A 60,948-nucleotide genomic window follows, 5' to 3' on the forward strand; every position below is an offset into this window, starting at 1 on the left:
GCTATGTTGCGCGCACAGCCGCTGTGCGCCGCACGCAGCGTCTGTTTGTGCATTACAGAGTTCAGTTTTGGGGGCCCCAGCCGCTACACACACAGCCACACATATCCCTCTCTAGCCCCGAAACCAGCCTTAAAAAAATACAAACACCAGCACAATAAACCCTGCGTGTCTCCTAGAGCATTAACCGCTGCAATCAACCAAATTCGCTACACTGGACCTGCAACGCCGACAGTAAACTGAAAAAAGGACGCATGACAAAAATTGTCTTAAGACAGCAAAATTCACCTTACCACAACCGATTGGACGGCCCCCCCAATTTGGCAGGTGGTGAATGCAGGAGAAGAGAAGAGACTGCAGTGCAGGATCAATCAACACAGCGCCACCCTGATGGAAACCTGCAACCATAGTGGAACAATCACACAACAAGTATTAGGCCCTTCGGCCGTCACACTCTCCCTCCTGGAGCTCCAGCACAGTACCAGGGGCACGAAAAAAAAATAAAATAAAAAAATTATTAAATCCCAGTGCGCTACCGGTACCCCAGAAAAACCCTCCGGGCGCAACAGCTCGGCAGCCAGCTTACCGTCCCTCACCAAAGACAACTTCTGCCTCTCTAAATGCAGCTGCGTCCTTGACGGACAGCCGCACTCTAATTCACCCTCCGCCCTGGATGCTGGACAGCCCCGGCAGTGTGAGCAGCCTTCAGAAGGCCAAGATGCTGGACAGCTCCGACACTGTGACTGGGCTGGAAGACATGGGCGCGCGAGCGCCCGTCTTACCGCCGGTGTAAAAAAACCAAGCGAAGCTGATGAATTCAGTGCTTGCCGTAGTCCCGGGAGTGTTAACAAAGAACTCCAACCGCTGGACATCGGCGTAAACAGGGCGTTCAAAGTTAAGTTGCGAGCGGCGTGGGAGCGATGGATGGCAGACAGCGAGCACAGCTTTACTGGGAGGGAGCGCCGCGCGCGATACGCCAGCATATGTGAATGGATTGTGGATGATGCGTGGACTCATGTTTCTGCAGTGACTGTTGTCCGAGCTTTTGTGAAAGCCGGCATAATTTCTGAACAACAATAATAATGATTGCCGATCAGCCAGCCGGCCACGTGTGTGGCTGTGACTCTGACAGCGATGAGAGGGAAGCTGGCAGGTTTGAACTCGCGCAGTTGTTTCCTGTTTATTTTTGTAATAAATATTCTGTAGAAATATTCTGTTTGCCAGACGCGAGAATGCGCTGTGCGCTCTGTGGTTTTCTCTGGGCGCTCTGGACAATCCTCCGCTGGGAGTGGATTTCTTTGCGCACCGGCCGTGGCCCCGGATGCTTCTATATGCGTTTCCTCCTGTCACTAGTGACCAGAAGGGCGCCAATAAGAAATGCTCCTCAGTGGGATTTGGCGTTAGTTTTACGCGCACTAACCAGGGCGCCCTTTGAGCCTCTGGATACAGTTTCACTGAAGTTTGTGTCTTAAAACTGATTTGTTCTCTGGCTTTAACGTCTGCAAAGAGAGTCAGTGATTTATCTGACCTCTCTGCGGCCCCCACCTGCCTCAGGATTCAGGGGGGTGGCAGTTCGGCTGTGTTGCATCCTAATCCGAATTTTACACCTAAGAGCATCACTGGCTCTTTCAGATCCAGGGTGATAACGTCCGATGTTTTTTCCCTCCTCCTCACAGCTCTGATGAGGAGGAGAGGACATCTCATCTCTGTCCGGTGCGCGCGCTGTCCTGCTATGTTGCGCGCACAGCCGCTGTGCGCCGCACGCAGCGTCTGTTTGTGCATTACAGAGTTCAGTTTTGGGGGCCCCAGCCGCTACACACAGAGCCACACATATCCCTCTCTAGCCCCGAAACCAGCCTTAAAAAAATACAAACACCAGCACAATAAACCCTGCGTGTCTCCTAGAGCATTAACCGCTGCAATCAACCAAATTCGCTACACTGGACCTGCAACGCCGACAGTAAACTGGAAAAAGGACGCATGACAAAAATTGTCTTAAGACAGCAAAATTCACCTTACCACAACCGATTGGACGGCCCCCCCCCCAATTTGGCAGGTGGTGAATGCAGGAGAAGAGAAGAGACTGCAGTGCAGGATCAATCAACACAGCGCCACCCTGATGGAAACCTGCAACCATAGTGGAACAATCACACAACAAGCATTAGGCCCTGTGGCCGTCACACTCTCCCTCCTGGAGCTCCAGCACAGTACCAGGGGCACCAGAAAAATAATTCTGGCTACCTTAAGAGAGTCACAGCTACTCGCACCTGTGCTACCAGGGGCACGAAGTTCTACTCACAGCACCAGGGGCACAAAGGTTTTGCTGGCACGGTCTAGTTGCTTTAGCCAAGTGAGGGGTGCATGTTGTGGTGGTGCGCAAGGTTGTGGTGGGGCTAGCAGGAGGGTGTGGGGGTGAGCAGGCGAGCGTGAGTATCGTTGGGAGGCAGTGTGCAGGGCAGAGAGGATGCCTGGAAGCTCCCTGGGTGCTGGAGAGCTCCAGCAGAGATAGCAGCGGGCAGGAGCCCTGGATGCTGGACAGCTCCGGCACTGTGACTGGGCTGGAAGACATGGGTTTGAAGGGATGGCTGGAGGTGTGTGTGTGTGTTTGTGTGTGTGTGTCTCTGTACCTCTGTCTCTCTGTGTGTCTCTGTGTGTATCTATGTGTCTCTCTGTCTCTGTATGTGCAGAGGAGCTGCAGGTGGTGTCCGTGGGCCTGCTGGTGATCGGTGCGGTGGTGGCGGTCAGCGTGGCTGGATGTGTGGCAGCGACCTGTGAGATCAGGTTCCTGCTGCTGACGGTGAGTCAGCGTAACGTCTGATGCTGCATTCAGGTCACGTGGGAAAATGCTGCGACCACATCCAGGGCTCAGTCAGCTGTTTTTTACCTGTGTCCCTCGGCTGATGTGTGGTGGGTTTCACTGAACACTGTGAGAAATAAAATCCAGTTTTGTTTCTTAGTGCTGCCCCCTGCTGGTACCCTGTGCCATTATTTATTGTAACATTTACACGCTGACCTGACTCCTCCTCCTCCTCCTCCTCCTCAGTACCTTGGCTTCCTGGCCGTCCTGGGTCACACTGCTGCTGCTCATAAACAGACAGAGGGTGAGCGTCCTCCCTCAAGTGGCCTGGCTGTGGATGATTCTGATTGGCTGCAGCTTTGATTGATGGGTGAGGCGTTCGTCAGTGTGACCTGCAGGTGTGTGTGTGTGTGCAGATCGAACAGAGCCTGAGTGCAGCCGTGGATCAGGTCATCAGTCAGTATGAAGGCAGCTGCTACCGCAGACTGATGGACAACGAGCAGCAGGCTGTGAGTCCCAGCTCCTCACCGAGGACACACACACACAGACACACAGACACAAACACACTGACACACACACAGACACAAACACACTGACACACACACAAACACACAGACACACACACACACACAGAGAGACACACACACACACACACAGACACACACACAAACACACACACAGACACACAGACACACACAGATACACACAGACACACACAGACACTGACACACACACTGACACACAGACACACACACTGACACAAACACACAGACACACACACTGACACACACAGAGACACACACACTGACACAAACACACAGACACAGACACACACACACTGACACACACAGACACACACACTGACACACACACACACAGACACAAACACACAGACACACATACTGACACACACACACACACACACAGACACAAACACAGACACACACACACACACAGACACACACAGACACAAACACACACACTGCCACACACAGACACAGACACACACACTGACACAAACACACAGACACACACACTGACACTCACAGAGACACACACACTGACACAAACACACAGACACAGACACACACACACTGACACACACACTGACACACAAACACACAGACACACAAACACAGACACACACACACAGACACACACAGACACAAACACACACACTGCCACACACAGACACACACACACACACTGACACACACAGACACTAACACATTCTTGTAAACCTCCTTTGAGAGGTCCAAAGGTTTTCTGCCAAGTTGTGGGGTCCCCCCTTTCCAGTGGCTCTACAGCTCTGTAAAAAATCAGGCAACACTAAAAAAAATTCCTGTTAAAAAAAGATCACTTCATATATAAAGAATTCAAAACTCTTGTTTGTCCAAACCCGTTTTTCTGTCACTTATGGGGCCTGTTACCAACATTTAGTACTTGTAAGGTCCACACACACATAAGTTCAGTTTGTGTATCTTGACAGGGATCAGAAGCCCTCTGAATTAAGTTTTGTTGTAAACTGGACTTTATGAAACATGCTCCACCTCGGCAGCCATTCACCATCAATTGCCATCTAAGTTCCCAACATCTCAGAGCTCAATGACAGTGAAAAAAGCCTAGCAGAGGCCTCAGTGCGTTGACCCAGGACCCATTCTGCTAATGATGATGTCTGATACTGTCTATATTAGGCACTCTCTCCATATATAACATATTGCATACAGTACTATGTGTCTTCATAAGTAAATATTTTGGGTATTTAAGTGCATTTGATCTTTATAGTATGCCTTTTTTTATCCTTTTTCTTAATATTTTTGGTAAGCTTGACTCAGGAAATACACAACAATTCCAACGTATCTGTACTGTAATCTACACATGGCAAATAAACTCTATTCTATTCTAACAAGTACCAATTAATAAGCATTCATCTAAGTCTGGACCAAACAATACTTATACAAAACACTTAAATAACAATTAACCTCACAACATAGTTTGTCCTCAGTGGGCATGTATTTGAAAAACACAAATAAGGTTTTACATGACAAAAAAATAGACATGCCATCACAGACTGTGTTTACACTGTAGGACATTTGAACACTGTAACAACAACAAGCACATACTGACAAACACAAGAGGAACAAAGGACCAGTGGCCAGTGAAGCCTTGTTCTTTTCTTCTCATGGAAGTTATGCGACTTTTGATGAAGTATTTCACTGCTTTCAGTCACGGCTTCCCAGGGCTTCAGGTTCAGCAGCAATACAGTTTTCACAGTCTGTCTTACCTGGAACCTGGTTCCTCACAATACATGTTTTCAAATGCCTTTCAACTGCAGCACTTTCCTTTGGTGTCCAGCTTTTCTTGACTACACATCCTTTACCTATAGTTGGACACAAGAGAAGAAGAAAACATCAAGAACTTCCCTGGATGGATTACTTTCAGGAGGTGGACCACCCCCTAAACAGCTGTCCCAAGGGGCAGAGACAGTTTTTAATGTCCCTGAGCCATCTGAATTAAGCATGAGTCAATGGTACATGTTTTCTGTGTAAGCATATCACTGATGTAATAAAATAAAAAATAACTACAGAAAGTCAAAATTCCTCGAGTATCCGCAGCGTTTTAATAGGTCCCTGTCAGTCATAGTTTGGAGAAGGATTCTCCTCTCCATTTAAGGAACTCTTAATATAATTAATTATAATAAATAGTGGGTAGTTTCATCACTGCTCTAAGCTCACCTCTCTTCCTCTGACTGAGGCACATTCTAGCAGGGATGGCACCGTGCTCTCATCTTCTGATCCCTGTGCATGTGGAACACTGGGGCTGCATGCAGCAAAGGTTTACTGAAGCAGCATATGTGACAGCAAGCAATTCACAATAATCAAAGATTTCTTTTAATATATGGCATGTGTGTCTTTTAAAGATGATTGAAAAACAATAATCAGAACCTTCTTGCAGCGATGTCATGTTGTCCTCAGCTTCCAACTCATGGTCCTCACTGGCATCTGGGTGCATAAAACAGTCATTACAAATACATTTGGAGTGCCACAGGAATGAGTATTTAGACTTGCTATGTAGAAAGGAATAAACTATTCTATTAAAGCCATAACCAAATATTATACTTAAATGTGTCTAGAACAGTCGACAAAGTTTTTGTAGCACAATGTGCAGTCCATGGTAACTTTCTCCATTTTGCCATTATGGCTTCCTGTAGCGTGCTAAATAAAAATTCCATGTGAACACAGGCTATAAGGGCCGCATGAACTGGTAGGATTACATTATAAAACCATGCAAATACTACTCAGACCTTTCTATTCAAAAAAGATGCAACATGTAATAAGTAGGACTTCTTGCAATCAGTAGGCCAAGCAAAATCCACAGGCAGTCCAGTATTTAGATCAAATGAATAATTCATAACCAGTTAAAAAACCTCACCCATATCTTCTGCGTCCTCTTGTGAACACCTCTCCATGTCAGCAGTCTCTAAAATGGTAATGATAGAGATCAATCAAGAGTTCACATATCAAACTATAGACAGTAGGTATACCATTTACATCAAGGTGAATTTCATCCAGACTCTTTCCTTCGTATTCTCCCAGCCACACACACAGCAACACACACACAGACGCACACACACACACACTGCCACACACACACTAACACACACACAGGCTGTTCCATTGCAAGAAGAACTTTACTTATTTTTGCTAGTTGGAGGGTGCCCTCTGGAAGCCGGTAGTGTTTTCTGTGGACTTTGATGTTATGCCCAAGAAAGTCAGCCAACTGGTCAGGTTCTTCTGCTGTAAGGGCCAAGTTCACATCATCATGCGTTTCTGACATGTCCTTGGACAAGTACACAGACAAATTCTGGATAGCTCACCCGCTCTCCGGCGATTGAAGAGGATAACTTGTGCTAGGGTCACTTTAGCAAGGTCTTTCCAGTTTGAGGGTGAAGGCTCCTCGGTGAGGGTATTCAAGTGTTGCTGCTGTTTCTCTGATAAAAAGAAATGGAGATTCTGGACATCCTGGGTGAATGGGAGGAGTTGAGGAGAATTCCCCTTGGTTTGGTCAAGTTGAGTTAGTGCTTGACTTGCAATGTCAAATTTCCAACTTTCTTGGTATAGCTGTGCAAATTCATCAGCATCTTGGACAGCTTGTTTGTCTTTTGTCTTCAATCCTTCCGACTTTATAAACATGGCCAAAGAATGCAAGCTGTGTCCAACTGTGCGAGCAAGAGATGGACGGTGAAGTTTTGTCAAACTTAAAGCTTTGGCAACTTCCACCTTTTCATGGTGTTTACGAATTAAATGTCTTGACATTTTTTGAACCTGTTGTCCACAGTAGAAGCAGTGATGTTTCTTGTTATAACTTCTGGAACCATCTTCGTTTTTCAAAGCTGGATTAACATACACAGATGGCTCTTCTACCATTTCATCTTCATTAGCATGTGCTGTGACAATAGGAAATCTTTGTGTGGAATCAGGTTCTGTTTCAAATCTTCGGTACTGCCTAGACTCACACTGGGGCTGATTGAAAGACTTTGTTCTCATCTGACTTGTAGAATCAACTTTGTCCTTTTCTTATTTTCCATGGACAACTCCATGCTGCTGTCACTGTCTGTGCTTTCCTCCCTGAACTGTGGAACATACTCCTCTTCACTACCTTCGCTTGTATTGTCTGATTCTACAAGAGACTTCTGAAAAAAGAAAACTCAAGTTAATAACTGAGCCTCCACTTAGGCTGTCATACATGACAAGCTATCTACATTTCAGTTATATGCTGCAATATCAGAATTTCTTAAAACCCTAAAAGGAATCAATCAGAACAGTAAAGTCAATATAGATCCTAACATGTGTCATTCACCAAATACCAGGCCTATGCTTTTTACAAACTACAGAACAAAGAGAAAGATTGTAAAAGCATGTGTGTTCTGTTGGGTCTGTTGGTTTAATTATAAAATGAAGGGGAAAGAACAGGCCTACCGGGTGCCAACAATTTCTCTTTGGCCTTTGTGAAGCAATTTCAGACTTTGATGTGGAAGGGTGAGCATCGTCATCATCACTTGAATCACAGAGAGCATCGGAGCGTGGCATGTCATCCATCTGCAAAACAAGACATTTGTATCATTTCATTCTTAATGTAAGAAAAAATATTACATTGGGAAAAGTGAGAAATGGCCATTAACACATACCAGAATACTTTTTGTCCTCCTAAGCTTTGAACAGCTTCATTGTCTGAGTGCAGACTGAATCTATCCTTTATTGAATCATCATCAGTTTCAAGCACAACACTCTCATCTGAGTCAGACACAGATTTAGCAACATCTGACACTGCATCTTTCTGCAAAACACAGACAACTTCATTACAGTGTGAAGTCAAAGGGTGGTCTGTGCCACAGCCTTCATCTGTATCCTCACTATCAGAGTACTCCACAAGGCAAAACTTGGAAACTGTAACCTAAATATAAATAAAAAAGAATAAACCTTAAAAATGAACGTAGAAAAAGGTAAGTGATAAGACAACTGTTCTCCAAACAGCTAATTAATGCATGGTCTATGGCTCGTGTGGAAGCAACTTTTCATATGAGAAGAGTTATGAGCAAGTCCCTTAACAGTATCAGAGATGCAATGGATCACATACTAAATACCCTGTAGATATTAGATGCGATACTCGGGAGTTGAGCTTAACATAATCTGAGATTTGACACTACCATGCATTTAGGAGTAAAAATACTTGGACTATCGTAAAAAAGAGCTCCATAAGAAAATCAAAAGTACAAGTTCTTGGTGTTAAAGTGGCCCTACAAAGCTAGAAAGATCAAAATTGTGTGTGACGTGAGAGAGGCCCCACAAGTTGAGAACATCCCAAATCATGAAGAGGTCAGGAGGACCCCACATGGGCCAAAATAGAAACACAGTGTGTGAGCCTGCGATGTCTCAGAGCAAATAAAAGACATTGCAATGGACTACAGTATAAACACAGCATTAGACAACAACAGACTGGGAAGTGGTGAATTATGCTTATTATAATTTACAGTTTGACACTGTCAGGTTTTTCAGTTGAAGTAAAATAACTTCTAGTTACATCCATACGGGAGAAAAATGGAAAACAGGGAGTGTGTGATGTTGTGATGCTGATGTGAAAATCACTTCGAGATGCACCCGGGGCCCCATAAGGGCCAAAATAGAAACAGAGTGTGTGAGTCTGAGACCTTTACCAGGAAAAGCAACACAAACACCTTCCCATCTAAACAAAGATACCAGACAGTACATAGCCACAGCCATAAAAGAAAGAATCTGCATCACCTGTGTGCTGACACCATCTTTGTGTGAAGCTCCATGTCAATCTCCATGTGAAGTGTGATGTGTGGAGGACATCCCCAGATCAGCTGCCCCAGCAGGAGCCTGCTTGTTGGTCACCTGAAGTCAGATTAAAGATTAGCAGTGATAGTTAGCTCATGTGAAGGTTTTTTCAGCATATATAAGATACTGCAACTCACTACAATATAAATACCCCTTTAAACACCACACAGATAGATGTTTAATCTAACTCACTCACCTTTTCACGCCAAGGCCACTTGGAATCACTAGAGCTGAAATCAGTTTCAGTTCCAATTTCTATGGCCTGAACAGCAAAGAGGCACAAATGTGGCCTGTCCTTTACTATCATCTTTTTATTACACAGTTTGGTGATTTGTGGTTGTCACTAATCTTCCCATGGATCCATCTTCTTTGGATGCATCAATACTAAAAGCCAGAGAAATAAAGTGAACCTTTGAAATCGTGTAATACTGAATCATCAAATGTACACACTTACAATGTAAAAACATTAAATAGCACATAACACAGAGGTCAACTTAAACTGTAGGATAACACTACACAGATAAATCTCTTCTCATGTCTCAAACATGTCAACACTGCTTCATTTGCTCATCCATCAGTTATTTACAATATTTGACTCATGAGTTAATAAGAATTGCATGAATCTCTACACAACATGTGATTTGCTTACCACCAGCGGTGATTCTGCCATTCAAATTCATACAGAAATGTACTCTCTTTCTCTGAGTAGTGTCTTGACTGGCATTCTTCCACTGATATGAGTTCACCCCTGTACTCCAGTACAAAAGCCCCTGGTTCAATGGTCTGGGCTGCAAACACTCCTCTTCCTATAGAGGCATTTTAATTATAGACCATATAATCATACTAAAATAACAACTCCATACCTTTATTACTGTCAATAAATGTTTGTATGCATGACTTGTCACTGGAAGACTGAATGTACACCTTTGCTTCTTCAGCAGGCTGAATCCTTTCCTTCCTTTGGATCATTATGGCTCATATCATTACATAGGTAACCATAGCACCAATGAAAACAGCTATGCCCTCTCTGAGACAGAGGTTTATATTGATATTAAACCAATTTAATTCAACCTGAATGAATCTACAATATTATTAAAAGAGAAACATAAGATCCACACCAAAGGTACAAGGTAGTCAAATGATGCTTCTCCATCTGTAACACTGGACTGGTACCCACTGTCAGAACACTGATGTGGCACTAAGTGAGCCAGCAGGTTAAACACTGTTTACTCACATTTGTGCTCATACAAAGTCAGGAGTTCACAGCATGTGCACCAGAAAAACATCCCTAGCAAACTAAATTACATACATCAATAAATGCCATTCATAGACTCATATTACAGACTGCTTTGATTGAACTGTTCCTGATTAATGTGCTTTGCATGTGCATATATGGCAGTGCAGCAGCAGCTAGCGGAAGAAGCTAACGGAAGTAGCTAGCGGAAGTAGCTAGCGATTTTTAGCCCACAGTAAAATGCATTGATAGATACCAGACAGTAGACGTTATTAGTAAGAAGTAGCTGACAGAGGAGCTATAAATCTATGTAACTGCACTTCAGCTGCAGGCGATGCAGTAGTATCTAGTGGAAGAAGCTAGCATGTGGAGCTAGCGAGTTTTAGCCGACAGCAGAAGCTACCAATTTGTAGTAAAAGTTACTGATAAGTACCTCACAACAGAAGTTAGTAGCGAGAAGTAGCTGATATATGAGTGCAGCTCAGCTGCAGGCAGAGTCCAGAGAAAGACGTAAAATCACAGAAAGAGTCAAATGAAGCAAACCTACCTGTCGCTGTTGAAATGAACGCTGATATCACTCCGCTGGTACCAAGCGGAAGAAGAAAATAGGCCCATGTCTCGAACTGGCAATGCCAGAAGTGAAGTAGCCTATCAAATGTCCTCCTTAGGTAGGCTGCGTGTCTCATTGGTTCAAATGACACACACTAACACACACACACACTAACACACACACACTAACACACACACAAACACACACACACTAACACACACACGCACACACTAACACACACACACACACACACACACTAACACACACACACACACGCACACACTAACACACAGACACACACAGACACAAACACGCACTAACACACACACAAACACACACACACACACTAACACACAAACACACACACACTAACACACACACTAACACACACACACACTAACACACACACACACTAACACACACACAAACACACACACAAACACACACACACACACACACACACTAACACACACACACACTAACACACACACACACACACTAACACACACACACTAACACACACACACACACACACACACACACACACACTAACACACGCACACACAGACACAAACACGCACTAACACACAAACACACACACACAAACACACACACACTAACACACACACACACGCACACACTAACACGCACACACACAAACACACACACACACTAACACACAAACACTAACACACACACAAACACACACACACTAACACACACACAAACACACACACACTAACACACACACACACACTAACACACACTAACACACACACACACACTAACACACACACACACACACAAACACACACACACACACACACACACACACACACTAACACACACACACACACACAAACACACACACTAACACACACAAACACGCACTAACACACACACAAACACACACACACACTAACACACAAACACACACACACTAACACACACACTAACACACACACACTAACACACACACAAACACACACACACTAACACACACACACACACACACAAACACACACACACTAACACACACACACTAACACACACACACTAACACACACACTAACACACACAAACACACACACACACACACACACACTAACACACACACACAAACACACACTAACACACACACACACACACTATCACACACACACACACAAACACACACTGACACACACACACACACACACACACACACTAACACACACACACACAAACACACACACACAAACACACACACACACACACACACAAACACACACACTAAGATAAGATAAGATAAGATAAAACTTTATTAATCCCGAAGGAAATTCTTGTGCCAGAGGTATCAAGTTACATTAAATGCAGTTAAGTACAGAGTATAAGTATATATACTTATACTCTGTACTTAACTTCCAGTGTCTTCCAGCACATCTTCTCCCTGAGTCTGAGCCTGATGACTGTCCCTGCCCTGTGGAAGACAACATGCCTTGTTCCTGTGCCCAAGACCAAACATCCAAGCACACACAGCGACTACAGACCAGTTGCTCTGACTTCACATGTGATGAAGTCTCTGGAGAGGCTGGTCCTGAAACACCTGCGTGCTGTTGTGGAACCATCGCTGGACCCCCTGCAGTTTGCTTACCAGCCCCGTATTGGAGTGGAGGACGCCATCATCTAGCTGCTGCACAGAGGACACACCTACTTGGAGGAGGCAGGTAACACTGTTAGAATCATGTTCTTTGATTTTTCCAGTGCGTTTAACACCGTGCAGCCTGCCCTTTTGAATAGGAAGCTCCTGGACATGCAGGTAGAGACCCCACTGGTCACCTGGATCACTAACTATCTTACAGGTCGACCACAATTTGTGAGGCTGAGGAACACCGTCTCGGACACGACAGTGAGCAGCACGGGGGCACCCCAGGGCACGGTACTGTCTCCATTCCTGTTCACACTCTATACATCGGACTTCAGACACTGCTCACAGTCCTGCCACCTGCAGAAGTTCTCGGATGACTCTGCCATTGTGGGCTGTACCAGCAGAGGTCGGGAGGCGGAGTATATGAGTGTGGTGGACAGCTTTGTGGAGTGGTGCGGACAGAACCACCTGCAGCTGAATGTTACAAAGACTAGAGAGCTGGTGGTGGACTTCAGGAAGCACCAGACACTCCCAAACCCGGTCAGCATCAAGGGTACCAACGTGGACATTGTGGACAGCTACAAATACCTGGGTGTCCACATTGACCACAAACTGGACTGGTCCACAAACGCAGAGGCAATATACAGGAAGGGACAGAGTCGCCTGTATCTACTGAGGAGACTCAGGTCCTTTAACGTCTGCCAGACCATGCTGCAGATGTTTTACCACTCGGTGGTCTCCAGCGCCATCTTCTACGCTGTAGTGTGCTGGGGCAGCAGGATGAAGACGGCCGACACCAACAGACTCAACAAGCTCATTAGGAAGGCTGGCTCGGTGCTGGGAGTGGAGCTGGAGTCTGTGGTGGAGGTGACGGAGAGGAGGATACTGAGGAAACTCCTCAGTATTCGTAACAACACGTCTCACCCCCTGCACGACACACTGCTGTCCTACAGGAGCACATTCAGCGGTAGACTGAGACTACGAGGAGCAGCACAGAACGCCACAGGAGGTCCTTCCTGCCAGAGGCCATCAGACTGTATAACTCCTCCCCTTTCTGTAGGAGAGGAGCTAGATAATCATGTCAGGCATCACTGTCATTCCCTCCACTGGTCTATATTTATGTTTACTTAGCACCTTACATCTCCATATTTGTATCCATGTATCATATATTGTGCTCATACTGCGTACTGTACTCTTTTTTGGATTATAGTGACACTTATACTCTTATACTCTGTACTTAACTGCATTTAATGTAACTTGATACCTCTGGCACAAGAATTTCCTTCAGGATTAATAAAGTTTTATCTTATCTTATCTTATCTTATCTTATCTTATCTTATCTTATCTTATCTTATCTTCATCTGTGGTTGTATTTACCCATGAACACTCAGTATAACCAGATGATTCAGATGTTTTAAGACAGAGGGCTTACTTTGAACAGGATTGTGTTATAGTAGCTTCTCCTTGATTTCCTTGCAGCTTGTGCCCTCTGATGAACATGAATCCCTCTCCTCCTTCTCTGCTGATGCTGTCATAGGACACAGAAAAACACACACACAAATAATTTATACCAAAAATGTAAAACACAGCTTGATACATTTAAATGAATTCTCACCTCATTCCTTGGTGTCACGTGGGTTCTGCAAGTGGTTTTTAACTGTAATACCTGAAATGTAAGAGAGAAGACTCCTAAATATTAACAACACCACGAGTCAATCTGAAAAATAAAACCTTATTTAGTAGTATCTGAAGCTACTGAGGTTTAGTTAAGCTAGCTTCAGACAGTCACAGACAGTCGCATCTTGTTTTACTTACTCTCCACTTTTGTGCCCTTCTCTGGATTTAGCAGGAAGAAGTACCTGTGTGGAAACAAGAATTCTTGTTCAACAATTGCAAATTGATTAGTTGTAAAGGAGAAGAAAGTGTCTGTTTACCTCTGAAGGAACTCCAGTGTGGAGGCCAGGGCCACAGGATGGTGGATCCTGAAGGTGTAGTAACTGCCCTGCAGTTTAAAAATAGAATAAACTTACAATTCTATGAAAAAGGTCTCTTAAGTTTCCTGACATATATATATATCCAGTGGAATTAACCTGTTTCTCTGCTGTAACACTTGAGAACCGTGTCCGTGATTCTCTGTACATGTCGCTTATACCGCTGTCTGCAAAAGCTGTGTTTCCTTGTTATGTGGAAGTAAATGAGGATTTCACTTTAAACATGCGTGTGCACCCTCTCATGGAACAAGTCACCTTATGTTGTTTCAAGTGCGCTGTTACATCTGACGGACTCCGGCCCTCACACAACTGTATCGCGCATTTATAAGCACTTCCAGCCGACTCAATAGCAGCTGGGGCACGTACAGCATTTCAGCTAACTAAGCTAAAAACAAAATGCCTCACATAAGACAGTCAGTCAGTTCTTCTGACTTTCGCTTCCTAACCGCGAGCAAGTCTTACTGTAGGAACAGAGAGGAGCTTCCTTCGTAACTATTACTCTCAAACACAGCGTAAATTCAAGTATACTTACAGACAGCGGCATTAACGTTGGCTCCAGTACCAAACGTTGTCAGGAGTCAAAGCGCTAAGTCCTTAAAACGAGAGCTCAGACTCTGGCGCGCAGCTGTGGCGCCAAGGTTCAAATTCAAAAAGTTCCGTGACGTCTCCACCTGCCTCTGTTCCTCCACAGGCTCCGAACCGTTTTCTCCGTGCATTTGACGTGTAGTAACGTATAAGCGCCCCCTTTTGGTGTGGAGTTTGAGTTGCAGTATTTGATCTGGGATAGTATATTTAAAATAGTATATTTAAATAGTATATTTAAATAAGCATATTAAACAATTAATAAATGACAATATATATTGGAAGTATACAATAAATGAATAATATAGTCAAATGTTTTAAGTAAAAAAATAAACATTTGTGTTTAAGATGATTAAAACACTTAGTGAATAACAATAACTTTGCAGCTATTTGTGCATCTTTGTAAGTGCCTCCCATTAACACAATCATTGACACAATTACTGCAACTATTAAAAGCCTTACACAAGCATACACTGTTAAAAAAACTGTATAAATTACGGTAAAAAAATGTCAAATGGTGACAGTAAACGACCGTAAAATTAAAAATATCACCGTTGAAAACACATTGAATTACTCTAAATCAAAAAACAGTATATAACTTCGATTTTTACGGACAATATATATTAAAAAAGCACAACTTTACTGTAAAAATACAATATTCTGAGAAAAATAACTGGGAAATACTATGCTGTCACAAAGAGGCCTTTGCCGTAAAATTTGCAGTGATATTCAGAGGAAATGACAGATTTTTTTGTTACTCACTTTTAAATTTACGGAACAAAACCATTCAAAAACATATCTTCATTTGTACAAAATGAGATGTTAAAATATGTTATGTGTTTGTAAAAAAATACAAGAGTGTTATACTTACAGTATAGTGTAATGGATTTTTTTTCTGGAAACACTGTAACAATCATTTGAATTTGCCAGGTTGCATGGCAATATAATAAATGTGGATAAATTAAACTATAATGCATGATCGGTTAATAAAAGCACGAACCCTACTCAAAATGCCTATTGATTTCATATTTAACTTTAAACCATTCGGAAATAATAGATAACTCTTCATTTGCTTCTCTTATCAGACTATTGAAATTAGAATGTGACATCAAAAGACAGGTGTCATCGGCAAACATAACAGACATTTTTAAATCATTAATATAAATTAAAAACAAAAGAGGTCCCAAAATGGAACCCTGAGGAACCCCACAAACTAATTTTGCTCTATTTGAATTTTGACTATTAATATGAACATACTGTTCATGTTCATGAAGATAGTTTTGTATCCATATTTTTTTAATTTACTTAACAAGATTTCATGATTATCGGGGTCAAATGTCTTAGATAAATCTAAAAATATACCAAGGGAATTTTTTTATTGTCTAAATCTGTTGAAATTCTATCAGCAAACTGAAAAAGAGCCATATCTGTGGACATTTTTTCTCTGAAACCTTTCTCTGATGATTATATAGAATACAGTTATCAGACAAATGTTTTGAAATTTTTCAAGTACTTTATGTCATTATCATATAATTATAAGCTCTTTAAGAGCAACAGACCTCAGAGATACAGTGCAAATTGTTGAAAGCTAATTAGGCACACGAACATTGGCTTGGAGATATTTTCACAGAGGTCATAGGGAGAGGCTGAAAATATACACGAAACATTGCAACTTAAACGCAGTGGACAATGAGCCGCGTCTGGCACTAAGGGGAGAAGTGAATGCCAGTGGACTAGTCACGTACACACAAGCATTCCCCATAATATCTGTAAAAAAGAACAACAAACATAAAGTAAAGTAATAAAATAAATCAGATTTTGTATGTAGAAATATAAAAGTTGTGTGTGAGACCCCTAGCTGACTGACTGACAAAACTGACTATTGTCATTGTTTGGAATGTGCGGGTGCATTTTGTGAGGTGTGAATGTTATTTGTGTTGGAAAAGGGTCCAGCAGAGGGGGATAGCTGCCTTTGTGTGTCACTCTCCTAATCTGAAGAAATGGATGATGATGAATGATGAAACCACGTCCGTTGTGGGCATGCACACTGCTTTTTGTTATTTCGGAGGCATGGTACGGTACGAACTATCTCACAACTCAGTTGGCGATGTTTCCACTTTTTGTGCACTAATACCATCATAGAGGTGATTGGTCGTTCCTTCCACCTATACCCCCCCCCCCCCCCCCCCCCCAGTGCAGTGAGTAAACAACCCATATTTCACAGCATTTCTCCTGCTTTCTGCAGGTCAGGTGAGGCATATGGTCCTCGAAAAGGAACCAGAGCAGCCAGCGCACATCAGGATCCCTGCAGCTTACAGTTCAGGTGTTACACTCTTTGCATGACGACAGTCACAGTTAGGACAGGCACTCCTCTGTGCACCTGAGCTTGATATCCACATCCATACTAAGGACTCACCTATACTGTTTAGGATCAGATTTCTGCTCTGTTGCAGCCACTAATAAACCCAGTGACACTGTGGTCCGTTTCTTTTTTCATGCTTTAAAGAAGAATTTAGAAGTTCAGAGTTTGTGGAGCCTGAGAGTTTGATGTTATATTGGATCTTATATGTCTTGTTAGTGTTTATTTCCCATTGAAGCTGTATGAAACCCACTGTTTGCTGATATCAGACATCATTTAAATCAGACTGTTGAAGACAGGGGGGGACACTTCCAGCGATGCTGCAGGCAGAGTGTGAGAGTTTGGTGCACATCACATGAGCAAATGTGTGGATGTGTTCAGTGGCCCTTTGGCATTTGGGCAAACCTTAAATTGGAGATTTCTTCAAAAAAATGCATATTTTTTCATCTTCATACAGTGGGTACAGAAAGACCCCCTTAAATCTTTCACTCTCTGTTATATTGCAGCCATTTGCTAAAATCACACACACAGCACCACATGTTGACAGAAAAACACAGAATTGTTGACATTTGACAGACTTATTAAAAAAGAAAAAGTGAACGATCACATGGTGCTAAGTATCACGGCCTTTGCTGTGACACTCATACATTGAACTCAGGTGTGTCCATTTCTTCTGATCATCCTTAAGAAAAACTCGCCCTTAACAGAGGAAACCTTGAGTAGGACCCGGCTCATAACGAGGGAGCATAGTTGATCAAACAAAGTACTGTTTTTGTGTGTCCATACAATAGACTGTAAGGTGTGTGAGTCTGTATTAACTGAACATCACTTGAAGCTATGGTCCTTTTAAAGAAAAACAAAGAAAAGGCTTCATGATGAGACGACAGTGGCATGTCATTTACCTTCATCCTGCTGTGTTCAGGCCTGTGCTTCATTCATGCTGAACATGAAGCAGGTCAGAGTGAGCTGATCTCTTTAATGGTGGCATTTTATGTTTATCATTGATCTGAAAATCTCTCCATTAAAAAAGTGACGATGAACATTTTCATATGAAGAAATGCTGATCATGAAAGTGTGGCAGGAGGGGGTGGAAAGCAATAACTAATGTGATTCACAATGGATCTCAACAACACCACCCTGGGAATTAATTTTAGACACTTGAAGGCACAGAGGTGGTTTTTCATTAAGCAATGCTTTTCTTTTGCTTAAAACGATGCAAAAACCACCTTTCACACTGACAGGGGAACAGGGAAGCCTAATTAGGAGCCTACGGACCGGAGCTGGAGCAGGGGAGGGATCTGCTAAGAGAAAAAATACTTCAATCACCCCAAACACACCTGGCAGACACACTCTCAGTGAATACTCCAACCCCAGGGGAACACTGTGAACACGACACTGGATGCCACCACCGGCCTCCAGCAGCTGCAAAGGGGACAGGAGGGCTGAAGTTAGCAGGGTCACATGAAGGTCAATATGAAGGTAACAACCAAACTGTCCAAGATTACAGTTCATGGGCAGGTCACACTAACATTTACACAAAACCAAATAACTGCCCAGTTACAGCAGCTTAAAGAAACATAGAAGAATAAACGACCCAGCCCAAACCAAGGCCCAGGACCATGAAGAAACCTGTCAATATAAACTGATGAACAGACATCAACAAACAAAATAAATAATTAAGGTAGATATGTACAACTCAATAATCCCCTACAAGCTAAGCACGGGTAACAACATGCACTTCACACTCATTTGCTATTTCAAGTTCGTGCTCAAGCCGCGATGTCCGGCCGAACAGGTCTGGAGGCAGAATGAGATCAGATCCCACAGCCAGGCAGCGAAAGGATGAGCGCACACTCAGAGGGAGAACGCCGCCATAGGCACTAATTTAATCTGCTTATATTATATTGTAAATGATATTTTCCTTTGTTCCAAAGCATGGATAATCATTTCCATTAAATCAATTCCATTAAATATTAAAGAATATAGACATGAAATCATCCTTCAATACCTCCACACTGCTGACACCTGCTGGCCCCTTTGTTATCCCCACCACAGAATCCATTAAACATTAAAAGATGAATGTCTTTGTGTGTGTATATGTATATATATGCATCTGATATAATAATAATATATATTATTAATGTAAAATTAAATCACCTGTGACAAGAAATGAGTCTTAAACTATGGCTGTCACATTAATGGGCAGTATTCAGTGTTCACAGTATTCATAGAACAGCAAAGGCTGAATATTTTCACATGTACTTAGGCTTAAGCTATTAAACCAGATTTGTTTGTACGAACAGATAAAGTAACAAATATCAATGTTTTAGGCAGCAGCCCTACTTTAAATCAACATGAATTCAAACACACCTGCAGACGCCTGATGAGCTGAGCTCAGACTCCAAGGTCTTTTTCTAAATTCTACTGTCAGCAGCAGTCAGACTGTCCACTTCCACAGTCTGATGCAGAGCAGTCAGAGCAGACACACGTCTTTTCTCAAAGTTCCATACTTTTAAAAGCTTTTACCATGGCTGCCCTATCCACTGTCATCTCTCAGTAACTTCTGGCCTGCACGGTTATAAAGTGCACATACACTGTGTTTTCACTGTGTGTAACATTGTGGCTGAATGCATCAGAGGAGTGAGCCCACAGAATCTGAATACGACAATAGAAGAGAATAGAACGCCTTTTATTGTCACTATGCACAAGTACAATGAGATTAAAGCTGTCATCCAGTTTCAATGCAAAAAGCAAAATATCAGAGATGTATGGCAGATATTAAGAAAAGCATTTACAATATAAAGATAGAAGTCAGTGCACAGTCCTGAGAATATAAATATGGTCTATAGACAGTGTTCAAGCTTTTTTTACTTTTTCATGTAAACCCAGATTGACCCATCAGGATATTAGTTCCCATCCTGTATGTGTATATTATAAGCTTTGTTCATATATATTGATGCTTGATGAAGACAGGACAGCTCCTGTCTGTTTTACAGCTCTGGGTCTGAGCTGTAACTTGCTGTGGGGGAGGTGTGACAATAAAGCAGTGCTTATGACTGTTGTGTGCAATAACAACGCTGTGAACAGAGAGGGCCACAATCACAGAGTTAAACCATTGATGATGAAAGTCATCTGAAATAACAGCAATGAATATGAATCAATACAAAATGCACTTTTCCAGGGTTTGTATTGAGTGAATGGAACTCTTTGTGGAGCAGTGTCTCTGTCGCTCCTCAGCCTCTCTACAGTATGTTGGCCTCACGGGAGCCCGGCTGCAGAATCAGCAGAGTCACGATGAGTTTAACAGCTTTTCTGAACCAGCGGTAGAACAGGGCATAGATCACAGGGTTCAAACATGAGTTAGAGTAAAACAGAAACATAACAGAAGATGCAAATGAAGTATTGATCACGCTGTCCACAGCAAAAAAGTAACAGTATAATGGGAAGAGACACATTAGATACACAACCACAAGAACACCCAGAGTCCTGGCTGCTTTCAGCTCAGACTTCTTTGTTGTGGCTGAAACCTGCAGACGGACAGCTGTAACATGAGAGCGCATGGCACGAGCCTGAGACACAGCCACCACAAAGACTCTCAGATACAGAACTATGATGGTGGTCACTGGAAAAATGGAAAGAACAGGTCAACAGTTCCTGTAACATAATCAGTGACTAACACACACTGTCCATGGCAGGATTTAGTCCTGCCTGGTTGAATCAGGACATCCTTCATGACGAAACAGCTGTAGAGAGCAGCACAGAGCCAACACACACAGACACACAGTTTGACTCTTGCCACAGTAACGCTGGTGGGGTAATGCAAAGGGTCACAGATAGCCATGTAACGGTCAGCTGATATGAGAACAATGTTTCCTATAGAAGCACAGACAATGTTGCTGGTCAGATAACAGTATAGAGAGCACATGACATCACCGAGAACCCAGCAGGAGGTTTTTCTATAGATTTCTCCTGGCATCACCAGGAGACCCACGAGACAGTCTGAGACAGCCAGAGAGAGGAGGAGGATGTTAGTGGGAGTGTGGAGCCGCCTGCAGGGAGAATGAGAAGCATCGGTTACCCATTAATCATGTCTATATGAATAAATACATTATGAAACATTACAACATTACAGTTAAGATTCAAACACATCAAAGAGCATGGCTGATCACATAAAGACATAAATCTCAGCTAAGAAGGTCATCTCTGCCTGAAGTGGGAGACTGAGATGATGACGAGCAGATTGAGAGATACAGTCGTCAGAGACACCAGAGACAGCACAATGTTCAGCAGCACAGCTTCAGTCCAGGGAAGTGTCGGCTCCCTGCAGGAGGCGTTGAGGAGTTGTGGGAAGCAGAGCACCACTCCAGCCGGAGCCCCCATCACCAGGACTCAGAACTCTTTGAAGCATAGCTTATTTATCTCTATCTGTGAGCCCTCCATTAGTCTCTTTACAACCAACGTGGCAACCGCTGGGGCTCAGACTTGAAGCCAATGCAGACATGATTGCAGAACACACTGCAGCCACTAGGGGCTTGCTGATGAGTTGGAAGGCTATGTTATTGTTCACCTATACTGAGTTTCAGCCCAGCAGACAGTTCCATTCACACTTAGAGGCCTAAGGGTACAGAACTCTGATCAATGCAGGCTGTGGTGTTGGATGGTGGACTTGTGGAACCATTCACTGCACCCTTCACAAGGACACAGCCCTTGAGTCTGGCAGAGGCCAGATGCTGATGGTTGGACCTCATGGGCAATGATGTTACTGTGACAGCCATCTTACCTGACCACACCACACGTACTGACCACAGGGTCACAGTGTGTCAGTGACACTGAGTCCTGTCTGCTTTCAGAAATGTGCGCCAACATTCCCAGAAGCCTTACCAAGGCCATCTCTGACCTACATGTGGAGGGATGCTGTGGGTCATGTGCCAGGTGACAAGGCCTTACCAAGGAAATCACCTCTGACTATAGCTAGTGAACACTATGTCCACAATGAAGGACCGCAGGACATCAGGACTGTACAGATACCAGGTCTTCATGAGAGCCTTCCCTACTTCCATATTCAGGGACAGCATCCATTGAAGGCCTACATAGGCCTGCCCTTTATAGGCCTTTAATGGCTATAAAGGACTTCCTGTCCTGTTGACATTGATGTTCAAATGTTTACTCTTTAACTGTTGTAGTCCAGCTTGTGGAGTTGACTATAATCTATCGTCACAAGAATCCTGGGATTCCAGGGGGCAGAGGGGCATGGCTGCTACCTTAGCTGGCCATACCCCCACCACACAGCTCAGACAGTGTGCAGTTATATGTAGCCTGGCTTATCAGACCTCACACATCAAAGCACCTAAATCCTTCTGCATAGAGGAGTCACAGGAAGGGAGGACGAAGAGTGCGAGAATGTAATAACATGCACAGATGTTACAAACACATCAAATAATCAATGTGAAGAACAATTAAATTAACTTAGCTGTGTTAGTGGTGAGAACAATTAAAAGGGAATATTGAAGTAATTCTTAATCTTAATGAGTTATAAAGGCCAAAGATCACTGTGCACAGGATTAAGATAGATACATGTCCATACAACACACATGCACACAATGATGTTTTTTTCTTAAGACTTGCATATTGTGCACAAGGATAATCTGTTCACACACATCAATGTGTGCAGACAGGTAACTCAATCATGCACATCAATATAATATAAAAGGTTAACATGGAGGTCTGTGGGTATTGATTTCTGAGGAACAAACGTTCTCAGGTTTCACATCACATGTTGGTGTGGTGGCTGCATCATGTATTTTTTTTCTAACACCTTTGATTGCAGTGACCCCTCAGAGGTTGAGATGTCATCATCAGAACCTCATCAATGCAGGTGTGAACAGGCTTTCTGTCTGGAGGGTTCAGAGTGCTGCCATTAGGAGCAGCTAACAGGCTGCAAAACACAGAAAGCTCCTGGGACTCAGGGAGCGGTGTGTGTGGTGGTAGTGGATTAGAGGGTGGGCATGTCTGTTAGAAAACAAAAACAAATTAACGAATCAAGTAATCTTTCCAAACAAGTGAGATTGTTGCAACTGAATGAAGATGTGCTCATTAAAACTTCACAAACAGGTCCACATAGAAATCACTTGGACTCTGTCACATGTTGCAGTACCTGCCAAACTTTCATGTTGTTCAGTCCAAACATCATGTTTGAAACTTTTTACTCAGCAGCTATTTGTTACTGGTTTTCTGTCTGTAAGAAAAAAGCAAGAAAAGTTTATGGAAACAGTCCAGGAAGTTGCAAAGATACTGCTGTTTGTATGTATCAGCCCTTATCCCCCACATGCTTCAATGCTACATCAGAATCATAATCAGAATCATGTTTATTGCCATGTAAGTGAAGGGGGTTCACATTACTAGGTGGTCCGAATGGACCGTAACCTCCTGCCTGAGGGGAGTGGTTCAAAGACTCTGTGTCCAGGGTGAGAAGGGTCAGCTGTGATCCGACCTGCACGCCTCAGAGTCCTGGAGACGTACAGGTCCTGGATAGATGGCAGGCTGCAGCCGATCACCTTCTCAGCAGAGCGCACAACACGCTGCAGTCTGTGCCTGTCCCTGGCCGTGGCCCCAGCGTACCACACTGTGATGGAGGAGGTGAGGATGGACTCAATGATGGCCGTGTAGAACTGAACCATCATCCTGGCTGGCACCTTGAGTTTCCTCAGCTGCCGCAGGAAGTACATCCTCTGCTGGGCCTTTTTGATGAGGGAGCTGATGGTGAGCTCCCACTTGAGGTCCTGGGTGATGGTGGTACCCAGGAAGCGGAAAGAGTCCACTGTGGAGATGGGGGTGTCTGTCAGGGTGAGGGGGGGTGATGGAGCTGGCACTTTCCGAAAGTCTACTGTCATCTTCACTGTCTTCTGGGCATTCAGCTCCAGGTTGTTGTCAGCACACCAGGACACCAGACGGTCCACCTCCATCCTGTAGGCAGACTCATCCCCGTCTGAGATGAGTCCAATGAGGGTGGTGTCGTCAGCAAACTTAATCAGCTTGACAGACTGGTGGCTGGAGGTGCAGCAGTTGGTGTACAGGAAGAAGAGCAGAGGGGAAAGTACACAGCCTTGGGGGGTACCGGTGCTGATGGTCCTTGTCATGGATTCATTAGCAAAACTGAAGGACGTTCTTGACATGTTTCATGAGTGAGAAAGGCCTTACAGCTCACATTCACACATGACAAATAAAATGTCATTTTTATTTTTGCACAGCATGCAACATGCTACATCTTGTGGTTTAGGCAGAACCCATTGTAGGAGCCAGATTAATTTATAGAAAATTAATGTTTCTTTTCTCTTTGAGTATGAATTTAGGTTGGACCGAGCAGATAAAGGCAGGAGCCATCTTTTGGAGGGTGTGGTCAGCAGGAGGACAGTCTCTTTCACCTCACTTCCTCTTCCTGCCAGAAAGATAGAGGCCTCACCATTTTTTGTTGTTGTACAATCCTTAGTTAATTTTCTTAATCTTGATTTTGCGTTTTTGTGCTTTGTTGCCTAGAAAAAAAAGTTTGGATAAGTTATGTGAGCATCAAGACTAACTGCGCTGCCACCAAAGTGGTTGTAATGGAGAACAAAATAAGAAAAGAATCAACCACTACAAGAGTCAAAGAGACTTCTTTTGGAAGATTAAGGAATCCGGGATGTTCAGCAGCGACCAGGAAGAACCCCAGCCACAGGAGTGGGCCTGTTCAGAAAGCCAGGCCGTGGACACATGGCTGGCCTGATTGTTTGAAAGCATGGTATGTACTCTCTCCTCCATTCATAAACTGAGGAAGAAAGGATGGATCATGTTGTTAAGGAAACAAATGAAATCTGCTATAGGAGTGGGAAATTGTTCAAGCTTCATAGAGTCTGCTGTAGGAGTGGATTGCTTGGATAATTCCTGGATTGGAAGGACAACATGGCTGATCATTTGAAGGAAACTGAAGAGGAGGAAGTAAAATCAATGTCATACATGGAAGAGCATGAACATGTGTCCAAATTACAGTTTTTTCTGATTTTAAGCACATTTCTGTAACTATTGGCTATTTGTGCAAAACTCTACACACAAATAAAACAACCTTACACCAAAGCAGCAAAACATTGTAGATCTTTTGCAAAAGCTAATACATGTTGCTTAACTCTTCAAACCTTTGTAAAAATGGTATTTTTGTACCACACAGTTAACACAAACCATCATATTACTAAGCACACAATGTGCCAACTACACACTGATGGTATTAACTGAAAACACATCTGGCTTTTGCTTTCTCTGTGCACAAGGTCTGTCCATGTGAGGTCAAACTTTTGTCATAAATAGTTCTATAAACACAAGGATTCCAATTTCAAGTATGAATGTTTATTCACGCACATCAAAACAATCACAAGAAAACATACAATTTCATTGAAAGACAGAGAGAGAAGATCAGTCTTGTCTCTCTGGGTCCGGCCACAGAATTTCATCAACATCACATGCAATGTCTTCTAGTCCAAGGCACCGGGGAACATGTCTCCTGGAGTGCCTATCCAGGCCTGACATGATGCCTGGTCCATATCCTCGCCTGCCTCCTTCCAGATGCTGGATGTCTAGTAATTCTGTGGAGTAACAGTTTCAGTTTACATGTACAGTATTGTTGTTTTTCTCATTAGAGTATGGTACAGCTACAAAACTTAGAGTGAGGGAACTGTACTAACCGATTCTCATCAATATGTCCTTATGATGCTTGCTACAGTGTAGCGGCTCAGGCTGAATCTGTTGTCCAGCTTCCCTCAGGGTCATTCCATGGTTGATCACATGATCCACTATTGTAGCTCTGGTGACATCAGTAATTCTATTTCTTCTTACCCTTCCTCCTTCCTCTTCACCTCCTCGTCCTCTTCCTCTAAATTCACCTCCTAGTCTTCATCCTCCTCCTCTTCCTCCTGCTTCCTCATGTCCTCATCCTCCTCCTCCATCCATCCTCCTTCTTATCTGTCCATCAAGGAGTGCAGACGTGTTTCTGACTGCTCCCGCTCTGCTCTGCTCTGCTCTCTCTTGTCCTGTCCTGTGATTTTTGTGACTTTTTATTCCCTGAACACCCTGCTTTGCTATCCTTGGGATAATTTTTTTGACATGGAGCTAATAAATTGGTCGCTCAGTGCATTGGACAACATTTTCTCACAAAGGAAGACATCACCGGGAGAACCCCTCTGCCCTGAAGGGACATTCGCTGGTGGATATGTCCGTGATTCCTGGGAAACCTGGCGTCTGGTATGTCTCCAGCCACTGACCCTGGAATGTCTATTGGACATTGGTAGTAGGCATACTTCTGAATTGCGTGGGAGCTGTCCTGCTGTACCGAAAAGTTGGAAAAGCCACTGCTGGCAAATTGGCACTACCGCTAAGCGTGGACACAAAACAAGACCCTGGGCTCATGGGACCTCGGAACTCGGAATTACATCAGAAGATGGACCGGATGGATGGGCTGATTTGCAACATCTCAGCCCGCTCCGGAGAGGGCTGGAAGCAGGTGGACAACATTGGAAGACAGTCCGACCAGTTGAGGATCTCAATGGAAGGAATATCTGTCAAGCTGGAAGAGATGTCGAAGGTTCTCCATGCACCTGCAAGGGACAAATGAGCACTGAGGCCGGACTGACCTATTGATCACTGATCTGGGCAAATTACAGTTTTTTCTGATTGCTTAAGCACATTTCTGTAACTATTGGCTATTTGTGCAAAACTCTACACACAAATAAAAAAACCTTACACCAAATCAGCAAAACATTGTAGATCTCTTGCAAAAGCTAATACATCTTGCTTAACTCTTCAAACCTTTGTAAAAATGGTATTTTTGTACCACACAGTTAACACAAACCATCATATTACTAAGCACACAATGTGCCAACTACACACTGATGGTATTAACTGAAAACACATCTGGCTTTTGCTTTCTCTGTGCACAAGGTCTGTCCATGTGAGGTCAGACTTTTGTCATAAATAGTTCTATAAACACAGAGATTCAAATTTCAAGTATGAATGTTTATTCACACACATCAAAACAATCACAAGAAAATATACAATTTCACTGAAAGAGAGAGAGAGAGAGAAAATCAGTCTCATTGTCTCTCTGGGTCCGGCCACAGAATTTCATCAACATCACATGCAATGTCTTCTAGTCCAAGGCACCGGGGAACATGTCTCCTGGAGTGCCGTATCCAGGCCTGACATGATGCCTGGTCCATATCCTCGCATGCCTCCTTCCAGATGCTGGATGTCTAGTAATTCTGTGGAGTAACAGTTTCAGTTTTACATGTACAGTATTGTTGTTTTTCTCATTAGAGTATGGTACACCTACAAAACTTAGCGTGAGGGAACTGTACTAACCCATTCTCATCAATATGTCCTCATGATGCTTGCTACAGTGTAGCGGCTCAGGCTGAACCCGGTGTCCAGCTTCCCTCAGGGTCATTCCATGGTTGATCACATGATCCACTATTGTAGCTCTGATGACATCAGTAATTCTATTTCTTCTTACTCTTCCTCCTTCCTCTTCACCTCCTCGTCCTCTTCCTCTAAATTCACCTCCTAGTCTTCGTCCTCCTCCTCTTCCTCCTGCTTCCTCATGTTCTCATCCTCCTCTAATTCTCACTCTTCTCAGTCTTCTTCTCCCTCCATTGTTCTCCACACTGAAGCTTACCTGTGGCTTATTTACAGCTCATGCTGATTGCAAAGTGAACTAATGATGTAAAACAGTTCTCACATGTGACAGTGTAGCCAGACAGTTGGCAAAATAGTGTAAATACCAGCCATAAATGTGTGTAGTTTTACTAGGAGTGTGTTGATCATTTGGAAGTTGTGTGTAAAGCAGTGAGTTGTGTTTACAGTTCAGCAAAAAGAGTGCTGTGAAGTTTATTATATTTATACAATTGCAAATTGTGTGTTACAAAAGTGCAAATTGAGTGTAAAGCAGTTTTTTTGCTTTTAGTTTTGCAAACTCAGTGAGTGGTTTTGCTATAACTATTAATAGTTTTAGAAATTGTGCTATAAGAATCATTGATAGTGTTTAAGCAATCAGAAAAAACTGTAATACCATCAGTGTGTAGTTGGCACATTGTGTGCTTAGTAATATGATGGTTTGTGTTAACTGTGTGGTACAAAAATACCATTTTTACAAAGGTTTGAAGAGTTAAGCAAGATGTATTAGCTTTTGCAAGAGATCTACAATAATAATAATCTCTGATTTGGTGTAAGGTTTTTTTTATTTGTGTGTAGAGTTTTCCACAAATAGCCAATAGTTACAGAAATGTGCTTAAGCAATCAGAAAAAAACTGTAGTGCACTGTTGCACTAGACACTAAGGCAAATTCCTAGTAATGTGTTTTTCACTTACATGGCAATAAACTCGATTCTGATTCTGATTCCTCTAATTCTCTCTCTTCTCAGTCTCCTTCTCCCTCCATTGTTCTCCACACTGAAGCTCACCTGTGGCTTATTTACAGGTCATGGTGATTGGAAAGTGAACTAATGATGTAAAACAGTTCTCACATGTGACAGTGTAGCCAGACAGTTGGCAAAGTAGTGTAAACACCAGCCATACATGTGTGTAGTTTTACCAGGAGTGTGTTGATCATTTGGAAGTTGTGTGTAAAGCAGTGAGTTGTGTTTACAGTTCAAGTGGATTATATTTATACATTTGCAAATTGTGTGTTACAAAAGTGCAAATTGAGTGTAAAGCAGTTTTTTGCTTTTAGTTTTTCAAACTCAGTGAGTGATTTTGCTATAACTATTAATAGTTTTAGAAATTGGGCTATAAGAATCATTGATAGTGTTTAAGCAATCAGAAAAAACTGTAAGAGGATAGAAGAGGAAGAAAGGAATGATGAGTGAATGGTTTGAATCCAAAATGGCTGAAATTAACCCTTTTATTTCCTCTGTGTGTGACTGGCTGGAGGGTGTGGCTGCTGAATCACAAGAGACAGAAGTTGCTCCTAAAGACAGTGTATCTGTCACGACCTGGTGTTTGTTTCTGGTTTAGTTTTCCTTGTTTTGGGTTTTTAGTTTGATCTGTGTTTAGTTATTATTTTCCTGTAGTCCTGGTGTTTTGTTTCCCTGGGTTTGTGTTTAGCTGTCTAGTCTTATCTTGTGTTTCCTGTTTTACTTTGGTAGCCCTGTCCCCCCTGTGTATTGTCTTGAGTTTTGCTTCCTGTGTTTTCCCTCCTTATTGATTACCAGCCCTGCCCTCATGTGTGTCACCTGTGTCTCGTTGTCTTCCCTGGTCCCTGTGTATTTAGTCTTTGTCTTCCCTGCACTCTCTGCCAGTTTGTCTTTGTTGCTTGTGGGTTTGTTTCTAGGGATTTGTTACTTTGCACCAAGCCAAGCCTTGTACTCCCGTGGTGAGCCTTGCTATGCCATGCCATGTGTTTTGCTAGTCTTTTGTCTTGACTTTTATTAGTATTTTTGTGACTCTTGCCTAGCCTTATGTTTTTCAAGCCACCTGTTGTGGAATTTTTGCTATGCCTAGTTTTTGAACCCTTGCACTGACTTTGTCAGTTAAAATAAAGACTTGTTTTGCCACGTACCCGCTCTGCATTCTGCATCTGTGTCCGCTCCTCCAACAAACCCTGACAGCACAAACTGGCCAGAATGGACACAGCAGATGCAGAAGCGGTCTTATCGGCTGCTTCTAGCCAGAGCCGTGAGGTTGGCTTGGTCATCCTCTGGAGCAATGTTAATTTTGGCAGCAATTTCTGATTTAGTTTTTATTTTAGTCTTGTGACTAAAATTTCATTTGATTTTAGTCACGTTTTAGTCATCAACATGTTTTAACTTTTAGTCTAGTTTTAGTTGACTAAATCTGCCGTGGATTTAGTCGACTAAAATTCTACGATATATATTTTTTCATGAAATATTTAAGGTTTGAAGTGCAATAAAAACAGGTACAGCTTTAACTTGTGTTATTTGAAACCAACACCTCATTATTTAATTATTACCTTTTCATAAAAGAACCAGTGAACAGTGAGCTACTCTCCCTGAACACACTGTTCAGTCATGACCTTCTTCATGAATCCTCCATAACTACAGCAAAACACTTCAGTAACAACTTACAAAAAGTGCACATGCTGTAAAACCATCAGCAGCGGTGTCTTCATTTATAGATTTTGTCACGTGTATCTTTGAACGGAAGTTAAGATGACTCGTCTGCAAACGTCGCTTCAGGTTTGTTGTGTTGATAGAGCTGATAGTCGCTCCACACGGTTTGAACTGTCTTGTTTGTCTTGACATCAAACGTGTCCGTGTGTCCTTCTCCTGTTAGAAACACATTAAATACAACTACACATAGAAACACTAAGCTTAATAATAAAGTGGTGACGGTCACACATCCTCCCACAGTTCATCAAGCACACAAGTTAAGATATATTAATCATAATAACCTCATAAAAATACACACTAACACACACAAACACATAGAACAAGGTAACAGAACACTCAGGTGTGGATTGTTTAACATACGATCCCTCCACTCTAAGTCACTGATATCAGAGGAATAGCATCTTTGAGGAGCTGTGAAGGGATCGGATCCAGAAGACAGGTAGTAGGTTTAGACTTGCTGATGCTGGTGGTCAGCTCAGGGAGGCCGATGGGCGCGAAGCAGTCCAGAGTTAGATCAGGATCCGTTTCCAGAAGTGGCGGTGTATCCTCAGCGGTCACAGAGAGATTGTGGTTGATTTGTCCTCTAATAGTGGTGATTTTATCGGTGAAGAAGCTCATGAAGTCTTCACTACTAAGAGCTGCAGGAATGCGAGGCTCCACAGAGCTGTGGCTCTTTGTCAGCCTGGCCATGGCGTTAAAGAGAAAGCGCGGGTTGTTCTTGTTTTCTTCTATTAGTGATGAATAGTAGGCTGTCCTAGCTTTGCGAAGGGCCTTCTTATACGTCAGCAGACTGTCTCTCCAGGCCCTCTGGGAGTCATCTGATTTAGAGGACTGCCACATCCTCTCCATCCTACGTGTAATCCGTTTCAGTGATCGGATGTTTGAGTTGTACCACAGAGCTAGCCTCTTCTGGTTTGTAGTTTTCTTCTTCTTCAGTGGAGCAATCCTGTTTAAGACTGAGTGTAGTGTGTCTGCAGTGTTGTTGACAAAGCGGTCCAGCTCTGCAGGAGTAATATTTAAGTTGGTACCCCCATCAGTACTTGGGACTGTGGGGAGTACTGGTAGGATTGCTGTCCTAAACTGCTTTATGGCGGCTTCAGACAGACATCTGCTGTAGTAGACCTTTTCCTTATGTGCTGGTAGGTCTGAAAGAGAGAAGTCAAAGGTTATTAATGAGTGATCTGAAAGAACAGGATTTTGAGACCATACTAGCAGGTTCTCAGCTTCCAGGCCGTAGGTGAGAACCAGGTCGAGGGTGTGACTGTGGCAGTGTGTGGGTTCATTTACTAACTGAGAGAACCCAACTGAATCCAAGAGTGAGTTGAAGGCAATCTTCAGACTGTCAGAGTCGACGTCCATATGAATGTTAAAGTCACCCACTATGATGACTTTATCTGTGCTAAGCACTAAACTTGATAAGAAGTCTGAAAACTCCAGCAGGAACTCTGAATAAGCAGCAGCAGGTGGACGATATACTACGACGAGTAAAACAAATTCTGACTTCTTCCAGCTTCCGTGAGACAGGCTGAGAGTGAGACTCATGAGTAGACTTAGGTTTACCACCTTACTGTGGTGGAGGGGTTTGAGTGCCCAGATGATCCTAGGAGCTATGTTGTCAGGGGCTTAATGCCCCCAGCAGGGTCTCCCAAGGCAAACGGGTCCTGGGTGATGGGCCAGACTAAGAGCGGTCCAAAAACCCCCTTATGAAGCAAAGAAAATCAAGGACCGTGATGTCGCCCGGTATGGCACCCCAACCGGGAACTCTGTCATCTTGCTGGGAGACTTCAACGCCCACGTGGGCAGTGACAGTAACACCTGGAGAGGCGTGATTGGGAGGAACGGCCTCCCCGATCTGAACCCGAGTTGTGTTTTGTTCTTCTGTGCTGGGCATGGTTTGTCCATAACGAACACCATGTTCGAGCACAAGGTTGTCCATCGGTGCACCTGGCACCAGGACACCCTAGGCCGGAGGTCAATGATCGATTTTGTAATCGTGTCAGCTGACCTTCGACCTTGTGTTTTGGACACTCGGGTGAAGAGCGGGGCTGAGCTGTCAACTGATCACTACCTGGTGGTGAGTTGGATCCGTTGGCGGGGGAAGAGGCTGGACGGGCCCGGCAGGCCCAAACGTACTGTGCGGGTCTGTTGGGAGCGTTTGGCCGAACCCTCCGCTAGGGAGATCTTCAACTCCCACCTCCGGGAGAGCTTCACCCAGATTCCGAGGGAGGCTGGAGACATTGAGTCGGAGTGGACCATGTTTTCCACCTCCATTGTCGATGCAGCTGTCCGAAGCTGCGGCCGCAAGGCCTCTGGTGCCTGTCGTGGCGGCAATCCCCGGACCCGGTGGTGGACACCGGAGGTCAGGGATGCCGTCAAGCTGAAGAAGGAGTCCTATCGGGCCTGGTTGGCTTGTGGGACTCCTGAAGCAGCTGATAGGTATCGGCAGGCCAAGCGTGCTGCAGCAAGGGCAGTTGTAGAGGCAAAAACTCGGGCCTGGGAGGAGTTCGGGGAGGCCATGGAGGAGGACTATCGGTCAGCCTCAAAGAGATTCTGGCAAACCGTCCGGCGCCTCAGGAGGGGGAAGCAGTACTCTGCCAACACTGTATTCAGTGGAGGTGGGGAGCTGTTGACCTCGACTGAGGGGGTGGTTGGACGGTGGAAAGAGTACTTTGAGGGTCTCCTCAATCCCACCAACACGCCTTCCATTATGGAAGCGGAGGCTGATGACTCAGTGGTGGACTCGTTCATCACCTGTGCTGAAGTTGCCGAGGTAGTCAAAAAGCTCCCCGGCGGCAAGGCACCGGGGGTGGATGAGATTCGCCCTGGGTACCTTAAGTCTCTGGATGTTGTGGGGCTGTCTTGGTTGACACGCCTCTGCAACATTGCGTGGCAATCGGGGGCAGTGCCGCTGGACTGGCAGACCGGGGTGGTGGTCCCTCTTTTTAAAAAGGGGGACCGGAGGGTGTGCTCCAACTACAGGGGGATCACACTCCTCAGCCTCCCTGGGAAAGTCTACGCCAGGGTACCGGAGAGGAGAATTAGGCCTATAGTCGAACCTCGGATTAAGGAGGAGCAATGTGGTTTTCGTCCTGGCCGCGGAACACTGGACCAGCTCTATACCCTCCGCAGGGTGCTGGAGGGTTCATGGGAGTTCGCCCAACCAGTCCACATGTGTTTTGTGGACTTGGAGAAGGCGTTCGAACGTGTCCCTCGCGGCATCTTGTGGGAGGTGCTCTGGGAGTATGGGGTCCGTGGCCCTCTGCTGAGGGCTGTTAGGTCCCTGTATGGCCGGAGCAGGAGTTTGGTTCGCATTGCCGGCAGTAAGTCAGACCTGTTCCCAGTGCATGTTGGACTCCGGCAGGGCTGCCCTTTGTCACCGGTTCTGTTCATAATTTTTATGGACAGAATTTCTAGGCGCATCGAGGGACCGGAGGAGCTTCCGCAGTAATGTGGTCGCTGTACCGGTCTGTTGTGGTGAAGAAGGAGCTGAGCCGGAAGGCGAAGCTCTCGATTTACCGGTCAATCTACGTTCCTACCCTCACCTATCATCATGGTCATGAGCTTTGGGTAGTGACCGAAAGAATGAGATCGCGAATACAGGCGGCCGAAATGAGTTTCCTTCGAAGGGTGGCTGGGCGCTCCCTTAGAGATAGGGTGAGAAGCTCAGTCACCCGAGAGGAGCTCGGAGTAGAGCCGCTGCTCCTCCACATCGAGAGGAGCCAGCTGAGGTGGCTCGGGCATCTGGTTCGGATGCCTCCTGGACGCCTCCCTGGGGAGGTGTTCCGGGCATGTCCCACTGGGAGGAGGCCCCGGGGAAGACCCAGGACGCGGTGGAGAGACTATGTCTCTCGGCTGGCCTGGGAACGCCTCGGGATTCCCCCAGAGGAGCTGGAGGAAGTGTCTGGTGAGAGGGAAGTCTGGGTGTCCCTGCTTAGACTGCTGCCCCCGCGACCCGGCCGCGGATAAGCGGTAGAAGATAGATGAATGGATGGAGGTTTAGGATTCATCTGAAGACTGGAGCGGTAGATTGCTGCCACTCCTCCTCCGCGGCCTGTAACTCTACGAACATGACAGTTAATATAACAAGACGGAGTTGATTCATTTAAAGCAACATATTCTTCACCCTGTAACCAAGTCTCAGTGAGACAAAGTATATCAGTGTGATGATCAATAATTAGATCATTAACTAAGAGCGACTTAGAGTGTAGGGATCGTATGTTAAACAATCCACACCTGAGTGTTCTGTTACCTTGTTCTATGTGTTTGTGTGTGTTAGTGTGTATTTTTATGAGGTTATTATGATTAATATATCTTAACTTGTGTGCTTGATGAACTGTGGGAGGACGTGTGACCGTCACCACTTCAATAACATTATTAAGCTTAGTGTTTCTATGTGTATTTGTGTTTAATGTGTTTCTAACTGAGGGCGGCAGTCCTCCAGAAGCAGCAGAGAGGTGTGTAGGACAGCGACTCTGCCTCCTGGCCTCGACCCTGGGTTGTCAGGTTGGTCTAATAAACTTGGCTATATTGCTAGAAATCAGAGCTGCACCACCCTGGGTGGGATGGATGCCGTCTCTCCTAATAAGGCCAGGTTTCCCCCAGAAAGTTTCCCAGTTATCTATAAAGGCCACGTTATTTTCTGGACACCACCATGACAGCCAGCGACGGAGCGAGGACATGCGGCTAAACATGTCATCACTGGTCAGATTTGGGAGGGGACCAGAGAACGCTACGGAGTCCGACATGGTTTTAGCTAAATTACACACCGACTCAATATTAACTTTAGTGACCTCTGACTGGCAAAGCCGGGTGTCATTAACACCGATGTGAATCCTACTGTATTTATGCTTATCTCTCGCCAGCAGCCCTCTATGTCGCCCGCTCTGGCCCCCGGGATGCACTTAACTATAGCCACTGGTGTCGGCTTTACATGCCGCAAAACAGAGTCGCCAATAACCAGGGTCGGCTTCTCAGCGGGTGTGTCGCCGAGTGGGGAAAAACGGTTCGATATGTCAAGCGGCTGGTGGTGAACCACAGGCCTTTGTTTCGGGCTACGCTTCCTTCGAACCGCCACCCAACCTCTCTGACTTCCCGGCTGCTCAGGGGCTGCCGGGGTGCGGATAACATCAGCTAAGGCAGGCTGGTCCACACAGGCTAACTGCTGCTGTGGCTACAGGTCTATTATCTAACATGCGGAGCCGACCCTCTAACTCGCTTAGCCTCGCCTCCAAGACTGTGAATAAGCTACACTTTGTGCACACCTCACGCTCACTAAAGGAGGCAGAGGAGTAGCTAAACATGTCACACACCGTGCAGTGGGCAGGAGAGGGAGATGCAGAGCGAGTGGAAGAAGCCATGCTAAGCGCTAATGCTAACCGCTAAGTTACGGTAAGCTTCGCTACAGTGGTAAACGAGAAGGGAACCCAGAAATTGGTGCACTTAACTCTAACACTAAGGTGCTTGTGTATTACCACAATAAAAGCAAACACAATATGTCTAATGCAGAAAGTCCGTAGCACCAACAGCGCACACCAAGTGAACAAACAGGTTCAAGGATATATACCGCAGGCTTTTAAAACTGCTGTGATCATTCCAATACTTAAAAAACCTTCACTGGACCCAGACGTCTTAGGAAACTACAGACCGATCTCCAACCTCACCTTTATCTCCAAACTACTCGAAAGAGCTGTTGTAAGTCAGCTAAACGACCACCTGCATAGGAACAGTCTGCTCGATGCTTTCCAGTCTGGATTCAGAGCCCATCACAGCACAGAAACAGCACTGCTTTAAGTCACCAATGACCTCCTCATGGCATCGGACCGTGGACTCGTCTCTGTACTCCTTCTCAGTGCTGCCTTCGACACCGTAGATCATCGCATCCTGCTACACAGATTGGAACACGAGATCAGGATTACAGGAACAGCACTGCGCTGGTTTAAATCATATTTATCTGACAGATTTCACTTTGTTCATGCTAACGATGTTTCTTCCACAGGTACAAGGGTTAACCACGGTGTTCCACAGGGTTCTGTGCTCGGACCGATCCTGTTCACCCTCTACATCAGACCTGGGCAAAGTACGGCCCGCGGGCCACATCCGGCCCGCTTGCGTCTTCAATGCGGCCCGCGGACTCGCACACACAATAAAAAAAAAAAAGAAGGCATCAAAAGTCAGCTGTCAGCACGGCATTACCGGTAACGTCTTTCCAACCCTCCTTGTCTCTTCCACGCTGCTGTACTGCTTCATCCCATCTACTCTTTGGAGAGACACGGTCGCGCTGTGTACACTTTAAAAATGCTGCGCGACTATGCTGAAATGTACGGTAAAGCGAGAAGAAACGCCACGGCGCATTCAGATGTTACCGCGGTGCTGCAGCCGACATCGTCATCTGCTCTTAAAAAGCTCAGACCTTGTCCAACTTTCAGAGCTTTGGGATTGTTTTTAAAATTAGTTTTAAATCTAATGGTTTTCTTCTGTAAAAATATCTTCACATCATCTGTGCTGCTCTGCACTGTGCGGGAGTGTTTTTCAACATACAACCAGCAACACTCAGTGGACCTGGACACACACAGAGGACAGAGGAGAGAGCAGTAAACACACAGACCGGTTCACATCATCAACTCCCTCCGCCACACATTGATTCTGAGCCTTTTTTCCGCCAATGCGACTTTATAATATCGCTATCTTTCCATTCATTCAACTCCGCGCAACTCTCTCTCTCCCTCCCGTCCGCGTTCACACACACGTACACACATGAGCGCGGATATGTTCACAGAGAAGACGACCAACGTTCTTGATAATGGAACATCGCACCCTAACTCAGCACAGACAGAGCTGGTAACGCAGCAAACATTATAGGTGATTTAAGGTGAAACGCGGTTGCGGTTGAGATAAACTACGTCATATGACAATAGTCACATATGAATAATAACATCAAAAGCTGTTTTATTAATCAGTTAGTTGCCTTTAGTAGTTCCATATATCTGATTATAGTATTTATGCTATTAATGTATTTATGTGGTTATATCACATTATTTATTTTAACCTTTATTTTACCAGAAAATGTCATTTTACAAAACAAGAACAGGCTGATGTATGAGGTCAGTGTTGACTTCATATAGTGAAATAAAAACCTTCAGCTTCAGATGTTTTTGTATGTTTTTGTGGCCCTTTGCTTTTCTAATGGAAGTCTATGTGGCCCTCGCAAAAAAATAATTGCCCACCCCTGTTTTACATGCTCCCTCTAGGAAACATCATCCAGAAGCACGGCATAAACTTTCATTGTTATGCTGATGATACCCAGCTGTATTTATCCATGAAGCCTGAAGAAACGGAGCCGCTAGTCAGACTACAGGCGTGTCTAAAGGACATAAAGGACTGGATGTCCTCCAACTTTTTACTATTAAACTCGGACAAGACTGAGGTCATTGTTTTTGGACCGAAACATCTCAGAACTAGTTTATCAGATAATACTTTCTCCCTGGATGGAATTACTCTGGCCTCCAGTATGACTGTGAGGAACCTTGGAGTTATCTTTGATCAAGACATGTCGTTTGTCTCTCATATTAAGCAGGTCTCCAGGACCGCTTTCTTTCACCTGCGTAATATTACTAAGATCAGGAGCATCCTCTCTCAGAGTGATGCTGAAAAGCTCATCCATGCTTTTGTCACTTCAAGACTGGACTACTGCAACTCTTTATTGTCAGGATGTCCACATTACTCCATCAACAGTCTGCAGCTGATCCAGAACGCAGCAGCTAGAGTTCTGACAGGAAGCAGCCAAAGGGATCATATCTCTCCTGTCCTAGCGTCTCTTCACTGGCTCCCAGTGGACTCAAGAATACACTTCAAGATCCTTCTTCTAACCTACAAGGCTCTTCATGGACTTGCTCCATTGTATCTCGACTTCTCCTTTTCTCTCCTTAGTCTGGCTCACACTGGTCTCAAGACCTGGATGATGACCTGCAGTCCGGCCCGTGAAGTCTCTCCTGCTCTACGTTGTCGGGGGGCACAAACACGATCCTCTGAGCACCCTCTGACCTCTCCTCCTCTCTCCTTAGTCTGGATCATACTGGGTAATATCGTCTCATAATCTGTGTTTACTGTCTTCCTTGTAGTTCTGTGCCTCGCTCTCGCTCTCTCTCTTTGCAGGTCTCAAGACCTGCATGCTGACCTGCAGTCTGGTCCCTGATCTCTCCTGTGCTCATCGACTTCACTAGCCCCTGCTGCTCATCTTTACTATCAAATTACTATTCCTACTTATGGACCGACGATATATATAGATATCTGTTACAATATAATCACTGTTTCATCTGCTGCATGTTTGCTCTGTACTGTATCATGTTTGTATCATGTTTGCTCCTCTCTCTCTCTCTCTCTCTCTCTCTCTCCTTCATCCTCTCTCTCTCCTCTCTCTCTCTCCTTCATCCTCTCTCTCTCCTCTCTCTCTCTCCTTCATCCTCTCTCTCTCTCATCTCTCTCTCTCTCTCTCCTTCATCCTCTCTCTCTCTCCTCTCTCTCTCTCTCTCCTTCATCCTCTCTCTCTCTCTCTCTCTCCTCTCTCTCATCCTCTCTGACTAGCAGCAGGACTGGTTCCCCCTTAAGTTGACGGGTCCTGCTCAAGGTTTCTTCCTCTTAAAGGGAGTTTTTCCTTGCCACAGTGCTCTTAGGGGGGTTCCTGTGACGCGCTTTGAGACAATGTCTGATTGTAATATGCGCTATATAAATAAAACTGAATTCAATTGAATTGAATTCAATTACAAAAGAGATAACAAAAAACTTCCACTGAGGAGAAAAAACGCTTGTAGGTGCAGGTGCACGGGGAGGGATGGGTTGCTGGGTCTCACCGGACAGGCGGCCTCCTGAAGGGGAGAAAAACAGGCACGCCAACACTGCAAGACAGGTTCAAAAATACCACTAGAAGCTCAATCAGCTTACGACGTAGGGCAACTGAAGAACTGGTGAAGGTGGCGGAGGAGTGGAAGGCTTAAGAGCTGTCCAAGGAAGGTGGAGTAATTGAAGCAAAACAAAAGCAGCCAGATGGGAAGAGTACTGAAAAGGGTCCCTAGAGGGAGATGTTGTCTCACCACACCACATAATCTCTCTCTGAAACGCCAGGTTAACAAACAAGTTGTTAAACTTTAAACAAAAAGCACTGACTGATAAGTGCACAGCAGGGGGTGTGTTTGTTGTAATATTACATTCAGAATAATCCTGTAGCTGTGATCCAGAAGTGATCCAGCAAAGGAGTCCGGTGCTGGATCAGTGTGGTCCGTCCTTCTTCTCTGCTGATAGGCTGATACAGAGTGAACTAGTGGCTGAGTTATGGGGCGGAGATCATCAGAATATTAGAAAACGGGCGAAATGTGATGTGAATGGCTTGCGATACAGAGTGAGACCTCCCTCCTTCACTCCCTGTCTGTCCCGTTTGGAGACCCAGAGGTGAGCTGTCCCCCGCGCCCCCTCCCCTCCTCTCACACCTTCTCAGCATCAGGGGCGCCTGCAGCTGCAGGGGGCGCTAATTTGCCAATTCTCCTCACAGTGATCTAAAATCCACATAGAAAACCGCCGCGCAGATGATAGTTTTTCCAACTGCTCGTGCCGCCCCCTGTGTGATGCCGCCCCGGGGGACCGCCAGGTCTGCCCGTGCCCAAAACCGCCAGAGAGATTGCGTTCGCGGAATTGCTACTATACTGATACTAAAACAAATTTCTGTAACCTTGTTACAATGACAGGAAATGTATGTGATCTTTGAAATCCTAACTCTCTAACAAGGTCCACTTTTAATCTGGTGATACATGATACAGACATTTGTTCTAACTGATAAATGACACTGCACCTGCAGAACCAGGATTCTAAAAACAATCAGAACGTACCAGAACCAGAGCTGCAGGAGAAATTCTCCATCACAACTGTACTGATTAGAGGTTTAGTATTTTTCTGACCCAACAGTAGCAAACATTGCATGCAATGATCTGTGCAATCCTAAAAGGATCTTCCTCCATGACTCTTGAACCACCAACAAACATTCTTTATCGCTTTTTTAGGTAAGACAGGAACAATGAAGAACCTGAAGGTGAACATTTATCAAGAGCTGAGGTAATAAAAGTGTGTGGATTTGACTTCAATCCATCACTGTAAAGAGACAGTTATTTGTACATCAGTTTACCCAGAGTCCGTACATTTCAGGCAGTGGTTCAGCACGGCCATTTTTGTCTGGGTCCCTGCACATCCTGTATACAGGGCTTAGTGATGGGGCTCCTGTCCAGAACTCCACAGTTTAGCTGCAGCATGGTGGTCTTTGGTGTTATAAAAGATCTTTGCAGCACCAAAGCTACTTGCTGGTCAGCCCTCCGTTTCTGGCAAAGGGCCAGAATTTGCCTGATTTTCCTATTGCCAAGCAGCGGCCCTGGTTCTCCATAAGGTGTTTTTGAACAGCTTTTGGTCCAGCCCATCACAAAGGACCTGTTTGCCTTGAGAGACCCTATTAGAGGTATTAAGCCCCTGACAACATAGCTCCTAGGATCATCCAGGCACTCCAACTGAGAGCGGTGCATGACGTGCATCAGCCAGTGCCCTGTCTTTGATTTCCCATTTCAGGTTTAGTTGGTCAGACAAAGCAGGAAAAATCTAGATAGCTTGACATCTGTGCTTAAGTCCAACAACATATATATCAAATACAAATGTAGCTTAACTAAGAGATTTTATTGAGTAACAACAATAAAATATATACATAATATTATGAACAAGAAATTAGACATTTCGAAAATAAGAACTACTGATTGTTACAGTTGTTGTGCATCCTTTGTATTACTGCTTGAACACTTACTGTGTATTATTGAATATAATACAATGAATTATACAAACAATTTACTCTAAAATAATATGCATCAATGTGAGGCACAGAAATGTGCTAGTACAAATTTGATTGATATTACTGACTAACTACAACAAACCATTCTGCTTCTGAATGCACACAGTGTGTCCACACATACCTCCATTCAGTATTCACAGCATTTAGGAATTTCATACAGTTCTATTGTGTTTGGCTCAATTTATCTCACTAGCTAAAACAATTTCTTAAAGCACAGTGTTTGAGGTAGTGTGTGTGTGTGAGTGTGTGTGTGTGTGAGAGTGTGCATGTGTGAGTGTGTGTGTGTGTGTGTGTGTGTGTGTGTGTGCGTGTGTGTGTGCGTGTGTGTGTGTGTGTGTGCATGTGTGTGTGTGTGTGCATGTGTGTGTGTGTGCGTGTGTGTGTGTGTGTGTCTGTGTGTGTGTGTGAGTGTGCGTGTGTGTGCGTGTGTGTGAGTGTGCGTGTGCATGTGTGCGTGTGTGTGTGCGTGCGTGCGTGCGTGTGCGTGTGAGTGAGTGAGTGTGTCATTGGCATTATATTATTTTTTCATTATCTTCTGTCGGTCCAAAAACTTCTGTCGTCTCTCCATTGGAATCTCATCCAGACTGATTCCATGGTTACTGGCCCTGGGAGACAAAGAACAGTCACAATTTGAAGTAAAGTGTACACTACCCTATGACAGTCTATGCCCCCATTGTTCTATTGTTTTTACATTTTAAATATATCTTAATGTTGTTATTAGATGTTTGACATAAAACTTGCATTGGAGCAGCTTGGAAATATTACAGTCTGAATATCAACCACAAAAGGTATCCATGAAACTGCACAAGTTTAATCTTTGATAGCAAAGAAGCACAACCCTAACACTGTGTCTGTATAAATATTCCCAGGTCTTTGTACTGCTGGACATCCTCAGCCTTTGAACAAATAACTTATTATTGTTGGGTTATAATTAGCAGAACCAAAATGGATCCAGGTGCAAGAAACCTTCTTCATCTATGTCACAGCAATAATGAAAATGTTAACATCTGATGGAGTTTTGTAGATTGTGTGTGTTCTTACCCTCCAGTGAGATCTGGAGGAACAGGCAGAGGTTTATTGAAATCATCTCGACCCATAAGCCAGTATGTGTCCTCTGTGCCCTTCACCTAAGACACAAATAAGCATAAACAAACAGCCTTAACCTGACAGGTCCAAAGAGAACACAAAACCTTCTGGTAACTGCATGACCCACAGCCTGAGCCCAAGTCCCCGAGTGGAGTTAGTTTTAAGTCAAAACAGTCATTTCCAATAGCCGGCATGTAACTGTGTTAACATATTAGTTACTCTCAGATGACAGAAGAGTACATATACATTTGTTTTGGGTTAATACCTGAGCATGAGAACGTACCTGTGCCTTTCTGGTGTCTATGTGATATCCCAGTTTGAGACTAGTCAGGACTTTAACTGTGCTCAGGCTGATGTGGATCCTGTAGGCTGGAAGCACAAACACAACTTCACACCACATAATCTCTATAGCTTACAGCCAAGTACAGACAAAGGAAGAAGATAATTTCATGTCTTTTCCTTGTCAATGTCCTTATTTGCTTTACATACGCAGGCCGGAGGCTTCCATGTGAGAGGCCGTGGTCACTGTGTCTCCAAACAGACAATACCTGGGCATTGTGAGGCCAACAACACCTGCTACCACTGGACCTGAAGACAGGCAGAGAGTGAGACTCTGTGTGCGTCTTTGTGTGTGTCAGTCAGTCTGTTTGTACCTGAGTGCAGTCCAATGCGAATTTTGACTTTAATCTCTGGCATGTGTTTGATCTTAAAGGCTCCTATCACATGCAGGATGTCCAGAGACATGTTTGCCACTTCAGCTGCGTGTTGATTTCCATTTCTGTTAGGAACACCTGAAGCCACCATGTAAGCATCTCCAATTGTTTCAACCTGTGCACAAAACACACATACGAACCGCTTACTTGTATAATGTACATGTGCCTCGTACCTTCTGACGTTGCATATAGTAAATACCACCTATATTAACTGATGCTGGCACCCAGTATCCAACAGCAGTTTTCCCCACCCATACACCTATGTCTAGTCTATTCTGTGCATGCACTAATTGCTTTTTATTTTAGCACCCTATGTATATATACCCTTATGCATGCTATGCTGTCTGTTCCAATGTTGCTACTGGATACCTGAATTTCCCCTTGGGGATCAATAAAGTATTCATCTATCTATCTGATGTATTCATATGTATGTTTCCAGTTAAAAAGCACGATAACAGAAAGATGTAAACTTCACTATAAGAACACAGCTGGTATATTCAGGTTCAGGTCATTGTTTTTGGACCGAAACATCTCAGAACTAGTTTATCAGATAATACTTTCTCTCTGGATGGAAATACTCTGGCCTCCAGTATGACTGTGAGGAACCTTGGAGTTATCTTTGATCAAGACATGTCGTTTGTCTCTCATATTAAGCAGGTCTCCAGGACCGCTTTCTTTCACCTGCGTAATATTACTAAGATCAGGAGCATCCTCTCTCAGAGTGATGCTGAAAAGCTCATCCATGCTTTTGTCACTTCAAGACTGGACTACTGCAACTCTTTATTGTCAGGATGTCCACATTACTCCATCAACAGTCTGCAGCTGATCCAGAACGCAGCAGCTAGAGTTCTGACAGGAAGCAGCCAAAGGGATCATATCTCTCCTGTCCTAGCGTCTCTTCACTGGCTCCCAGTGGACTCAAGAATACACTTCAAGATCCTTCTTCTAACCTACAAGGCTCTTCATGGACTTGCTCCATTGTATCTGCAGGACCTGATTGTACCATATGTTCCTAATAGGACACTCAGATCTCTGAGTGCAGGTTTACTAGTAGTTCCTAGGATCCATAGAAGTAGAATGGGAGGACGAGCTTTCAGCTATCAGGCACCGCTATTATGGAACCAGTTACCAATCTGGGTCCGAGAGGCAGACACTGCCTCCACCTTTAAGACTAGACTTAAAACTTTTCTGTTTAGTAAGGCGTACAGTTAGCCTTAGACCTAGTGTGTAGCACAGCTATGCTGCTCTAGGCCTACGTTGTCGGGGGGCACAAACATGATCCACTGAGCAGTTTCCCTCTCACCCTCTAACCTCTCCTTTTCTCTCCTTAGTCTGGCTCACACTGGTCTCAAGACCTGGATGCTGACCTGCAGTCCGGCCCGTGAAGTCTCTCCTGCTCTACGTTGTCGGGGGGCACAAACACGATCCTCTGAACACCCTCTGACCTCTCCTCCACTCTCCTTAGTCTGGATCATACTGGGTAATATCGTCTCATAATCTGTGTTAACTGTCTTCCTTGTAGTTCTGTGCCTCGCTCTCTCTCTCTCTTTGCAGGTCTCAAGACCTGCATGCTGACCTGCAGTCTGGTCCCTGATCTCTCCTGTGCTCATCGACTTCACTAGCCCCTGCTGCTCATCTTTACTATCAAATTACTATTCCTACTTATGGACCGACGATATATATAGATATCTATTGCAATATAATCACTGTTTCATCTGCTGCATGTTTGCTCTGTACTGTATCATGTTTGTATCATGTTTGCTCCTCTCTCTCTCTCTCTCTCTCTCTCTCTCTCCTTCATCCTCTCTCTCCTTCATCCCCTCTCTCTCTCTCTCTCTCTCCCTCATCCTCTCTGACTAGCAGCAGGACTGGTTCCCCCTTAAGTTGACGGGTCCTGCTCAAGGTTTCTTCCTCTTAAAGGGAGTTTTTCCTTGCCACAGTGCTCTTAGGGGGGTTCCTGTGAAGCGCTTTGAGACAATGTCTGATTGTAATATGCGCTATATAAATAAAACTGAATTGAATTGAATTGAATTGAACTGAAAGAGTGACAGAAGAAGAACAAAACTGATTTCAGAACGTCTTTACCTTGTAGACGTCATGGCTAGCAATGATGGCATCAAACATGGTGTACAGGTCATTGAGGAGGTCCACCACCTGCACACACAATATAAGTTATACAGTGACCAGAAACGATACATGCTGGTGTTGGTGCAGCGTGTACCTCGATGGGTTCACTGAGTGCTGAGATGGTCGTAAATCCGACAATGTCACTGAAGTAAAGGGTGCAGTCTGAATAATGTTCAGGACGAACTGGCTTCCCTTTTTTCAGAGCCTGAGCCACAGATCTGTAACACATTACAGCTTTAACATGTAGACACTAACAGTAATAATAGAAGGCATGCATGTGATGTCATGTACCATTGACTGTGGATGTAAGACATCCAAGGTTTTACAGACTGTCAAAATCTAACCAGAGAAGAAGCTCATGGATTGATGCTGAATCCAGAAGCCAAAACTTCATGCCGACATACTTGACATGGGGTAAATGCTGTATTGATGACTTGTCCAGTAAATATTTAGCATAATTCCTTTATGCTTTATAATCCTTTATTTCTTCTGTGGATTTCCCCTGCGGGGGACTGATAAAGGATTATCTTATCTTATCTTGTTTGAAAACAGCCTCACTCAGCCCTTTGTTCGTTTAAACAAAGAGAGGAACGGTCAGCTAGATGAAGACTATTGATCAGTTTCTACTTAATACATTTACAATGTTGAGTAATATCATCATCTACCTGTGCCCACACTGACCTACAATATGGTGAGTTTCTGTTTGGAGGGGAACAGGCAACAAACCTGCACTTTAAAGCTCCCCCTTCACATCATGTTAGTCTTACTTTGGGAGGAGTTGTCCAACCAGCTTCTCTGTCTTGTTCCTCTCAACCTCCAATTCATCTGTTCGTTCTCGGATCAGATCCTCCAAATTTGAACTGTACTGTTCCAACATTCGCAACATGGAGTCGATGATGTTTGCCCTCTTTCCTCTGTTAATACCCCGAAACTGGAAACACACACACCAGGGCATTATATGGGAAAATCAGAAGATACTTATGTACATTTGAAAAGGCAGAATCCTCTTGAGTGAATTTGCCTCACCTGTTTGAAAATGTCATCAAAATTTGGCCTCATATTCGGGTCTTCATTCCAACATTCATTCATCAAATTGAGACACTCAGTAGGAGCTTCATCCACTGACACAAGTGGCCTGAAAAGTGGGGGAGGCTGCTTCAGACGCTCCACGATCTCTGAAAGACAGACAGTAATCAGAGAAACAGCTGTTCAGAAAGACAGACACAGAAGAGGGTACTGCTTCAAGAACAGAGGGCTGTCACACAGCTGCACAGTCTCACCATGGGCTGGCATGTCCATCATGGCATATGGCAGAGTTCGTGAGATCACTTCCTGTACGATTATAGAGAAACTGAAGACATCGCCAGCAAAGGACCCTCCTCGAACAGGATTTCTCAAAAGTTCTGGAGCTGTCCACAGCAGCTCTGAAAAATAGAGACATAGTGTGGATGATAGGATTTCACTGTAAGCTTATGACAGAAAAACTGATAAATATGACAAAACACTGGGACCATGATGATTTATAAAATAAATCTTTGATGCTTTTACCTTGTGGGTCCTCAGGAAGGTTGATACTCTGAGCATTAAGGATCATGGGAAGCCCATAGTCTGTGACTTTCAGAACAAAACGCCCATCAACTAAACAGTTTGTGGACTTCAGGCGGCCATGACTCAAACCTCGCAGATGAAGGTACTTCATTCCCTGCCAGGCAGACAACTGATGATGAGACTTCTCAGACTTAGTCAAAATAAATCCATCAAACTAACACTAGTAAAGGATTAAAGAAATACAGACAAAACTCTCAAACTGAACTAAAGGATCCACAGAAAAACCCAGTGTCGGACTGTACAACAACACATCAGTCAGGACCTCTGCAGGTAGCTGCTGATCTGTTACCAGATCATCATTCAGTTTCATTATTAGGACAGTTTATCTTCTTATTACAAAAATCATAAATCTATCTAATAACAGAAAGCAGCACTTTCTCAGCAGTACTTTAATGAGGTCCATGAGCAGGGAAGACTTGAACATCCAGTCTAGTCTCATATCGCTGTCAGCTAGCAGGTCTGAGAGACTTCCTCGAGGGCAGTGTTCAACCACCAGAGCAAAGATCCCTGAATCCATAAACAGACCCAGGTACAGGTTCAGGTTCTCATGTCGCATCTCACGTAACTAGACAACAGACAAAAGAACATATGAACTATGGTTTTATGTTTCAGCAGCCAGGTAGCTCATATTATGCTCCACATTTACTCTGCTTTCTACTGTGTGTCTGTATTTTTCCTGCATGAGGGATATTGATGGCTCTGTACCTGGCTGAACAGACTCTGGGTGTTTTGATTGACAGCTGTTGTTGCATTTCCACCAGCAATCTTCTTTAGCCAAACCCAGTCCCCCTGGTGAAACAGCACATTTAAGAAGAGAGCAGAGTGTAATAGACTGTGTCAAACAGAGTGCATCCGGAAAGGAAGACTCTGCTCTCTCTACACAGCAAGGCTGGAGCTCTGTCAAAGTGACCATCGGCCCTTTACTGCAATCGCTCACATTGGCCAGGCAGCCGGTTCTAGGAAGTGTCCTAGTGGTTCTAACCATTTACAGATGATGGAGGCCCCTGTGCTCATCAGGACCTTTAATGCAGCAGACAGTGTTTCTGTACCCTTCGTACGATCTTGTCTCAGAGGTCTACGGACAATTCCTTGGACTTCATGACTTGAATATGTGCTCTATGCAGTGTCAGCTATTGGGCCCTATATACATATGTGTGCCTTTCCAAATCATGAATGAATTTGAAAATTAATTTATTCCATTTTGGAATAAGGCTGTAACACTTTCCGGATGCACTGTAATTACGCATTTTGTTGTACCTCCAATATTCCTATGTTGGAACTTTCAGGTGATGTCAGGATGTAACTTCGAGCAACTGAGCGCAATGGAGTTTTAATTTCCAGAAGACTCCTCATGATTGACTCATCATTCAGTTTCTAAATACACAAAAGCAAGAATTATTTCACCATTTTTGCCAGTGAACAGCAAACATATGTCTAATAATAAGAATTCTCCAACCTTCCTGCTGACTTGAGTATCAATAAAGACAATATCATCCAGAGTCAGGATCAGTTTGGTGGTGCTTGAAGCTCTTTTGTACTTCCTGTACACACAGATTATTGTTATTGGTATCATCATTATCACACACATTTACAGCAATAAATCATTGAAACTTGACTGAGCATCAGAAAATGAGACTTTTGTTAACCTGATCCCGTAGAAAAAAACTCCCACTAGACCACAGAGAAACAGGAAGATGAAAAATATCGTCACTGGGTTTAAACCTGCAGATAAGTACATTAAAAAAATAGTTAAATCAGACATTTTCTCATTCCCTGTGTTCACATGTGACAATGTGGGGTGTTCTTTATTTATATCCAAAGCATTTAACAGGGCCTGAAGGACCCAAACAGCAGCTATATGAGCACCTGTGTGAAGTCTCTAGTAAAGTGTTTGGTGCAGCATGTAAAATGTATATAACTTCATATGATGTAACGTATGTATTCGCTTTATGTGGGAGGGGTATTAGAAATGAAGACTGAAACGTTTCCAATCTAAACCACACAGTTGACAGATACAACTGACACAACCTACAAAGTTCAATCTTGCCCTCTTGTGGGACTAACAGAAACTCAAAGCTCCCACCCTCCCTGTGGGTCAGTAAACACACCTCCGATGCAGGCCTCCTCTGGATTGAACCAACAGAAGCTGGCTTTGGGGGGTTTTCCCCCAGGAAAGATAATCGAGTTGCTCAGCGGTCTTAAGCCTCCAATCATTCCAGTGGTGTGCGTCGGAGCTAGTGAGTGTGTTGGCACGAGGCGGTCACCATCACTGTCCAACAACAAATACTCGGCCTGCAGGCCGAGCCCATCTTTGCCTCCATGCAACACCTGAAAGTTGAAGAGACGACCTGTTGAAACGGACTCCTAAATGTATTCGTTAAATATATTTGAAGATTCATTGGAAAGCATTTCATACCTGATTGAAGCCCTGAAAATCAAAGCCTTCATCTGACTGGGCGAGCTGTTTGCCTTTCACCCAGTGCCCGCCTCCTGCCTGGCGACGCTCTTCCACTGCTTTAGCAACAAAGTACACCATGTTGAAGATGGTCCCAAACATCGGGGACACCTGTAGAGAAAATCCAGGAACTCCATGAACATAAATACAGGTAAAGACAGGAGACAAGAAAGTATTTGTTCTGTGTGCTATAGCTTTTGTTTAGACCAATAAAAAGTATGTATTTATTGGTTCACCTCTGTTGCAGAGATAGCAGAGCGAATCTCTCGGCTGATTTGAGCCTCACGAAAAGCTTCGTAGAAACTCTGGTCAGATGCCATGGTAACAGTCAAGACAGCGCTGTAGGCATGTCGAAGGTTTGTGCTGTTAGTCAGCTGGTGGAATACTATATCCTGATTGGACAGAGAATTCAGATTCATTCAAACATGCAACATTAACCGTTTCAGTGAAAATCATGTTTGTGTATCATATATTTTTTATTATTGTTTAACACTTCGTTTAATACGTTCCATGAAGAACAGTCAATACATTTGGCGTTAACATGATTGGTTTACCTGGTATGGCATGGCATACAGCAGGGTGTCATAAGGAATAAACACATAGCCATCTGAAATCATCCCCATATCCAGAGCAGCCAGTAGGAGCTCTTTCTGATCTTCTCCACCAATCAAAACAGAGCTCATGCACATGATGACCACTGAGAAAGAAAAACACATTTTAAATATGTTTAATTAAATATTTTGTCTTTCACTTTCATAGCACCTAACAAATTTAACATTGATTCATGTGCACTGTTCCAAACGGACTGATGTGGTGTGTTAACATTTACTGAGTGCTACTTCACAGTTATCTCCTGGCTCTAACCTTTGACATTGTCGGCCTCTCGAATAATGTTTAATGCCTTCCGAGCCCCATCCTTGTTTGTTGTTTCCATGGTAACCACTGGGTCTATTGGCAAGCCCATGGCCCTAAGAGCAGAGGCCACTTCTTGTCCAGTGCTTTCCCACAGGTCAGTTGGACCTGATGACAAACAAGAAGAGGAAGAGTAGAGAAAAGCCAACATTAGGAAAAACTGATTCATGCTGTGCAGAACGAATGAGAGGATGCAGGAGTCCAGGTTAGAATGGAATTATTTTAAGGGTGAAGACAATAAGTTTAGATGATGCTGTTACTAGCTCAGCTAGGGGGAAAGGGGAAGAAAACATTAAATCCAAGAAGAGCGTCTGGCTTTCAAAGCATAGCATCTCTTTACTTGTTTGGTTGTGATGGATACAAAACAATAAAGAAAAATAAAAAAATAAAACACACAACCTTGATGTAAAACAAAACAACTGCCAGGCTTTAGTGACACTGCAATACTAAACATATAGTATAATAAATAGTATAATAATACTAAGAAGCTAGAGCTAACTCTAACCAGCTAGTTCACCGGAGAGATCTCAAACACAGGTGCCTCACAAAATACTAAACTAACTTGCAGAAGTGTTTCTTATTCCTAACACAGTTAATCACCAAGACGGCATGACAAAGCTTTGGGATGCTGGGGAGGACTGCACACAAACAAAGTCTCTTCTAAGCACCCTCCCCCAGAACGAATGTCATGCCACTCATTAAATGGAAGCGCCAGCCGGAGAAGCACGGCTATTGGTTTAGTTCCTCTCTGACAGCCAACCGCAGGGGAGCACCATTATCTATAGGAACACACTGATACGCACACGCTCGTCATCATGATGCCAACGTAAGGGGGGCAGGTCCACACAAAACAGAGGAGTGAAACCAAAAGCAAACCAAACCCTCAAACTGAAAAGGCCTGGGCCCGTAACAGTTGATGATGAATGATGCTGAATTTGTGAAGGAGAAATAAAACCTGAAAGAAATTCTTTAGACTTCCTACTATGACATGGATCATATGCATGTAAATGCAACGGGGACAAGACATTCTGATTAAATAAATAGTCTGCAGGACAAACAAAAACAGATCATACACCTGTCACGATATCACATCCTCACCTGAGATGACAGCGACGTGCGCCCAACGGAAGAATCTCAGGACCGTGAACAAGACTCTGCTAGGAGGAGTGATGGGTGGCAGGTTTGCCCAGTCAGCATCCAGACAGCCAGGAGATGCAAGTCCTGCCTCCCAGTGCTGGGCAAACAAGGAGGCAGCATGACAAAGGGCAGGGTTAAAAGGTCCGATGAAGGCGTGACCATACCCTTCCATCTCACCGAGGCCTATCAGAGCTGAAATAAAACCAGAGAGCAATTATATGGTTTAAAAATCATACCATGGCCAAAACCTGTGAAAGCTTTCAGTCTGTGTATGACCCAGACACCACAGTAAATTATGGACTGGTCTCTGCCCATTTACTTCTAGTACTTCTGTTACTTGACCTGTTTGAGGTGTTCCAGGATCCAGAGCCCCCCGCAGCACAGAAACAGCACAAGTCACTAATGACCTCCTCATGGCATCAGACCGTGGGCTTGTCTCTGTACTTGTTCTACTGGACCTCAGTGCTGCCTCTACAACTACCGCCCATTCACTCATACACATTCAGAGGCAATGTAGGTTAGGTACCTGGCCCAACGACATACGACAATGACAACAACCAAGAAGAGCAGGGTTTGAACCACCGGCCTGTTATCGGACAACTAAGCCACAGCCACCCTGTCAACATACAGTCTGTCTGTCTGTGGGTTTTCCTGTGTTCTTGTCTACAGACAGCTTCATGTACACGTCCTCAATACACTTCACTGCTGCCCTAAAGCACATTTTATAGGAGTTCTGTTATAGAAAATGTTTTAGTTTGTTGGACTTTAAAGCCGTTACTTTGCATTACCAGATTATTTAACAAACCTTTGGAGGCAGAGCAGTCCTCATCCAGCAGCTTCACATCGTACCAGTATCCTCGGCTCAGGCTGCTGTCGCTCCGTAGTCGTGACAATGCCAGGTTGGCGGCTGCTGTTGGCATTGCACGGGAGAACAATGGGTCGCATGACCAAGGACCAATCAGGGCCAGCTTGAAGGTTGCTGTCCAACCTTCTGTAATGCATAGCAACCACAGAAATGATCCTAGCAACCATGGAAGCTGCATCGTGACGACCTGCGGAAGATTGATTTCATTACACATTATGAAGTTATTGAACATGTTTGGCTTACATTGACACATAGTTGTGATTGATTACATCGAATCAAAACAGTAAAGCTGTAAAGTTCGATCAGTATTCTGCATGCAGAGCAGCAGCTCAACAGTCAAAGTCAAACCTGCAACATTCTTGAAAGACAGTCAGTCACCTGATCTAAAGCCCACTGAGTACACGTCTACATGCTGTAGAGACCCTGCAGCGCAGAGCGCAGGTCTGTCCACACTGGCTGCAACATGAAAACCTGGAGCTTCACATATTCAGTAGCTCGACATAGGTTGTTATCTCAGAAGCCAGTTGACTGCTGTGGCCTCTGCCCTTTAAAGCTCACTGACACCATTAGCTAATGCTAAGGAGCACTAACAGTGCTAAGTATAGCAACAATGCTAACACTCTTAACTTAGGCTGATGAAGGAACATCATTACTGCATCAGGACAACTACTACAAGTTGGGTTAGGGCTCTGTGACGTCAGCATACAGCTGAACACACAGCTGCTGATCAGCACTTCGTGCTTGTTAAATGATCACAATGCCTCTGAATGTTGGTTCCTCCTTTTGAAGGTGTGTTTGCCTTCATTGGGGCTGGATATGGTTCTCCTCTGGCTTTGTTTGCAATAGACCACGTTAACCCACACCCAAAGTGAAACAACACCGGCAGCAGGATGAAGGCCACATGTGTACCAGATGATGGTGCATGCTGACATATTAATCTACATACAGTCCCTGAGAAGAGGGGCACACTGAGACCTCTTCAAGTCACCAGGGACCGTTAATGAAGCAGCACACTGATCTGTCTTAAAGTGCTGATTTGTGATATACAATCATACTTCATTTGTTACATGTGTCACATGTGAACAGGTGAACTTCTCTCAGGGTTCATGACCGTGAACACACAGGTGAGGAAATCAATCATTCCTGAAGAGCACAGCATGGTTTTATGTAGGGTCCCTGTTGGTGATGCATGAAACTTGCAAGGAAGCAGTGACAAAGAACATGTGGGACAACCGAAGCTATGCACGTTAGTCTTGTTAATTATGATCCGCGACTGTAAGTACATCTCTTATCCTTTGCATTGGTTACATTCACATAATTCTTCACTTCACACGCATAGATCAGATGAACACAAAGGAACATCAAGCAGCTTTCAGGAGAGCAGACTCTAAAACCTGAACTGTGTTCCTGACTGTCAGGCTGAAATGTGACCTATTAAACCTATAAAACACAGCACACACACTTAAAGCTGTGAATGTGATCCATTAAAGCAAATGAGATGTCATAACTGCTGTCACACACTGTCCTACAGGAGCACATTCAGCGGTAGACTGAGACTACGAGGAGCAGCACAGAACGCCACAGGAGGTCCTTCCTGCCAGTGGCCATCAGACTGTATAACTCCTCCCCTTTCTGTAGGGAGAGGAGCTAGATAATCATGTCAGGCATCACTGTCATTCCCTCCACTTGTCTATATTTATATTACTTAGCACCTTGTGTCCATATCTGTATCCATGTATCATATACTGTGCTCATACTGTGTATCTTATCTTATCTTATAAAGTCCTGTAATATAAAACCAAATTTACAGTACTTGTTTACCAGAACTGACCTTCACAGATAACAGTTTTTACTTAGATCAGGATGGATTACTTTGCTGATAAATGTTCAATCATCAGCAGGTTTTTCAGAATCTCTTCAACTCAGTTTCAATCCAATTATATTTACACAGCACCTTTCACAATCAAAACTGTCTCAGGGTGCTTTACAGAAACCCAGAATCTGAACCCCGAACAAGGGGGTCAGGACCTGACCCAAGAGGACCATCCGGCTGATAGTGAGCCAGGTAGATGAGGAGAAGGTAGACAGGACAGAGAGGATGGAGGAGAGAGAGGAACACACATGCAGCAAACATTACACAACACAGGACAATCATGGCTATCATTGGAATGCTGAAAAATGATGTATTGATCCTGTAACTGATCGATTTTACCCTGAGAATAATAAGGAAGTTAGTACCTTTGTCTCAGAGCTTCATCTGTCCAACGAAAACCCGTCAGCTGCAGTCGTCTGAAACGCAGTGGTACAGTGCAGAAAGTGCTGATGTCAGGTCAAACGGGGAGCTTTACTGTAATCTCGTTTGCAGTTCAGGAGCAACTTTGGCTCCAGCATGGAGTTTGTAATGAGAGGATGACTCTGAGTGTTCAGCACCCGTCCTTCATGACAACTGTGGGCTGATGAACAGGAGCTGAATCACATTCACCTGGTTAGACTGGTGACCTTCAGCTGCCGGACTCCCAGTCGAAAACACTTTCAACTAAAATACTGTCCTGTAAATACTGTAAATACTAATGTTCACTGGGGGCAGGGTGTGTGTGTGTGAGACAAACATACGAGGCAGTGAGAACACTCATTTAACAGTCACAATAATTCACTTGGTTCTGACTCAGGCTCAGTTTGAGCCTCTGTAACAGAGCAGCTCCATGTTCTGAGTTTTGAGTGTGTGACTGTCGGTCCTGTGATGAATCCAGGATGAGCTCTTAATCCTGCTCAGGATTAAGACCATCACAGATCACAACTCCCAGCTGGTCTGCAGCCAGGAATAGAGGCAGGATTAGACCTGTGGTCCGTGGCCTGGAACAGCCTGGAAGGTGACAGCAGTGCCATCTGGGTCAAAGTACCTCAATGAGGTGCAATCAAAACTATCCAAAACGATCTTCACACCACCAGGAGGCGCCAATTCTGCAGCCCAAAAAAAACAGGAGCACTGCAGAAGAGAAGAGATCCCCCTGGGATCAATAAAGTATTCCTGATTCTGATTCTGAAGAGAAGTATTTTGGTATCAAGTCACTGGAAGCACAAGTTCAGGGGGTTCAGTTTTATTTACACCAACAAAAAACACAACAACACAAAGACCTGATCAGCGGACTGGATCTGCTCACACTGATGCTGCTCACTGAAACAGCTTCATCAAGTTCAGTCAGTTTATTGGTCCACAAGGTGATTCCTGATTGGCCAGCAGGAGAATCACTAGACATGCGTGTCCTCAAAGGGAGATCTTGGTGTTCCTGAAGCTCGAGTTGTCCCTGTAATGAAACCATTTCTCAGTCAGCCTGAAAAGTTTCAGCAGCTCTGGCCTATGAAACATCAGTGTGCCACATTATCAGAGACAGCTGCACAGTATTTAGACTATATGGCCAAAAGTATTTGCTCGTCTGTTTACATTCATATAAAAGGAGGAAGGGGCCATCCCCACAAACTAGCATCGGATTGTCCAAATCTCTCGGTATGCTGAAGCCGGTTTTACCAGAACTAAGGGACCAAGCCAATGCAGTCAGACAAGGAACCCGAAACTCCCAAACCCAGACTCATCCTCTGCTCTACAGTCCAGTGGCGGCGTGCTTTACAGCACTGCATCCGGCGGTTTGCATTGCACTTTGTGAATGTGGCTTCGATGCAGCTTCTTGGCCATGGAAACCCGTTCTCTATGCACTGCTCTTGGGCTAATCGCTAATTTGGAGGTCTGTAGCGATCGCCTGTGCAGAAAGTTGGTGACCCTGTGCGCACCATGCACCCGCTGACCTTGCTGTTATTATTGCTTCCACTTTGGTGTAACACCACTGACAGTTGACTGTGGAATATTTAGTAGCGAGGGAATTCCAGAACTTGACTTGTTGCACAGGTGGCATCCTATCACAGCACCACACTTGATTGTATACACCATGGCCATGGAAGTGATTGGAACTCCTGAATTCAATTATTGGATTGGGTGACTGAATACTTTTGGCCATAGTGTGTATTTGGTAACCATCAGTACAGCAGCAGTACTGGTCCTACTCTGATTAGTACCTGAGGCTGTCGTTGTGAGTCTTGTACTCCATGATGGTGTTGGCTGGAAGGTTCAGGACTCGTCTCAACGTGTCTCTGATTCTGGAAGTCGTTGTCTGGTCATTCGATGTTCTATTCCAGATTGACAGGATGTCCTCCTAGCAGACACCCAGAAAGAGAGATGGAATAAAACTTGTAGGGTTGAGAGTGAAAACTTTTTATCCTCACACATTTAAATCCCTGTCAGTGAGTGTGTCTTATTTTACAAGACGGGTTCTAAAAGTGGGGGTTGGGACACCCCACGGGGTGCAAGACGATTTCCAGAAATCATTTTTAAAAAATGAAAACGTCCTCTACATGTATCAGGCTCACATTACTAGGCTTGTGCAAAATCGTATCGTGTGCAATTAATCGTCAGAAAAACCGTCACCGATTAATATTTGCCACTTATCGATTACGGCGATTAGAGCCTCGTCATGATGATGCATTTTTGTGTGCGGCGTACTCTCACCATCACCCGCAACCGCACACGTGTAAGCCCACAATAACAATAATGGCGGACGGCAGTGGTGTTTAGTTAATTGATGCAGAGCAGCACGTTCCTAACATAGTTTCGACGTCTGTCACCATAAGCCGGAGTACGAAGAAAGCCGAAGAAAGCGCAGCGAGGACACAATGCCGGCTACAGCTGTAGTATATCCTGCCGCACATGCGTACGCTACATGTGTGGAGCAATGGTTGTTGCCATAGTAACGGAATGTTTGCTCGTATAAAAGGAAGAACTCCGACTGGAGAAACTGCCTCCCGATCTTTATTTACGGACTCCACAGCAAGATAGGAAACATTACAACAGCGAAGTCTCCTCCAGCAGATATTGAAAGAATTCCACTCAGCCGAGATTTCGCGATACGTTTAGTCATCGTGCTGCTTACGACCAAACGAAGCGCTGAAAGGACGTAAAGCAGGTTGATTTGCACAGACACACGTTTAAATGTGGAACTGTCCGGTTTGTTTGTTTGTTTGTTTTTCTGCTGCTGTTCTACAGTCTGAGTGAAAACATGCTCTAGTGTGGGACATATTCAGTCACAGGTTCATTTGCACAGACACATTTTTTAACTTTAATAATCACTGATGGGACTTTTCTGAACTTATTTGTCCTGTTTAATTTTAATGCTGACATGCACCGCTCTGTGACTTAAGATAAGAACATTTGAAGGACAGTTACTTTGAATGTTTGCTTCATTATTATTTTGAAGCAGTTTGTGCCTCAATATTATCAATACATATTTCAAACATGGCTGGTTGGTGCCTAATCACTACTCACCAGCCTGTTAGAATGAATAGTTAACTTGACTGATGATTTGTCAGAATCATTTTGGAACAATGTAAACAATTGTCATCAATTAATCGTCAAATTAATCGTTATCGGCTAAATGCCACAATTAATCGTGATGAATTTTTTTGCCAATTTCGCCCAACCCTACACAATACTGAAGCCCCCGTCTACTCCATCCCCTTCACTCTGAAGTCAGCTGCTGCTCGTCCCCCTGCCCTTAATAATAAATCGCCTGTTATATCATATAAATGCTGTTTCTCTGCTTCTAAAATCAATCTCTCCTTGTACATGTGATGAAAAATAAATAAGGCATATATCCCTTCTGGAAGCTTCTGACACGCTGCTACACGTCGATGTAAATACTCTCATTGACTAAAATGGAAGTGTTTCATGCTTATGTTATGCTTCTGTTACGTGGCCGGTAAACATCCGGCTCACTTTCGAATGTTTAAATGTGGCGACTTTACAAACCGTCACTGGGGCTTCATCAGCTTATGTTATGCATTACTAAAATGACAATACGGATGTTAGGTTGTGTTCTTTTTGTTGCTGCTACACCTGTTTTATATGGGACTTGTGCCTGTGCACAGCATGTGTATGTTGAAGGGACAGTGGGGGGCGCTGTGGTTTTGTGGGTCGCAGGCTAATAGGAGAACCCCTGGTGTCAGACAAACAGAATACCTGGAAGCGTATGGAGACCACAGCTCCGCAGATCTCCTCTCCCACCATGAATTGCTCGCCCAGCATGGCCAGTATTATATTCTCCCAGAATCGACTGGCCAGACCTTTGCGCAGACGGATGATCCACTTCCCTCCACTGCGGTTAGACTCGTCCTGAAATCAGGAATACAGTCAGTGAATCATCCACCTTCTCTCCTTCAACACATTTAAACCCAGTTCTGAAAACATCCTCATCCACCTGGACAAAGACGTAAAAACCTGAGCTGAATGTGACACTAGATCCAAATATCTGCATCTATCCTGCAGAAGAGGACCGCCTACATGTCCACATGACCAGAGCCCCATGTGATGTCAGCCGTCTCTGTCTCCACACAGACCGACAACTGTCCTCCAGCTAAAGGAAGCCGTACTGCAATGAATGTATCGTTACCTCCCACATGGGCTTGATTCCCTCCTTGAACAGGTGGAAGTCACTGTGTCCACTCAGATCACCTGGCCTGACCAGGTGACTGTAAAACTTCCAGAACTGCTCCACCTAAAACACAGGAAGACCAGCCATCAGTCCTGATCACAATGTGGGCAGAGAAGATGGCACGGCCTGCTGGTTCAAGTGTGCGTACCGAGGCCACAGTCCCAATCTGTCGGATGTTTTGTTCATAACTCAGAGAGCTGGCAGGACGACTTGGGGTTCTCCTGCTGTACCAGAAAGTGTAGTTATACTGCAGAGGGTGTTCACCTGCACCAGGACACGCCGCCTGCTGAGGCAGAGAGACAGGCAGGTTAGTGTTCACCTGCACCAGGACGCGCCGCCTGCAGACACACAGACAACCTGACCTTGCGCCGGTTATTGTTGTTGGTCACATCGCTGTTGTCATGGTGACAGTCTGTCTCCTGCTGGCCTTGGTCATCTCTCAGACTGGAACACAAACAGGAAGTGTGAAGGGTCATTCCACGTGGACTCATCCTGCTTCAGGCACATCAGCTGGATGAGTCCAGCTGAACGTGTACTTTTTACATCTGCTAACATCCATGACTACGCATTCACCCGAAGAACCACACGTTAGCTGCCCTCAAGACCTTTAGATGTTTCTTCAGTTCATGTTTGTGTCGTTTTTAAATATAGCAGCTAACAAATCACCCCAGCATAAGCACTATTACATCTACAGGAGTCCTTCATGTCCTCCACACTTGTTCCACATGGTCGGACGCGTCTCAGCGTGAGGTGGCATAAATGTGGTTTTGGTGCTAAGCTTAGTTTTTACGTTGTGTACTTTAGGTAATATAACCCAGACTCGTGCATATTAATCAAGTGTCCAGCAGCCCGGCTTCACACGGAATGACCCTGAAGGTTTGCATCCTGTGACAGAAGAAGGGCTAGTGCAGTGCGAGTGTGTAAAGACTAATAAACTTGTTTCACTGCTGCTTTCCTCTGTATGCATGTAGACATAATTAGGTGACAGGCAGATGTTTCTGTAGAGGAAGTGTGACGTCATCAGGCACACTGATGTGAGTCTGCAGCGACATTTTAATGCTTCAGTCATAAACACAACAACACGCAGCTACACTGCACATAATGAGTAATGAGCTCGTTAAATGCTGACCTCCCCTTCACTCGGGTTATTGCGGTGGTATGTTCACAGGGCGGTGAATTTACATGAGCTCGATCTATTTAAACCCACTGTGGAGGACATTTCCCTGGATCCCTGTCGGAGAGAGGCCACAGCGGCTCCATGAAACCCTGGCACTGCTGCGAAGGTAAAGTTCCGAGTCTGACACCATAAACACTTCGGACCCGGTGGAAATGTGCGGCTGCTGAACGAAATGCGTACATGTGAATTCATAAAACCCGCAAACAAGCACACCGACGACACAAAGTTCAGCATCCAGAACACCGGAAGCTAACAGCCGGAGTAAAGCGGGATATTGACCGCTGAATGTGCCTCTTACCCCTCCAACTGGTTCATGTCTCCCCGTTCTTCCTTTTCTGCTCCGTTGCTGTTTTCTATCACTTTATTTTACTCTGTTTATCGGTTTCTCCTCGTGTCTAACACTGACCGCCACGGACAGGCTCAGCGTCTACCACTATCTCTGCGCATGTGCGGAAGCAGTGGACGGGAGGTGGGAAGGGACACGTTCAATCGTGTTTCGAGTTTCTTTGAGTGTATTTAACGACCAGTGGCGAAACGAAGCAGCAGCCTCCGGGCTCAGACAGTGTCAGAACCTGTAGTTCAGGCTGCAGCCGCTGGGGGCTGGGTCCAGAGGTGAGCCATTTCCCATAGACACCCATGTTTAATGTCCAACATCACAGCAGAATGAACATGTTTACAGCCCGGACGGAGCGTCCCGGAGCGTCCTGGAGCCTGGACGGAGCCTCCTGGAGCCTCCCGGAGCGTCCTGGAGCCTCCTGGAGCGTCCCGGAGCCTCCCGGAGCCTCCCGGAACCTCCTGGAGCGTCCTGGAGCCTGGAC

At 44.5% G+C, this 60,948-nt stretch overlaps 2 protein-coding genes, 1 long non-coding RNA gene and 1 pseudogene across 4 annotated transcripts; all 4 read right to left on the reverse strand.

The window, feature by feature from the left end:
• Positions 1-14,010: 14,010 nt before the first annotated feature.
• LOC114431276 (uncharacterized) lies at positions 14,011-14,626 on the reverse strand. Its single transcript, XR_003670061.1, has 4 exons — positions 14,499-14,626; positions 14,380-14,423; positions 14,180-14,230; positions 14,011-14,092 (listed from the first exon to the last, which is right to left on the reverse strand). It is a non-coding gene; the product is annotated as an uncharacterized LOC114431276 (long non-coding RNA).
• Positions 14,627-20,738: 6,112 nt separating this feature from the next.
• LOC114431270 (trace amine-associated receptor 5-like) lies at positions 20,739-21,876 on the reverse strand (annotated as a pseudogene).
• Positions 21,877-41,956: 20,080 nt separating this feature from the next.
• Positions 41,957-54,719, reverse strand: LOC114431264 (guanylyl cyclase GC-E-like). Its single transcript, XM_028398844.1, has 24 exons — positions 54,656-54,719; positions 52,358-52,604; positions 51,514-51,744; positions 50,368-50,523; positions 50,058-50,200; positions 49,740-49,895; positions 49,465-49,614; positions 49,157-49,376; positions 48,695-48,770; positions 48,505-48,589; positions 48,306-48,422; positions 47,754-47,837; positions 47,437-47,613; positions 46,989-47,142; positions 46,721-46,864; positions 46,467-46,615; positions 46,208-46,371; positions 45,535-45,658; positions 45,399-45,467; positions 43,254-43,428; positions 43,090-43,188; positions 42,884-42,969; positions 42,556-42,641; positions 41,957-42,119 (listed from the first exon to the last, which is right to left on the reverse strand). The coding sequence occupies exons 2-24, from the start codon at positions 52,593-52,595 to the stop codon at positions 42,032-42,034; spliced, it is 3,171 nt and encodes a 1,056-aa protein (XP_028254645.1). The 5' UTR covers positions 52,596-52,604; positions 54,656-54,719; the 3' UTR covers positions 41,957-42,031.
• A 780-nt stretch (positions 54,720-55,499) lies between these two features.
• Positions 55,500-60,572, reverse strand: eif4e2rs1 (eukaryotic translation initiation factor 4E family member 2 related sequence 1). 2 transcript variants are annotated; one of them, XM_028398846.1, is made up of 7 exons: positions 60,429-60,572; positions 59,316-59,397; positions 59,102-59,236; positions 58,912-59,016; positions 58,482-58,634; positions 56,486-56,622; positions 55,500-55,722 (listed from the first exon to the last, which is right to left on the reverse strand). In XM_028398846.1, the coding sequence occupies exons 1-7, from the start codon at positions 60,443-60,445 to the stop codon at positions 55,683-55,685; spliced, it is 669 nt and encodes a 222-aa protein (XP_028254647.1). In that variant the 5' UTR covers positions 60,446-60,572; the 3' UTR covers positions 55,500-55,682. The 2 variants fall into 2 exon arrangements, with proteins under 2 accessions (XP_028254647.1, XP_028254646.1); XM_028398845.1 differs by having other exon boundaries at positions 59,102-59,239.
• Positions 60,573-60,948: the final 376 nt, after the last annotated feature.

The sequence above is a fragment of the Parambassis ranga genome, unplaced genomic scaffold (genome assembly GCF_900634625.1).
Source record: "Parambassis ranga unplaced genomic scaffold, fParRan2.1 scaffold_65_arrow_ctg1, whole genome shotgun sequence".
Classification (NCBI taxonomy): Eukaryota; Metazoa; Chordata; class Actinopteri; family Ambassidae; genus Parambassis; species Parambassis ranga.

Excerpts from the sequence above, each read along its gene's own strand:
- LOC114431264 (XM_028398844.1), bottom strand. The coding sequence starts at position 52,595 with ATGCAGCTTCCATGGTTGCTAGGATCATTTCTGTGGTTGCTATGCATT. Across the intron at positions 50,201-50,367 it reads AGAGGCCGACAATGTCAAAG|TGGTCATCATGTGCATGAGC; the intron begins GTTAGAGCCAGG and ends TTTCTTTCTCAG. Across the intron at positions 48,423-48,504 it reads ATACTCAAGTCAGCAGGAAG|AAACTGAATGATGAGTCAAT; the intron begins GTTGGAGAATTC and ends TTGTGTATTTAG.
- eif4e2rs1 (XM_028398845.1), bottom strand. Across the intron at positions 59,017-59,101 it reads AGATTGGGACTGTGGCCTCG|GTGGAGCAGTTCTGGAAGTT; the intron begins GTACGCACACTT and ends CCTGTGTTTTAG. Across the intron at positions 58,635-58,911 it reads GAATCAAGCCCATGTGGGAG|GACGAGTCTAACCGCAGTGG; the intron begins GTAACGATACAT and ends TCCTGATTTCAG.